Source organism: Ammospiza nelsoni, chromosome W, assembly GCF_027579445.1.
Source record: "Ammospiza nelsoni isolate bAmmNel1 chromosome W, bAmmNel1.pri, whole genome shotgun sequence".
NCBI lineage: Eukaryota > Metazoa > Chordata > Aves > Passeriformes > Passerellidae > Ammospiza > Ammospiza nelsoni.
In genome coordinates this window covers 19,717,611-19,788,928 of record NC_080668.1, presented here as the reverse complement: position 1 = coordinate 19,788,928, position 71,318 = coordinate 19,717,611, and the positions used below count along the sequence as shown (strand labels likewise).

Below are 71,318 nucleotides of genomic sequence, written 5' to 3'. Positions count from 1 at the left end.
TCCTGAGCCATATTTTGGCTCGTTCTGTCTTGAGTCTCCAGGGCATAATGCTCCAAGACAGCATGGCCATTGCCATCTTGGACCATCATTAAAGGTTTGAGAAAGGCAGGTTTGAGGGGAGTTCCCGAGTTAGGAGTTACCAACGGATTGAGTTTTCAACACGCTGCTTGCTGGTCAAGTGTGGTGTGGAAGATGGGGAGCACGCAGGGTGCAATGGGGTCCCTTTTGATCAAAAATTATACAGATCAACTCCCACTGAGTCGCAAAACTCAGTGGTATGGATTTCATCAGCAGAGGCATCTGGAAAATTGTTAATGATCCACCTCATGATTGATTTTAATTTGTTATTTGAATGACACCTAGGACTTGAAACTCACGCCCAGTTCTTCCGGGGTAAAATCTGGATGACTCTGAGTAACAGCTGGGCTAATTCTCACATTGCTGATTTGCAATGGTCCCTTGGGACCATGCAGCCCAACAGAGCCACAATGATGTCCTTGGTTCCACGAGGCTCCACAGTGTCACAATGTCCCTTGGATCCATGGTGCTCTGCAGTGTCACAATGGCCCCTTCATTTCACAAGGCTCCCAAATGTCACATTGGTCTCCATAGGAAGAAAGCCACGGAGCCCCCATGTTTCAGAAGCTGATGCATGGCAACCACCAGAGGCCAAGGCAAGCCTGACCTGTCTGTCCTGGCGTGTTTGCTTGGACCAACCCTTGGATATTTGAAATTATGGATGTGGAATCCTAATTTCAGACATTTGTGCCTGGAGAAGACGGATGTTATTCTTCCATAAAAAGAAAAGCACAGAGCCCTTTCCAGTGTTTGCAAAACAGGTAAGTGCTGGCACTCAGGAATCAAAGACCAGCCAGACCTCTCTGTCCTGGCAACTTTTGTCTGGCAGTATTCCTTGGATACACAGAAATTTGGAGGTGGAATCCAAGTTTTGGCCATGGATACCTGGAAAAGATGGACAGTTCTTTTCTATACAAAGGAAAGCCCAGAGCCCCAGTGTTTCAGGGGCAGATGGGAGTGGCCTTCCACATTCCAAGGTCAGCCAGACCTGTCAGGTGAACCCTGGGAGTCCAAGGCAGCCACACCTATTTCATGTTCCCTTGGTTCCACAGGGCCCTGCAGTGTCACAATGTTTCTCTTGCTTCCATGATGCCCTCTGGTGTCATAATGGCCCCTTGGTTACACAAGTCTTTAAGGATCTAAATGGTCTCCATGGTTCCAAAAGCCCAGGCTATCATAATTATCTATTGGTTCCATGAAGCTCCTCTTTGTCACCATGGCCCCTTGGTTCCATGGGCTCCAGTGGTACCACAATGATCCCCTTGGCTCCACAAGTTCCCATCGTGTCACAATGGCCCCTTCCCTCCATGAGGCCCTGCAGGGTCACAATGGTCTCCATGATTCCATGGGGCCTTGCAATGCCACAATTTTCTCCACGGATCCATGGTGCCCTGCCGGATCACAATGACCCTTTGGCTCCATGAGGGTCTGAAATGCTACAATTGTCTCTTGGTTCCGCAAAGCCCCATGGCTTCACATTGGCCCCTTGGGACCATGCAGCCCAACAGAACCACAGTGATGTCCTTGGTTCCATGAGGCTCCACAGTGTCTCAATGGTCCCTTGGATCCGTAGTACTCTGCAGTGTCACAATGTTCCCTGCATTTTGGAAGACCCCAAAGTGTCACAATGGCCCCCATAGTTCCTCAAGACTCCACAGTGTCATAATGGCCCCTTGGATCCATGGTACTCCCAGTGTCACAATGATTCCCTTGGTTCCACAAGTTCCTACAGTGTAACAATGCCCTTTGGCTCCACAACCCCCCACATTGTCACAATGGTCTCCATAGAAAGGAAACAACTGAGCACCGGGGCAGATGAGAGGCAGTCACCAGAGGCCGAGTCTCGCCACACTTGACTGTATTGGCAGATTTTGTTTGGGAGAAACCCTTGCATATAGGGAATTTTAGAGGTGGAATCCTAATTTCAGGCATAGAAGCCTAGACAAGAAAGAGAGTTCTTCTCCATAGGAAGGAAAGCACAGAGCCCCAGTGCTTCACAGTCAGATGAGAAGTGGCCCTTGACATGTCAAATTCAGTGGGACCTGTCAAACAGCCCCCAGGAGGTCAAAGCAGGCAGACCTGTTCCATGGTTCCTTGATTTCATGGGTCCCCACACTGTCACAGTATTCTCCTTGATTCCATGAAGTCTTGCAGGGTCACAATGGCTTCTTGGTTTCATGAGCCTCAACAGAGTCACAAGGGTCCATTGGCTCCATGCGGCCCCGCTGTGTCACAATGGTTCCTTGCTTCTATGGGCCCCAGTGTTTGATTTTTGACCCTTGCATCCATACTGCCCCTGAGTTGCACAATGGTCTCCTTGATTCCATGAGGCACCATGAGGTCACAACTGACCCTTGATTCCATGAGATTCATTGTGGTTGCTGTCAGAGGCTGGATGAGATTGATGTCCCGAGACACCTTGGGATGCTCAGAATGCCCATGTGGGGCCAGGGCCGGGTCAGGCCTTGGTTTGTGGTGGGACAGAACCCCACCCCCAGCCCTGGCCTGGCAGAGCTGTCAGTCACACAGTACGGGCAGTGCTAACATAGTTCCGATTGACTGAGTTGTCAATCAATCACACACCAGCCGCTGGTGCCTACCATGGCTCTGATTGGACACGCAACTGGCAGTCTCACCCCAGGGGCGGGCCCATGAAGGAGCAGGGGGTTAAAAGCTGGGGCTTGAGGGCAGTCCAGAGTCTGGATCCTGCCTTCTCCTGTGGTTCCTCTCTTCGCGATGATGGAACCCCAGCAGTTGGTACATATGTGCGTGTTGTTCTATGGATCTTCTGTCTTTCTGTTGTTCTCTCTTTCTCCTCCTTCTAATCCTACTTACCTAGAACATTTTTGGGCAACTTCACATATTAAGGGTTAAAGGATTTTAGGTTAAATGTGTGGGAATCCAAGGCACAGGGAATATTTCTCTGTCTGCTCTGAGGGGTCCTGACCCCCAGAGAAACACTGCCTTTCTACTTCCCCCACGGAGAGGATTTCCAAGACTTTGAGAAAGATTAGAATTTACCAAAGTGTGAAATAGGTAATAGAGAGTACTATAGTATGTTCCTTGGGTGAGAAATTTAGGTTTTTGGGGTTGTTAGTATGGTGTAGATAGGAAGCAAGATGGAGGAATTGGGGTGTAGTCCCTGTCTTCTTCATCTGCTCTATTTTCTGCACTGTTGGTAGCACAGGGTGATTGGTCATGGAAAGCACAGTGCAGAGGTTATGTGGACAGTCAAGGGATGAGTTATTGGTAGATAAGTAGAAATAATGCACCTTTCAAGTGTTTATTGGATGAGACAATGTTAAAAGAGCTTGAAACTGTACATTTTGGGGCATTTTGCAGTGCTTTTCCAGTGCACTGAGCCTGGTGTGGACAGCAATGCAAAACTTTAGATGAGATAACAATAAACAAGAAGCTGAAGACTGAGAAAGTCCCATGCATCTCTTTTTACCTGGCATAGAACTGCTACAGGAGGGATTCCCCCATCCAGGGATCCCCAAGAAAGGCCCAACATAAAACGAACATCAATAAATGGTGTTATCTGAGTGGATTTTTGCGGAAACACTTGGCTGACAATGTTTGGAATAAGTTGGCTTTTTTCCATAAAATTGTTTACTTGTTGTCTTAATTGGCCAATCATGTGAAATGTGTTGATTAAAGGACCAGTGAGGTCCACCTGTAGCAAACCAAGGTATAAAAGAAGAGGATTGAAAAAACAGGTGGCTTTTAGCCCTTAGCCTTCTGATCTGAGTCTGTGTCATCTCTGATTCAATGGTGATGTTTGGGCATCTATGGGGGCTATTGGGAATCCTTTCTGCACGTTGTGACCCAACAGGAGTTTCCTTAATAAATTTTGCCTAAAGGTCTCACTGTGCCCATGACAGGAACCCCTGTGAGTGTCTGGGACATCCTGGCTCTTTGGCAGCCAGGGGACTCCTGGGATGTCACCGTAGAGCCCCAGTGAGTGCCTGGGACAGATCGGTGCCTTTGCAGCCCAAGGTCCCCTGGGATGTCACCATGGAATGGCTGTGACTGCCTCTGACCACACGGCCCTTTACAGTCCCCAGAAATGCCTGGCAGGTGTCCATGGAGCCCCTGTCTCTGCCTGGGACATTCCAGCTGTGGAACAGCCTGGAGACTCTTGGAAAGCCCCCAGGGAACCCCTCTGAAGGCCTTTGACAAATCTGACCCTTAGTGGGCAAGCATCACCAGGACCCTGTTGCTATGGTCAGTTTCCATGGCAATCATCACCAGGACCCTGTTGCTATGGTCAGTTTCCATGGCAACCATCACCAGCCCCCTGTTGCTGTGGTCAGTCCCTTGGCAGCTCCATGGAGACCCCATGCCAGGGGTGGTTGCCATGGACACCAGCTCAGGCCTGCAGCCAGAGCCTGTTGCCATGGCAACCATTGGCAGCCCCATCCCCAGGCTCATGGGATCCCAGAACCACAGAATTGGCTGAGCTGGGAGGGACCCATCAGGATCCTCCAGTCCAACTGCTGGCCCTGCACAGGACACCCCAACAATGCCAGCCTGGGCCTGGCAGCGCTGTCCAAACGCTGCTGGAGCTCAGAGAGCCCTGGAGCTGGGACCCTTCCCTGGGGAGCCTGGGCAGGGCCCCAGCAGCCTCTGGGCAAAAACCGTTTCCTGACATCCAACCGGAGCCTGCCCCAACTCAGCTGCAGCCGTTCCCTCCACTCCTGTCGCTGGATATCCATGCCGAAGGAGAGGAGAATGCACCAGAAGAAAAGGGCAGCTGGGCGTCATCCTTCCACAGGGAAGAGGGGGGGCAGAAATCTCTCGCCCTGCCTCTAGATACTCCCACAGGGACGTGAGGGCTGATCCCACAGCCCCAAGGGTCACAGTCAGGGCTGCCCTAGGGAATGCTCACCTGGTATTGAGGGGCAGTGTGGGAGAACCTGGATCTTGGAGCACCCAGCTGCCCCCCATATTTGGAGGTGCCTGAGGAGGGCTGGGACAATGCCAGGGACATCCTGCAGTGACATCCCCCCTGTCCAGCTCTGGGTGATCTCAGTCCAAAACCTGACCCTGATCCTGGTCTCAATCTCACTCCACGTTGAGACACACTCACAGTTCTGTATTTAACCTCATCCCTGTCCCAGACTCGACTAGCCCCAGACCAAATCCCAACCCCAGCCCTAAAGCCAATCCCATGTCTCGCCTTAACCTCAATCCCAGCTCGAATCCAAATCTCAGCCCCAACTCCAACCCCAGCCCTAATTCCAGTCCCTTCCTAAATCCTCAGTCCCAAACCAAATCCCAGGTTCAGCCCTTCTGGGGGTTTGGGGGTGTCTCTGTCCCTCTGACCCCGATGATGTTTGGGTGCAGTCACACCAGGGCTGAGAGGGACAGAGACCCCCCCAGCCTCCCCAGGTGTGAGAAGGTCGGAGAGCCCCCCCAGCCCTCAGCAGTGAGAGGGACACAGAGCCCCTGGTCCCCAGCCCTGCACAGGCATTGCCTGAGGCCAGAGGGATGGAGACCCCTTGAGCATCCCCCAGGGCAAGGGGACAGAGACCCCTGAGCATCCCCTGAGAGGGACAGAGATTGCCCCGAGCACCCCCTGACAGGAGGATGAGAGGGAGGGAGACCCCCCAAGCATTCCCTGGGGTGAGAATGATGGGGGACCCCTGGGGAATGGTCTGGGGTGACAGGGACAGGGACACCCCTGGGGAATGGCCTGGAGTGACAGGGACAGGGACAACCCCCCCAAAGTCTTCCCAAGAATCCCCCAGTGCGAGAGGCACAGAGACCCTTGAGAATCCCCTGGGCACTGGGCAAAATAAACTTGGCAGCAATCAAACTTTACTCTGCATAAATCACTTGATGAATATTTGATTTTCCCACAAGTCATATATGATGTAAATGCAAACAAATCCCAAACATGATTACACTGAAAATAGAAGCAATTCTGTGTCAATTACAAGTCAGATCAATTCTTGCACAGCTCCAACTCAGCTGCTTGCAGGTTTCAATTAAAGAAAAGTGCAAATTTGGCCCAATACAAATTATTAAAAGGAAGGAGAATTCTGTGTAGCTGTCACAAAGGTGACAGGGACGAAGAGAATAATGACTCTCACATTTGGCAAAGCCCCCAAGGGTGTGAACTCAGGAGTTATTTGGGAATTTAGCTACTTGAGCTGGGCTTCTTGTGGGACTTCCAGCAGCCCCTTGTGTTCCTCACCTTGGAGGGAATGAACCTTGTCAGTCTCGCTCGTATCACATGATCCCTTTCCTGCAGTGATTTTAGTAAAGTTTTCAAGGAAAGACAACAAAATATTTTCTTTTTCACTGGCCACCTACAACAACCATTTTCCTCATCAGTTCTCCCATAAGTCTCTCTGAGGAAGCTGTGTCAAAGTTTCTAAAAGTTCCTCCAGAGAGAACCACAACCTCCTCAGAGGAGGGAGCCATGTTGTTGTCAAAGGCACTTGGGGTCAGACAACAGTGCCCCGAACTCACTGGCCAAAATAATGTCACAATTTGGTTAAGAAAATTCTTAGAAAGATGCCTCTGCCCCAATTAAGGTGCTAACAAGACCAAACCGAAAGTGGATTTTATTGAACAGTAAATGTGAGGTAGACAGAGAGATGGAAAGAGAAAAGGGGGGAAGAGCAAGGGAGTGACAGGGACAGAGACCTCCCCTGAAGCAGGCTAAGTGTGACATTGTCCCCTGTGGGTGTGGCCTTCCCGGGGTGGGGGTTTTACACCTGAGCCAGTTCTGGTAAGGGGGGTGGTGTTCACCCCCTGAGCAGGGATTACCCCACTGTTTCAGGCTGCAATGTAAGATGTAACCAAATGCATGTTTTCAATCCCCATCTTCATCAACTGCTATAAACAGGTGGGGCATTGTTCTTTATCTCTTCCATGACTCACCCCTGATAACGCCCTCCAGGGGAGATATCTTCTGTGAATGGGCCATTGAGTTTTACTGCAGGACTGATAAAATTCCATCATCCCATTGTGGGATGCTCCGCCCGGGGGGGGGGGGGATCCAAGCATTCCTACCTGGATATAAGCTGAGTCTTTCAACACCAGGAGCAGCTTGCCTACTGGATTCCCAGAGGACAAGAGCTCCATAACCATCACGGGACCTTCAGAGGAAGACCAGATGCTTCTACAGGATCCCTGCTTTGACAGAATCGCGTTCATCACTCCAAACGGACTGCAGCCACCATTTATTGGTACTGCTGCCACCACCCTGACTAACAGTTTGTCAGATTATATCCTGACTCTGTCAGTTTAAGGCACTGTTTCTTGTTGTAGTGTGTTTGTTAAGTTTATTTGTTTGCTCCCCTATTTTCTGTATTGCTCCCCCCCATTTGATAATGGTTCTGCCCTCCCTGTTTTTCTCGACTGTCTATTATGTTGTTCCCATGGCAACTCCTGCCACTGGGGTTGTCAGTCCTTTTAGTTATATAATTCCTCCTCCCCCTAATACCCTTAAATGTACATTTGTTTCTCCTCCCTGGGCCCAGTCAATCACCCCCACTCCTCCTATTTTGCCAGAATCTTCTTCCCTAGGGGGGTTATGATTGGCTGTGGTCCCGGGGCCCCTCCCTTACTTTGTATTGATTGGGTTTTCCCTCATGCCCGTTATGTTAAGTTCATCCCTTCACCCTTCCCTATTGGTTCTGTGTAAACCCCTCCCTGAAACACCCACTCCCTTTATAACCTTGTTCCACCTTCCATTCCTGGTGTCTCCCTGGTTGTCGTCTTGGGCTTCATATTAAACCTGACCTGACCCCATCGAGAGTCCAGCTCCTTATTTGCCATCGTGTGTGCAGCGAGACCAGTCCGCAGGTGAGCACAGCCCGAGGCCCTCAGATGCCGAGGGGTGCTCGCTTTGGATTGCAGCTGGGTGTCGGCCTACCCTCTGCTAGCCAGACACTGACCTCCCAGGCCAGATACACCTCGCCGCAGTTTCTGTATCATTGCAATTCTGGTTTAGACTCTCCCCCAGGTCTGCCTTAAAACCAGTACAAAATTCAATGTGCTTATCCCTTATTTTCCTCCCACAACAGAATTTCCCATACCCAAACCTTCACCAGATGGAACACAATTCTGCAAGGAAAATGAGAATCCCCCAGGACCCCCAGGCAGGTGAGGAGAAAGTCAGTGCCCCTTTCCCCTTCTCTCCCGCTCCATCTCCCAGCCCAGCATGGCCCCTGGCTGCAGGACAACCCCGGTGCCAGTGACGTCCTGCTGGGGATGCACTGAGGGGATCTCCTTCTCCTTCCCTCTGGCACGGAGGGAAATCACATCCTCTCCTTGTCCTTCTTCCCCCAGACAAGGAGCTGAGGAGGGAGGACAAATCCCATGGCAGGACATGGTAGAAAAGGCCATTTTGAGCAGCTCCACGGTCTGGAATCCAGCAGGGAGGAAAAGCCTCTGAGGTAGAACAGGAGGAAGGGGGCTGCAAACCCAGCCCAGGGTGCTCTGAGGATGAAAGACCCACCCTGTGCCAGGAAGGTGGACAGAGTTTAAGCCAAAGCTCAGAGACAGTGGAGGAAAAATCTCCATGGCAGAACCTTGTTGGTTTCTCGGCTGTTTAGGTGGCCTGGAAAGGCCCAGGGTGGCCTTGGACAGTCCGAGGCTTCAAAGGATGAGAAGAGACTTCTGATCTTTTCTCGGTCTCGGTGTTTATTAATTGTTTATCTAAAAGATTTTCTCCCGGCCCAACAGAGGTCTGCACAGCATGCCAGCCATGGGCACACTGAGAGCCCCCGGGGCGGTCACTTATCTTTATACTTGAAGTTACGTATACAATATTTATAATTTTTCCCCAATACCTTTTACCCTTATTAATCGGTGCACTTCTAGTAATAACCAATCCCAAAGTACCACCATCACCACAGAAGATGGAGGCCAAGAAGAAGAAGAAGAAGAACAGGACACGCCCCAATTCCTCCATCTTACTTCTTTAGACCCCCCTATACAGAAATCCTAAACCCTGTGTTTTACACTCTAATTAACTTATCCCTTCACCATTCACCCAGTGAAATCCTCCCATCCTCATACAGGTGTCGTCTCCTGTGTAGGATCAAAGTCCTGCCACCAGACACTTCTGGCATCATTCCAGGACTCCCGAGCCCCCCAAGGGTGATCTCGGCCACTCTGCACCTCCATCCTGAGGTGCTGAGATCCCACATCTCCCCCTTCTGTTTGCACCAAGAAAACCTCTTTTGCTACCCGATTCATAGCACGTTTTAAACATACGAAGATGCACGGGACAACAAGTATGAGGACTAGGAGAACTATTAAAACATAGAATCCTACCCTTAAAATTCCTCTCCAAATGGGAGAGATGTCAAAGAATTCTACCAGCTGATCGATCCATGATCCTGTGATCTCGCCAAGCTTATTTATGCTGTCCTTTATATTTTTGATACTTTCATGAATTGACCTTGAATGATCTGAGAGATTCATGCAGCACATCCCTTCAAACTCTTCACACCCATGTCCATGAGCGAGCAATAGATAATCGATCGCCGCTCTGTTTTGAAGAGTCGCCTGTCTTACACCACTGATGTCTTTTAACATGTCATCCAACGCGACAGACACAGACCGTGCATGTTTGCTCAACCAACAACCCATGCGGTCGACTTGAGTCAAGGCTACCCCTGATGCTGTTTGAGGTGAGAAGATTGCTGTAGCAATACTCGCTTTCTTGTCCCAAGAAAATATTTTATCATTGCAATCTGCCGCATATTGTTCTATTGATCTTTTTTCTCTGCGTTTTCTCTCCCTTAACATGTTCAAATCAGGCGATAGCATTGAAATTTCCCCAATGCTGCATGGACCTCCCGTGGCATTAGCAGGAATGCCGTGCCAAATTCTGTCCCCGCAAATTAAGAACAAACCCTGTGGCAATTGCACTGGGACTTGGACCGATCCCCTGGCAGTTTTCTCTGTATATTTACACCATGCTGACGCATTCTTATAAAATTCATGAATGGGAGTCAAATCAACAGTTTTCGCCTTTGTGACCTTCGGAGCTTCAAACTGCATGCAGAGTTCCATTGTCATGGATCCAAAAATCTCCAATTCCTGAGGTTCTGTAGAAGCCACAGGAAGTAGATGTGTCCAAGCACACCACTCTTTCAAAGGATCTTTAATGACCTGCGAAATGTTAACTGCGGAGTGCCCTGGAACTGGCCATTCGTCCACTGGCAATCCAACCATGCATGCTGAAAATGGTTTTCCTGGCCTCGAATGTGTCAGGCAAATACTATCTAAATTCGCTGCCTGAGCTAAAGTCTCCCATACATTTTGCCTTGGCTGACTAATAGGTAAATTACCCCCATTGCTTACTGCAATGAATGAAAGAATGATGCACATAAGCATCATGAAACCCATGACTCCGCTTCTGCGTGAAATCATTGTTCTGTTTTTCATTCAAGACCCTAGAGAAAATTCCCCCAAAGACTTTAGCCTCTTTTTATTTTTCTTCTAAACCGCTCTGTGCAGCCTGAGTCTCGACTCCTGTCTGAGTACTCGTTTCTTTGTTTCTTGGATCAGCGTTCTCGTGTTCTCGCGTTCGGAATGGCTTCACGTGTCGTGCCGACACCCACTTCAGACCTCGATCTGTGGAAACACAAGCGAAAGCCTTGCCCCCCACTAGGTGGCGCTGTCACCGGCCTCCCCAGCTCGGATGATGGAATGAGCTCGACTGCTCTTCCTTTTCCGGTCGACTGCCGTGTCGGCGATCTCATTTGAGACCGTGTTTGCTTGGCTTTCAATTCAGCTGAAAATGGAGCTTGAAAACCAGAACGTCTCCCTTGAAGGGAAGGGACTGGAACTCTGAGGGTTTCAACCAAAGGTACCGAGTCTGGAGAGGGTGTGGAGCCCCGGGACGTAGAATCCCTAACACGGCCCCTCCTTGCCTGAGACGTCACAGGGGATCAGGCCCGCCCCCGCCCACGCTCTACTCTCTGCGCATGTGTGCTCTCCGAGCCGCTCCCTGTCTCTCCCGAGCTGACGTCACTCTCTCCCCCTCATTCCACCTCCAAAGTCTCCTCCCCTCGGTCTGTCCCTGACTCTGTCTCCTCCTCCTCTGACGCTGTGTCCATTCCTCCCACCGGTGTGTACAGCTCGCCCCCCACCGGCACCCGAGTCCGCTCCGCTATTCGAGCCGACCTTCGCACTGGGTCTGACGTCACAACCGCGCGCCTCCCGCGTCTCACTACGGTGGCCCTTTGGGGCTGCGCAATTTCCCCCATTTTGCCGTCCGTGTTTACCGCCCCCGCGCTGGTATGTGACACCCCCCCCCCGGTTCTTGCGAGTTTTGCCCGCCGCGCGCGTCTCTGCTACCCTGCCGGCCGGGGCGACCGCCACCCCCGGCGCTGCGCTGACAAAAGCCGCACCGGAACTCGTGTCTCCCATTATCTCTTCACCCGCACTCCCCGCCGGCTCCGCCGCTGCCGCGCCGTGTCCGCCGCGAGAAAGCACCCCCCCCCGATCTCTTCTCTCCCCCCTGCACCCCCCCTTCCGATCCTGACTCCCCTGTACTCTCCGGGGTTTCAGGACCATTTAGGAGTTTCCTGAGGTTTCTGGGTTTTGGGACCGGGGGCTTTAATATTATTTCCTGCTCTCTTTTCTCGAGAGCCCTTTCCCCCTGACTTCTTGTGGCCAGAGCTAGTTTTTTCCCGGAGCTTTGTTTCCCCCCCTCCTTCCGAGGGTGCCGCAACTTTTCGTTGCTCTTCCAGTCTTTTCGACTGCACCGAGATGCCTTCCAGCATCAATCTTGCCGGCGAGAGCAGCTTTAACGCTGTCTCATCATTTTTTGTTGCTAAAAAATATAAGTGCCTATTGATTTCCTGCCAAAACCCCACTTCGAATAGCAGGCATGTTTCGGCCAGTGGGTAGTTAAGCCTTGCCCACAACAATAACTGTTTTAATTCTTTCTTTGGGATCCCTTCTGTGTATGCTTGAGCCACGCCTTGTAAGGCGGACAAAATTTCCCGTTGTTCCTGGGAGAGTGTGCCCCCCATGTTCTTATTTTTTGACCTTCTCACCGAATCTGTCGTCAGAGCTGTCCGAAGGCTCCCGGTCTCTGTCCAGCAGGTCACAGGAGAAGGATCCAGAGGCGCCTTCCGGTTCCGATCCAGGCTGCTCTGCTACGAACTTTCTTCGGCAGAAGCTGAGAGATGTAATTCTCAGTGACTGCTGTTTTTTGCAGACTCTTCTGGCCATTTTTTTTTTCTTTTTTCTTTTTTCTTCAGGCTTCTCTCCTCAGGAGCTATCAGTGCTCTCCTGGGAACTCGTCCTAGATCGGAGCTGCCCTCTTGGCTCTTCAGCTCTTCAGCTCTTCAGGGCTGATCCCCCCCCCGAAAGGTTGGTGGGGAGAAGCCCACGCAGCGAACGCCACTCAGGGACGCCACTCAGGGACGCCACTTGTCGGTTTCTCGGCTGTTTAGGTGGCCTGGAAAGGCCCAGGGTGGCCTTGGACAGTCCGGCGCTTCAAAGGACAAGAAGAGACTTCTGATCTTTTCTCGGTCTCGGTGTTTATTATTTGTTTATCTAAAAGATTTTCTCCCAGCCCAACAGAGGTCTGCACAGCATGCCAGCCATGGGCACACTGAGAGCCCCCGGGGCGGTCACTTATCTTTATACTTGAAGTTACGTATACAATATTTATAATTTTTCCCCAATACCTTTTACCCTTATTAATCGGTGCACTTCTAGTAATAACCAATCCCAAAGTGCCACCATCACCACAGAAGATGGAGGCCAAGAAGAAGAAGAAGAAGAAGAACAGGACACGCCCCAATTCCTCCATCTTACTTCTTTAGACCCCCCTGTACAGAAATCTTAAACCCTGTGTTTTACACTCTAATTAACTTATCCCTTCACCATTCACCCAGTGAAATCCTCCCATCCTCATACAGGTTTTCGTCTCCTGTGTAGGATCAAAGTCCTGCCACCAGACACTTCTGGCATCATTTCAGGACTCCCGAGCCCCCCAAGGGTGATCTCGGCCACTCTGCACCTCCGTCCTGAGGTGCTGAGATCCCACAGAACCTCATTGAAGATGTCATTTTGAGTGACTCCACAGTGCAGAATTCCAGTGGGGAGGAAAATCCCCAGAGATCCTGCAGGAGGATGGGCTTCATAGCCAGCCCAGGGTGGCTGAGGAGGAAAGACCCACCCTGAGCCAGGAAGGTGGACAGAGCTTCAGACAGAGTTCGGAGCTGGTGGTCCATGAGCAGATTCATGATGGGGAGAAGCCCTACAAGTTCTTGGAGTGTGGGAAAAACTTCAGGCAGAGCAGCACCCTGATCAGCCACCAGAGGATCCACACCGGGGAATGGCCCTATGAGTATGGGGAATGTGGGAAGAGCTTCAGCTACAGATCCACCCTCATGACCCACCAATGCATCCACACTAGGGAGAGGCCCTATGAGTGTCCCCAGTGTCAGAAGAGTTTTCACATCAGGTCCCACCTCCTCAGCCACCAGCATATTCCCACAGAGGAGAGGCCCTTCCGCTGCCCTGACTGCGGGAAGAGTATCTAGCAAAACCTCCACCTCTTCAGGCACCAGCGTATCCACACTGGGGAGAGGCCCTGTGAGTGTGGGGAATGTGAGATGAGCTTCAGCTGGGGCTTCAGCCTTAGCTGCCACCAGAGGATCCACACCAGGGAATGCCCTCCCTACAAGTATGGGGAATGTGAGGAGAGCTTCAGTCGTAGGTCCCAGCTGATCATCAACCAAATAATCCACACTGGGGAGAGGCCCTATGAGTGTCCCGAGTGTCAGAAGAGGTTTCAGACCAGCTCCAATCTCCTTGGCCACCAGTGGATTCACACTGAGGGAGGCCCTTCTGCTGCCCTGACTGTGGGAAGGGCTTCAAGGACAACTCCATCCCCGTCACCCACCGGCGCATCCACACTGGGGAGAGGCCCTACGAGTGTCCCCAGTGTGGGAAGAGTTTCTTTGGCAGCTCTGACTTGACCAGACACCAATGGAGGCGCCGGTAAGGGAAGTCCTGCAAGTGCTCCAACTGCCGAAGAGCTTCGTGCACCGCTCCAGCTTCATCCCCCATGGGAGGATCCACATTGGTCAGAGCCCTGGTGACCCACATTTCCTGTGATCCATGTTGGGAGGACACCTGGCTGGTTATCCTTTTGGTTTGGCCCTAATTTTCTTCTGATTTTTCTTTATCACTTAAAAACACCTGAAATATGACAAAAAAGAAAGTAATTGATCAAGGATATCTAAAATCCTACTATTTAACAGGTGTTTGAGGTGGAATTTATGGTTTGGGAACGTATTCTGGAAGATTTGTGTGTTCTTGGGGGATTTCAGGAAGTATTCTCCATATCCTTGCACTCCAGAATTCAAGATAAATTGGTCTGTCACCTCAAAATTATTCAATCCCACTGAAAACACCTCAATTTTACCCCAAAATGGCTCAATTCATGTCAAATTGCCTTGTTCCCACCTCAGAAAAACTCAGTCCCATGCCATATCTAGTTGATTCCACAATCTCCAGGGTGAGATGGTGAAGGAGATTGGGACAAGTGAGATCGAAATTTGAGGGTGTGGGATCGGGATTGTGTAGGTCTGGGTGTGTGTGATCTATTTTGATAGTAAATAAAACTTTCAGAACTATCGATTTCTGTCCCATTCATTTTCCATCAGTTCCAGTTCTGTTTTGAGAGTGCCATCTTCTCAGCTGATTGTATTGGTGTCCTCCTTTCTCTCCTGCCTCTCTTTGCCTGCTCTGTTTCTCTCTCAGTGTCTCCCTTAACCCAGGGCAGCTCCCACCAAAGATCCTGCCCTGATTTACTTCCCAATCCATGAGCTACAACAACCATGGGTGAAGTTATGAAGGCTGGCAGTGAAATGTCATTGTAAGATCTTGCTGCACTTGGCTTTTGGCTCCTTCTTAAGAGCTTTGCCTTTGAGGGCAGGAACATCTTTTCCTTGCTGGGAACTGGAATACCAGCCCCTGGGAGTGTGTTCCATGGATCCCAGAGGGGCATTCCCGAGGCTCCCAGGGTGCTGCTCCTGCCGTGCCTCCCAAGGAGCTGTGCAGGGCCAGGGGACAAGGTCCAGCAGCTCTGTTGGTTCTGCAGTGCCACAACAGCCCCTGGTTCCATGAGTGTCCATACTGCAAACAGTTTCCTTGGTTCCCATGATGCCCTGCTGTGTCACCATGGATATTTGGTGCCATGAAGTTCTTCAGTGTCACAATGGCCTCCCTCTCTCAATGAGCTTCCGCAGTGCCACAATGGCTTCCTTGGATGGGCAGTGTCACCATGGACCATTGGCCCTATGCAGCCCCACTGGGACACCATGGACTCCTTGGTTCCATGAGGTTCCGGGAGTGTCTCCATGGTCTCCTTGGATCCACAGTGTCACAATGGACCACTGGATCCACATGGCCCTGCTGTGTCACTATGGGCCCTTGGTTCCATGGGACCCCAGGGTCACAATTGACTCCTTGCTTCCATGTCACTGTCTTAGTGTCAAAATGGTCCCTTCATTCCGTGAGGAATACAGAAGTTTTGTAGAAACATTGAGTAAATCCTGCTTAATAAAACTGGGAACATCTGTTTGCATTCAAGAGAGATGTTAATGGTGACGGTGGCACCAGCAGCTCCCATCTGCAACAGAGATCCAGGGAAAGGACAGGGACAGAGAATTCAGCTGCAAGACTCAGAGAATTCTGCTCCCAGAGATCATTTCTGCTCACACTGTCCCTCGTAGAAAGGTGACACCATTCCAGGTAGCCTGGACTGAGCAGGTGGCTCCCGAGTTGGGTTTGTTGTTCAGGAAATCTGCTCAGGCTTTTCCATTTTTTCTGGTTTGAAAGCAAAACCAGTGAGAGACTCCAAGTCAGAATTACAATTTATTAGGAAAAGAAAAAAAAAAAAAAAAAAAAGAAAATGCATTCAATAATACAAAAGAAAAAACATTGATAAAGTCAGAATACAACTTGACACCCTGTTGGTCAGGGTGTTGTTAGCAGTCCAGTTGGAATGGTGGCTGCAGTCCTCCTGGAGTGGCAGATGTGGTTATGTTGGAGCACTGATCCTGTAGTAGGGTGTAGTCTTCCTCTGAAGATCCAATGGAAATGGCAGCTGTTCCCTGGGAAATCCAGTGGAAAGGCAGCTTGTTTTGTCCCAAAGCCCAGATTATATCCAGGTGGGGATGCTTAGCTCCTCCCCACTGGGCGGAGCATCTCACAATGAGCTAAAATCATTCTATAAGTCATGGGGTGGGTCAAGAAATGGCTCCCAGAGGGAGTTATCTCTGAGTCACATGGCAAGGCATTGATTGGCCCATTTACAGGAGATAAGGAAAAAACAATGCCCTTCCTGCTTTCAACAGCTCTTGAGGATTGGAATAGAATACATCTTTACATTGTAACCTAGGACATCTATCACTGATGGAAGGGTGGGATGGAATAACTTCATATTTGAGGTCATTTTGAGCTCTGCTGGGAGTTTCCCGAGGTCTGGTAGTGCTGTTGGCTTCAGGAACAGTTTGGGCAATGGCTCTAGGACTGAGGGCTGGGTGAAAAATGAGAACGGTTGTTAGTCTTGTATTTACAGTCTTTTGCTATATGTCCAGTTTTCTCGCAGTTTTAACAGTTTCCACTGCCTTTATTACATTCTGTATTGTGGGGAAGCACATTTGCTGCAACCAGTGCTTCCATTGCACCCTGGCCTGTGGCCTTGGCTAAGCTGGAGTCACGGCCTGAGACCGCTGGGCAAATGCAAGCATCAACCATCTGAGCGATGGTCGGCTCATGGACAAGGCGGAGGGTGTCCAGAACCTTTCTGCACTCAATAATGGCATTACAGAAAGCTAATTTGCTAATAAGATAATCCCAGACCTTTTGATCATCTACCTGTTTTTCCAGCACTTTATTAAGGTGATCGAAAAACTTGATGTAGCTCTCATCCGGGCCCTGGCAAATGTCAGTGAAGTCAATTTGGATGTAGAAGTGTCAGGTGAAGGAGGGTAAACCATGCAGCACCTTTGAGATCTTCCAGTATTGACCAGGGGAGGACTTCAGCCTGATATTGCAGTCTAGTATAGTCTCCTTCCCTGGTAACGCGGTCTGTTGTGAGGTGTTGTCACCGTTCTTCCTCAACATAACTTTTTGGCAATTCATTAAATTTATTTATCCAAAGTTATTTCCACAAAATAAACTCAGCAGGTGACAATATAATTTTTATACACTCTATTAAATTTTATGGTACCATCGTGTGGGCAGTAAATGGTGCATCCAGCAAATTCTTAAAATAGGGAGAACTCCTCCCATAGTCCTTTGCAGCATTAACTAAGTCCTTAATTTCCCTATGGAGGTAGAGAATCCAAGATTCAGATGGCACCTGTGCAGTATAAGCAGGGGCCAAAACCTAAATGGGAATCTATAGGGAATAGATTTAGGTTTTGGCCCCCGCTTATACTGCCCAGGTGCCACCTGAATCTTGGTTACCACCTCCCAGTCCCCCTCCTTTGCAGCTTTTCTCTGCATCCTCTGCCAAGAATGCTTGGGCTCATCCTCACTCTCAGATAAGCTATCGCTCTCTTCCTCTGTAGAGGAAGCAGGTCTGCTGGGAGGGGTGTAGGGCATTCAGCCAACTGGAAACACACTGTGTTGAAGGCCTTTGGTAGCCAAAATGGCTTCCTTCCAGTTGGTCCCATGTCCAGTTCCAGGGTCGGAACTCAACATCAAGGTGGGGCCTGTCACAGGGGAGGTACGTGGAGCAAAGGCAGGAAATGGGGATGAAGGCTGAAGGGAATCTAAAATGCTGGTCTCTCAAACAGGAGCATTGCCATCTTGTGATTTATAGGAAGGGGGATTAGGATCAGGAGATGAAGGAATGTCAGGGCAGCATGGCCACTACTGATAGTGGAACCCTGGAAAAAGTTAAAGATAGAATCTAAAATGTTAGGCTTTGTGCTTTCCCAGACCAACTGCACCTGCGTAAGCAGTATGATAAATTATATAATCGTTAGATGTGATGATTGTTTAGTAATTAAATGTAATTATTATATAACCATAAGAAGAATAGTGAGAAACTATGTTGGAAATTCAGAGAGGGGCTAAATTTATGTATACAATAGAACAATATAAGTTTAATAATTAACATGAAAGTTATGTAACAATAGAGTATAAAACATGATCATTTCGGATGTATGGTCGGAGTCAGATTTGGGTTGAATATACCCCGATTCCCAGAGCTCTTAATAAAAAGCACCGCATATAATCGCTCCATGATTATGTGTTTTTGAACGCTAACACTACCACCCTGAGGAGAGGACAGAAAAGGAGGGGAGATGACAGGTAGCAGATGGCTTGTCTGTGCCAAAGGGCGGGCTCCATCTCCCGTCCTGTTCTCAGGGAACATGGGTTCGGGAACATGGTGGGAGGATTGAATAAACCAGGACAATGGGTTGGAACCATGAACTCGTTACATGATCCCATAAATTGAATGAAACAACAGATACAATTTCCCAACTTTTAAAACCCCTTGTGTTTGTAAAATATAAAGCTTTTTCCCAACAGCATCCCAAAACAGTAACTGATAGATAGAATCAACAGAGATATCAGGAAACTCCTCAAATAACCATGAACAATACCTTTTAAACTCCCCTCAGAAAATTAACTCCCCTCTAAATTTAAAACTCTCCAAAACTTAACAAAAACATCCTTTGCAGCTTGGAACTGATTATTTTCCATAGCTGTACCCAATGAAAGAGGAAATGCCCATCCACAGGAACGGAAAATCAAAAGCCCAAACCCCTGGGAGCTCTCTGCCACTCAGTCACTCACTCTCAGTCTCACAGGCACAATCTTCAGCCAAAGTGGGGCCTGTGGGGCTGTCAGCAAAGCTGGTCCCACAGATGTTGAGGGGATTGTTGACTTCTTCTTCAGTGAGATTCAATAAAACTCAAGTCTCATTTCAGCGTTGTGGTTGACCTGAAGGGGTACAGCTTCCAGTGACATCTGGCTGGCAGGATCACTGCTGGAGATGTTACCGGGGACCTTAACAAATCATGTCCCTGTTTGGGTGCCATGTGTAGCATCATTGCTCTACTGAGGCCCTTGTAGCATCCAGCACTCATGAGCCCAAAGCTCACTGCTATCTTAGAAAGCTGACAGAACAGGCAGGATGGGTTTTCATATGATCTCCTGCAAACTGGGTTTATTGGTACAGGAACAGGGTACACAGCTGAACAGGGTCCAGGGATGAAGACAGGGTGTAGACTGAGGGAACAGGGTGTTATATGGGGTAGTGAGGGTGGAGCTGAGAGTCAGAGTCCAATGGATATGGGGGAAAATGGTGCAGAGGAGGGGTCAGAGGTCAGGTCAGCCAATAGGGAAACAAGGGTGGAGGAATGCAGCAAACTAGGGCCAGTGGAGGGACAGAGGGAGAACATTCTAAGGCTAAACAAACGTGGGCAATAGGAGTTGAACTAGGATAATTAGGCCAATGGGCCAATGGGGTAACATAACGTGACATGAATCATGTGTCTGCAAAGATCAATGGGAGAAGAAAGCATCTCACCCTAACCTGAAAGCCTATTCCTCTTATCTGGAACCAGTCCTCCATGTCTAGGGGATTGAGACTCTGATGGCAGGGCTCTGAGCCTCCACACATCCTCACAGCTGGCCCAGGGCAGGTCTGGAGTGGTCTTGGTGGCAGCTTGGGCTTGGCACACACTTGAGGAGGGTGTCTGTTTTCAACAGGGAGCTTAGGAGTTTTAGATTACTAAAATAAAAGAAGAAAAACCCCACTTTGACTGAGTGCAGCAAGTTCTCCAAGATAAGCTGACCCCACGTGAGTGAGGAGAGACAGGATGGGGTTTGGAAATGTGGAGCAAGGCTCTCCACACTGGGTCAGATCTCAAGACACAGCTTCTCAGAGCAGGCCAGACCTCCTTAGGAAAGCCCCTGGGTCTATCAGTCACAGAATGCTGCTATCATTTCTTCTCTAAAGAGAACCATACACCCTTAAAACAGGAATATGGATTTATTGGAAGCTATTTGAAATATTTCTCTGTAACAATAGAAAAAGAACTTCCTAGTGAACTGCACTACAGTAGAGGGAAATCAAAGCAAAACCATGGTTTGTCAGCATGTACTTGATCATAATGAGCCCCATGGTGCATTTGGACCTGAGCCCTGAAACCTCAGGGCCTGAGAGGAGATTGCACAAACCTTTCCACGAGTGAAAGACGGACAAAAACCCCAAAGTGTCTTGAGGCATGAATGTGTCCCTCTGAGGTCCATCCCCAACACAGGCTCCTCATGACTCCTTGGAGGAGAGTATTGGACGCCAGGATGGCATGAAATCCTCTCAGAGACTCAATGTAGAAAGGAAAATCCAAAGTACCTTAAAAACCTTGAGTATCTCAAAGTATTAATGAGCACTACTGGGTGTCAGTACAAAGCTCTCAAGGGACTCGTTAAAGCAGATAATTGGGGCCATGATTGTACAAAGCTCTCACAGAGCCTGTATCAAAAGGGAAACACCAAATACCTTGAAAAAACTAAAGTACCCTGAAGTATTAATGAGCCCCAATGAGTGTTGTTACTGACAAAGCCTCTCCAGGGACTAATTACAGCGGATAGTTGGAGGCCATGATTGCACAAACCTCCCAGAGACTCCAAGTTAAACGCCAAACCCAAAGTCCTTTGAAAAACCTGCAGAGAGGCTCCCGGCACAGAGGCAGCTCCTGGCAAGGGCAGCGCAGCAGAGAGACAGCTCTGCACAGGAGCAGCTCCTGTGCACAGCCCAGCAGGGCTGGGGCACTGCCTGCAGCCACCCCAGGCACAGCACAGGGGCACAGAGGGGTTAAACTCAGCCTGGGCTGGGAGCACAGAGCAGAGCTCACTCAGGGCTCACTAGAGCAGAAATCAGCCCAGGTTTGAAACAGTCATTCCCTGGCTTTGGGAAGAGGAGCTGCCATTCCTGCAGGAATCTCCTGGAGCTGGCACATCCCACAGCTTTTAGGACCTTTCAGGAGGACTCTCAGAGCTGCTCCAGGGCAGGGCTGTGGCCCTAGGGCAGGGCTGGCTTTCCCTGCTGCCCCAGCCCAGGCACAGCCCAAGGCAGCTCCTGTTGCCAGGCTCTGCTGCAGGGCTGAGCAGCCGGGGCTGCAGCCAGGGGTGCCCAGGGCTGTCCTGCAGAGCAGGGTCCTGCAGCCCAGGGTGCTGTGCTGGGGCAGGGACTCTGCTGCCTGCCAGGGACAGCTCTCAGCTGGCCCGGGGAGCTGCTCCCAGTGCTGGGGAGAAGCTGTGGGGGGAAGGAGCCACCCTGAGCAGGGCAGGGGCTGCTGCTGAGAGGGGCTGGGTGGGGCAGGGCTGCTCCCAGCTCCAGACCTGCCTGGGCACAGCTCCGGAGGATGCTTCCCAAAGAAGGTAAGCCAGGGATTGCTGTAAAGGTCAGGAGCTTTCCTGAGAGTGTTTCAATTTCCTACTTAGAGAGAGATGGGAATGTTGGGGTGGTGACAAAAAGTTTTTTGTACTTTTTACATTTTTATATATTCGTAGCTCTCTAAATTACTATTATATAGTTACAATACTATAATCCTTACTTAACTCTATTAAGCTCTTAACTGTATTAAACCACTATTATATTCTTATATAGCTTTAATTCTGAATTAAATCTAGTATGTTTCCTTACCTCTCTCTCAATAACCTGACTGTCTAAATATATTCCTAAAATGCTGTATAGTCCTATTCTTTTATATAGTCCTGAAATACTATATAGTCTTCTAGGAACTGGACATATAGGAGCATTTTGGGTTTTGAGAATGAGCAGAATATGAGCAGTCATTATAAAAAGTGAAGGCAAAGAAGCCTTTGGACCTACTCCAATGGGTTGACCCAGGGGTGTGTAACTAGGGAAACTGAATCTGCTTTTGGAGGTTCCTGTTAAATATCCTAATTAACCAACCTTAATAAATTGTTGAAATCAGGAGGTGGATGAGCCCCATCCTGACTGGGACACCTGGAAGCTTCCAATAAATGTCCCGTTTTTACTTTACTGTTCTAACACTGCTGCAAGGGTTTTTTTTTTTCTCTTTGGATTATAGACAACAGGGGGATGAGAGAAGCAGAACAGGAATTGTAATCCCAGAATCCCAGGACATTCTGAGTTGAAAGGGACACACAGGATCATCAAAGGAATGGTTGAACATTTACACAGACTCCAGAACTGTAACTTTGGGTGGTCAGTCTCTCTGCTGGGAGCCTCCCAAAGGGCCCTCAGCCACTCCTCAGCCCTGGACAGCAGCAGCATCACCTCTGCAGGGCCCAGCAGGGCTCTCCTGAGCTGCCCTTGCCCAGCTGCACACAGAGCCTGCCCCAGCCAGGGCCCTGCACACAGGCAGGTTTCTGTAGGGCCCCGGCCAGGGCACACAGGCTGGGATGGGCTCTGTGAGCGCTGGCAGGGACAAGGGTCCTCTCAGGAGGGAATGTCCAGGCTCAGGGAGATGCTCAGGGAAGGAGAGGGGGCTGAAGAGAGCAGTGCTGGGGGCAGGAGGGCACTGTTGGTGTGTGGGAGGTACTGGGCACAGCTGGGCACGGGAACACTGTCCTGAGTGCTCGGCTGTCTCTGCCCTGCCTTCTCAGGCACAGCACCACAACATCTTCTCTTGGTTCTGCCCTGCCCTGATATTGTCACTGTTATCTGCTGCCCTCAGGGAGGCTCTGGCATTTGCAGCAGCTGAGTCAGGCACTGCCCTTGGCATTCCTGCCAGGCAGGGCTGTCCATGGGAATGGGGTGTCCAAGCTTCCCTGGCACCTGTGGGGCTGTGGGCAAAGCAGTCCATGGGAAAGGGGAATGAGCTGAATCCCCTCCCTGAGATCCCATCATGGGCACAGCCAGGGATCTCCTTGCTGTGCCCTTCCAAGCTCTGAGCTGCCCTCCTGGGTGCAAATCTGTGCCAGAGCCTCTGGGAGTTCCCTGAATGTCCCACGGGGAAGGGCAGAGTTGCCAGAGCTGAGGAAATGCTGCTGAGTTTGCCAAGGGAGCCGTGAGTGTCCTTGGCACAAGAGGGTGCTGAGACCTTGCCCAGAGACCTTGAGAGAGGGTGAGACATTCAGGGATCCCTCTGCTCTGGGCAGGGTCAGGTTTATCCCAGGGAGACCCAGGAGTGTGATTGTGCTCTGACTGCAGCCAAAGGTGCAAAGCCAGGGCAGCTGGGAACAAGCCCATACAGCCCCTCACCTTCCCTCAGCCGCAGGCAATCCTTTGCCTCTCTCATCTGGCAGTGGCAAACTCTGAGTGCAGCAGAAATGCTGGGGATTTCTGACCTCAGAGAGCCAGGAAAGATGTGTGGGTAGGAAAACAATTCCTAAAACCAGCTCCTGCCATCTATGTCCTATAGAAGTAGGAGTGCAGATGCTACCAAGCCTGTCAACATTAGGAGTGATTCCCCTGACAAATCCTGAATATCCAGCCTTGTCCCTCTGCCACATGGCCACAAACCCAGGGCAGCAGGGCAGAGATGGCTCCTCAAGAGCCCCCATGCACACGCCTGGCTGCTCCTGGCACACTCAGCCAGCACAACTGGAGCCCAGGCAGGGACCTGGGTGAAGGATTTCCCAGAGAAGGAACAAGGGTGGGTGAGTCCGAGTGGGACAGGCTACAGGGAATGGCCCAGGTTTGGCTCAAAGCAGCTTCTCCTGACTTGTCACTGTCCTTTCTCCATGAACAGGTCCCCAAGTGCAGCCCCAGCAAATGTCCAACAGCAGCTCCATCAGGTACTTCCTCCTGCTGACACAGGCAGACACGCGGCAGCTGCAGCTCCTGCACTTCTGCCTCTTGCTGGGCATCTCCCTGGCTGCCCTCCTGGGCAACGGCCTCATCATCAGCGCTGTAGCCTGTGGCCACCACCTGCACACGCCCATGTTCTTCTTCCTGCTCAACCTAGCCCTCAGCGACCTGGGCTCCATCTGCACCACTGTCCCCAAAGCCATGCACAATTCCCTCTGGGACACCAGGAATATCTCCCACTCTGGATGTGCTGCACAGCTCTTTTTCTTTCTGTTCTTCATGTCAGCAGAGTATTTCCTCCTGACCATCATGTGCTACGACCGCTACGTGTCCATCTGCAAACCCCTGCACTACGGGACCCTCCTGGGCAGCAGAGCTTGTGCCCACATGGCAGCAGCTGCCTGGGCCAGTGGCTTTCTCAATGCTCTGCTGCACACAGCCAATACATTTTCCCTGCCCCTGTGCCAAGGCAATGCCCTGGGCCAGTTATTCTGTGATATCCCACATATCCTCAAGCTCTCCTGCTCACAGTCCTGCCTCAGGGAACTTGGTCTTCTTGCTGTTACTGTCTTTTTGGTATTTGGCTGTTTTGTGTTCATTGTTTTCTCCTATGTGCAGATCTTCAGGGCTGTGCTGAGGATCCCCTCTGAGCAGGGACGGCACAAAGCCTTTTCCACCTGCCTCCCTCACCTGGCCGTGGTCTCCCTCTTTGTCAGCACTGGCATTTTTGCCTCCCTGAAGCCCCCCTCCATGTCCTCCCCATCCCTAGATGTGGCAGTGACAGTTCTGTACTCGGTGGTGCCTCCAGCCCTGAACCCTCTCATCTACATCCTGAGGAACCAGGAGCTCAAGGCTGCAGTGTGGAGACTGATGACTAGACAATGTAAGAAACATTAAACTGCTGGACAGTTTCTGAAAATAATTTGTAATAAAAGTTGTCTTTGATACTTCTTATTGGTTTCATTTTGGAGCTTTTTTTTGGTAGTTTACCTTTTTTAATATTGTCCCTAAATGAAAGCAATCAATTTTGCCATATTTTGTTTCTCCACATGTCCACTGTGACCTGTAGCTGTGTCAACGAGGAGCAGTGCTCTTGATACCTTTAAATGAAAAAAAGGATTTCTTTCATATGAAGCTATCAAGAACATAGCTCCTCACTGCCACAGTCCAGCAAAGTTTTCCCTGGATATCCCCCTTTTGTTGCCTTCTCTGCACAGTTCAGCAATGTCTGTGTGCAGAGCTGGAGGCAGATCAGTGCTGGCCCAGAAGCTCTGCCCAGCAGCAGCAGTATTTGGTGTTGCCAGTGCTGCTGCCATGGCCCTGCCCCACTGCCCTGGTGGCCCTGGTGTTGCTGTAGGGCCTGAGTGGTCTCAGGGCCGGGCACAGCCCTGGGGGATGGCAGTGCCGGGGCTGCAGCAGGGACAGGCCATGGGCACTGCTGGGGCAGCGCTGACGCCTCAGCCCAGGGCCTGGAGGCTCCAGGCTCCTTGCCCAGGCTCTCTCAAGAACACACCCAGGCCAATGCTCAACACAGAAAACCCCTGTGAGAAGCCCCAGGCTGGCCGTGGGCAGGCTGGGGGCAAACAGCATGGCTGGGGCTCTGCAAGGGCCCTGGGGCAGATGGGAAGGAGCAGCAGAGCAGGGGCTGATACATCCCCAGTGTGCTGGACAGCCCAGGTCAGCGTCCCAGAGCATCCTCATGGAGCTGCCAACAACATCCCCCTCTGCAGCCCTGGTCTCTCCCCCAGCTCACACAGGTGCCCCATCCTTGCAGGCACAGACACGGCAGCACTGCCTCAATAGCCCCCGTTTGCATTGCACACAGCAGGGGGAGCACCCCCATGCTGTTGGTGTGGGGACATGAACCTGAGGGAGCACAAATGGCATCAGCCCCTGGGGCCAGCAAGGGCTGGGGGACACCAGGGAAACCACTCAGCTTTGTCCTGGCCTCTGCAGTCAGCCAGAAAGTTTGTTCCCATCAGCTGGGAGTTTCCTGTCCCACTGCAGACACTGTTGCTCAGAACCAGGGCTGCCTGGCAGCCACCCCCAAACAGCCCCAAACATCTCCTTGGCTTCATCTTGGCTTTATTTCCTCTTTCTTGTTCCACATTTCTTCCTCTTGCCCATCCCTGTTTGCCCTTTCTTCTCTGGCCCCACTCCCCATTGCAGTTCCTGACTTGGCACCATGGGAACATCCCTTGGGCAGCAGGATCATCCTACAGGTGCTGCAGGAATTGTCTGCAGGCTCCTGCAGTGCCTGGTGCTGCTCCCTTGCCAGAGGCACCCCAGGCCAGGGGGGCACATCTGGGCTGCTGTGTCTGGCTCTGGGGCTCCCTGCTCTGGGCAGTGAGGAGGAGCTGCAGAGGCTCTGCAGGACTGACAGGATGGGCTTTGGGGCTGGCAGGAGAAGCTGAGGGACCTGGGCTGCTGGAGCTGCTGAAGAAGAGGCCCAGGGCTCATCCTGCAACTGCTCCAAGGGTGGTTCCAGAGAATCCCAGAATCAGCAAGGTTGGAAAAGACCTTGGAGATCATCAAGTCCAACCTGTGCCCTGACACTGCCTTGTCTCCCCTGGCTCCCTCAGCTGCTCCTCACAGGACTTATGTTCCAGACCTCTCACCAGCCTTGCTGCCCTTCTCTGGACACACTCCAGCTCCTCCATGTCCTTCCTAAATTGGAGGGCCCTGAACTGCAAAGAGCACTTGAGGTGCTGCCCAACCAGTGTCCAGCACAGAGGAAGAATCCCTGCCCTGCTCCTCCTGGCCACACCATTCCTGATCCAGGCCAGGAGCCATTGGCCTTCTTGCCCACCTGGGCACACTGCTGGCTCATGTCCAGCCTGCTGTCCATCAGTACCTGCAGGTCCCTTTCTGCCTGGCTGCTCTCCAGCCACTCTGTCCCCAGCCTGTAGCGCTACAGGGGTTGTTGTGGCCAAAGTTTAAGACCCAGCACTTGGACTTTAATTTTAAACTTTATCTTACTGGATTCTGCCCATCCATCCAGCTGTTCCAGGTCACTCTACAAGAGTCCTCCTGCCTTCCAGCAGATGGACACACGCTCCAAACTTAGTGTTTTCTACAGATTTACTAATGAAAGACTCAACACCCTCATCCAGTTGTCGTAAAAATATTGAACACAACTGGCCCCAGCACAGGCTCCTGAGGGCAGTCACTGGTGACTGGCTGCCAGCTGGATGCAGCAGCATTCACCACCACTCTCTGAGCCTGGCCATCCAGCCAGTTGTAGACGTTTTGTTGTTGCCCCTCCTTCTTTCCTGGAATATTTAAAAAATAAAAAAATTCATGGTTCTTTGCCCCACACAGCCTCTGACCACCACATGTCCCACCAGCCCTTCTCTGTTTGTGACCAGCAGGAGCCAGAGCTTTTCTTGGTAATGGGAATTGCAGGAAACCTCCCCCAAGTGCAGCTTGGAAAGTCCAGCCTGGAGCTGAGGAGAAAGCAAAGTCCCTCGCAGGGCAGAATGTTGGTGCTGGAGGTGTGGCAGCATGAGGCTGGGCCATGGCCGGGCTCTGTGTGCCAGGAGCCAGCAGCGCTGGGTGCAGGGAGCCCAGGGAGGGCACAGAAATGCTGGGTGAGAAATGCTGGGGGACAGCGAGATGGGCGAGTGCAGCTGGCCAGGGCAGAGGAGCAGCACAGCCTGCAGGACACATGGCCTAGGGCTAGGCAGGGCTGGCAGGGCCACAGGCACCCAGGCCTTTGTACCCTGGGCTCAGGCAGCGCCTCTGGAGGCCCCACAGGAGGAACTTTCCTGGCAGGGGCTGCACTTTGCATCTCCCTCAGCCCCCCTGGGGAGGCTGGCAGGGGCTGCAGGTTGATGCCATTTGTCCTTGCTGCCCCTCACATCCCCCTGGCCCACCAAGAGCCCCGAGGCAGCCATAAAGGACAGGCCCTGCTGTCCCAGGCTGGGCTCAGGGCTTGGCCTTTCTGCTTCCTGCAGCCAAGCCAGGCCTTGCTCAGCATTGCAGTTCCCTGCTCAGAGCCTTGGGCTCCCTGCAATCCTGCCCTCAAGGATCTGCTCTCACCAGTCCCTGGGCAGCCTTTGGCACTCCCTGCCCTCAGCGGGGCCCAGCCATGCTCCAAGGCACTTGGAGTTTTGCTGCTGACCCCTTGAGCAGCTTCTTCAGCCTTCTCTCAGTTCCTGAGGGTCCTGGACTCAGCCCCAAATCCACCATGGGTTTGATTAAAATACAGAAAGCTCTCAGGGGCTCTTTGTCTCTCTTCCATTGACTTTGAGTCTCCAGGGCTTGTGCAGTGTTTGGAGTCAGTTTGGAGTTCTCTTCAGAGGGAGATTGCAAAGTGCACATAATTTTTAGGGTTTTTTTATTTATCAGCTCAGAGAAGAGGCGACAGAAGCATTCCCCAAGTGATCTTGATGCCAAATGTCTCCTCAGGAGGTCTGGACACAGAGAAGAATGAGCCCCTTGCAGGCTGAGCCTGTTTCGACAAGCTGCTCCTCACCCCCAGCCTCACCATATCTGACATCGCCCACCTGAGACAGACGAAAAAAATTTTTTTTTTAATATTCATTTTTCTCTAAAATAAATTTCAACAAATTATTAAAATTATAATTGTATTATTCTTATTTATAAAAATCTTATTGTGGAGTTTTATTAACTAATTTTTATGCTGTTCTTAAAAAACCTATACATTTTTAGCCACCAAAAAGTTATTGGTCATTGGTTCCAAGTAACACAATTCCCTTAATTAATTAATTAATTAGGCTCAATTGACTATTTATTTCTTCCTCTTTATAGTAACTAGTAATATTTGCAGGCCTTTTTTAATCTTTTTTTATAATGTTCTTCTCACACCGGGTAAAAAGGGCCATTCTGTCATGGAAACAGAAATAAACAGGGCCAGGAGATTCTTCTCCTTTTTAATACCTTTATTAAAAGTGATCAGCTCAGGATTGGGCAGCTCGGCGGGGCTGCAGTCCCCGTCGTCTCTCCCAGGGCGACTCAGAGGAGGAGGACGACATGCACAGCTTTGTCCACCAGGGGCAGAGCTGGGGGTCCGGTCCTCGTGGGAGCCTTTAGGGCATCAACACCCTCCAATGTTGGATTGGTCTCAGTCTCACTTCCTCCCAGACCCGGCCCAGGGGCTCTCGAACGCAGGGTGAGGAATCACGAAGGTTTTCAGCATCTCTGCAGGCTCAGCATGTTAGCGTTCAAAAACATGTAATCACGGGGATTATATGCAGTGCTTTTTATTAAGAGCTCTGGGAATCGGGGTATATTCAACCCAAATCTGACTCCGACCATACATCCGAAATGATCATGTTTTATACTCTATTGTTACATAACTTTCATGTTAATTATTAAACTTATATTGTTCTATTGTATACATAAATTTAGCCCCTCTCTGAATTTCCAACATAGTTTCTCACTATTCTTCTTATGGTTATATAATAATTACATTTAATTACTAAACAATCATCACATCTAACAATTATACAATTTATCATACTGCTTACGCAGGTGCAGTTGGTCTGATAAAGCACAAAGCCTAACATTTTAGATTCTATCTTGAACTTTTCCAGGGTTCCACTATCAAGCACTCCGCTCCTCACGTCCAGACATCACTCCAATCTCTCAACTCTTAGCTGGCTCATTGCTTTTGGGGTTTTCTCAGTGCATTCGGAGCAAGGGTCCCACACAGCATGAAACAAACAGGGCCAGGAGACTACTTCTCCTTTTAATGCCTTTATTAAAAGTGATCAGCTCAGGATTGGGCAGCTCGGCGGGGCTGCAGTCCCCGTCGTCTCTCCCAGGGCGACTCAGAGGAGGAGGACGACATGCGCAGCTTTGTCCACCAGGGGCAGAGCTGGGGGTCCGGTCCTCGTGGGAGCCTTTAGGGCATCAACACCCTCCGATGTTGGATTGGTCTCAGTCTCACTTCCTCCCAGACCCGGCCCGGGGGCTCTCGAACGCAGGGTGAGGAACAACGAAGGTTTTCAGCATCTCTGCAAGCCCAGCATTCCGCTCCTCTTATCCAGGCATCACTCCAGTCTCTCAACTCTGAGCTGGCTCGTTGTTTTTGGGGTTTTCTCAGCGCATTCGGAGCGGGGGTCCCACACAGCATGCTGGTCCTTGGAGTATTTTGCACATCCCTCCCCTGCAAAGTCTCTTCTCCTCGCTGTTCGGGATGTCCCCACCCTTCACTGTCTCAGAGCGGGGCCATTACCTCGCCCCAGCCAGGGCTTTCACTGATACAAAAACAACCATTAACAACAGCGACCCGTAACTACCATAACACAGGCAGAACCCCAGCAGCAACAGTGGTAACATTTTTCTCACAGAAAAAATCAACAGAATTTTTGTTCATAACAGTCGCCCCTCTTTCTCTTTGATCGAGCTTAAATTTTAAGCTCGCATAAACTCACAATTTTTTGATTCATGGGTTTCCTATTTAATTTCTTGAATTGACTGTAAATTTCTTGTGCACTTTGGTAATCACGATTACTTAACTTTGTCACTTTCCTTGGTTTCTTTCGGTTGGTCTGCACGGCAAATGCTGTTTTAGTGAAACAGATAAATAAGCACAGTAAAAAGAGCAATCCTCCAAGTATACACAGTGAGGAAAACTACTCTTCCCCATACATCCTTTTTGAAAATCTCCAGGTTCTCCCACCAACTGGAATCAAGTGTTTTGGGTCCAAAAATGAGAAATTTGTAACAAAAAAAACAGGGGGGGAAATTTGGGTCCAAAAGGGGGAAATTTGGGACTAAAAAGGGAAATTTGGGTTCAAAAAATGGAGAATTTGAGGCCAAGAATGGAGAATTTGGGCTGAAAATGGGAGAATTTGGGTCCAAAAAAGGGAAATTTGTACCAAAAAAGGAGAATTTGGGTCTAAAAGGGGAATTTGGGTGCTCAGGTGGGAAGATTGGGCTCCAAAAGGGAAATTTGGGCTGAAAAAAAGGGAAAATTTGGGCTCAAAAAGGAGAATTTGGGTCTAAAAGGGGAATTTGGGTGCTCAGGTGAGAAGTCTGGATCTAAAAAAGGGGAATTTTAGTCTAAAAAAGGGAAAAATTGGACCAAAGAAGGGGAATTTGGGGCCAAAAAGGCAAATTGGGGATTGACAAAGGAGAATTTGTGTCAAGGAAGGGAAAGTTTGGGACTAAAAATGGGAATTTGGGTGCTCAGGTGGGAAGTTTGGGGTCAAAAATGGGAATTTGGGGGATTTTGGGTGTCCCAAGGGGGGAATTTGGGGGATTTTGGAGAATTTGGGGGATTTGGGGTATCCTGAGGGGGGATTTGGGGGAGTTTGAGGCATTTTGGGGAAGTTTGGGTTTCCTGAGAGGGGAATTTTGGGGGAATTTGGGGGGAATTAACGGGAATTTGGGTGTCCTGAGGAGGAAATCTGGAGGATTTTGGGGGGGATTTGGGGTGTCCTGAGGGATAATTCAGGGGATTTTGGGGAATTTGAGGGAATTTGGGAGGGTTTTGGGGGAATTTGAGGGACTTTGGGTGTCCTGAGGGGGATTTTGGGGGAGTTTGGATGTCTTGAGGGGGGAATTTGGGGAAGAATTTGGGGCATTTTGGGAGAACTTGGGGGATTTGGGGCATCCTGAGGGGGAATTTTGGGGGGAATTTGAGGGAATTTGGGTCTCCTAAGGGGTTTTTTAGTGGGATTCAGGTTGTCCTGAGGAGGGAATTTGGGAAATTTTGGGGAAATTGAGGGAATTTTAGGGAAATTTGGTGGAGTTTATTTATGGGAATTTGGGGGATTTTGGGGGGAATTTGGGCATCCTGAGGGGGAAATTTGGGGCATTTTGGGGGAGTTTGGGTGTTCTGAGGGAGAATTTGGGCGATTTTGGATGTTCTGAGGGGGAGTTTGGGGGGAATTTGGGGATTTTGAGGGATTTTAGGTGTCCTGGGGGGGGGATTTGGGAGAATTTGGGGGTTCTGAGAGGGGATTTTGGGGGATTTGAGAGGAATTTGGGGGATTTTTGTTGTCCTGATGGGGGAATTTGGGTTATTTTGGGGAATTTTGAGGATTTTGGGTTTCCTGAGGGGGAATTTTGGGGGAATTTGGGTGTCCTGAGGGGGGAATTTGGGGGAATTTTGAGGGATTTGGGGGATCTGGGGAGAAATTTCGAGGATTTTGAGGGAATTTGTGGAGGTTTGGGAGGAATTTGGGGGATTTTGGGTGTCCAGAGGGGGGAATTTGGGGATTTTGGGGGAAATTGAGACATTTTGGGTGTCCTGAGCGTGGATTTTTGAGGCAGTTTGGGGGAAATCTGGGGAGTTTTTGGTTTCCTGAGGGGGGAATTTGGGGTGTCCTGAGGGGGAAATTGAGGGATTTTGGGGGGAATTTATGGGAATTTGGGTGTCTTAAGGGGGAATTTGGGGATTTTGGGGGGAATTTGGGGGATTTTGGGGAGTTTGTGGATTTTGGGGCATTTTGGGTGTCCTGAGGGGGGAATTTGGGAGATTTTGGGGGAATTTGAGTGATTTTAGGTGTCCTGAGGGGGGAATTTGGGGAATTTTGGGGAGATTTTTGTGGATTTTGGGTGTCCTGAGGGGAAATTTGGGGGATTTTGGAGGAATTTGGGGATTTGGTGGAAATTTGATGGATTTTTGATGTCCTGAGGGGGGAATTTGAGGAATTTTGGGAGATTTGTGGATTTTGGGTGTCCTGAGGGGGAATTTGGGGGATTTTTGGAGGAATTTGGGGGAGAATCTGCGGAATATTTGAGGATTTTTGATGTCCTGAGGGGGAATTTGAGGGAATTTAGAGGATTTGGGGGATTTTGAGGGATTTGGGGAAATTTGGAAAATTTGGGGCATTTTGGGTGTCCTGAGGGGCGAATTTGGGGATTTTGGGGGAGTTTGGGTTTCCTGAGGGGGGATTTGAGGGATTTTGGGGAAATTTGGGGAATTTGAGAGGAATTTGGGGAGATTTCTGTTGTCCTGAGGGGGAATTTGGGTTATTTTGGAGAATTTTGGGGGAATTTGGGAGTCCTGAGGGGATAATTGGGGAAATTTGGAGGATTTGGGGGGAATTTGGGGCATTTTAGGTGTCCTGAGGGGGAATTTGTGGATTTTGGGGAAATTTGGGGGATCCTGAGGGGGAAATTTGGGAGATTTTGGGGAAATTGGGGCATTTGGGGGAAATTTGGGACATTTTGGGAGATTTTGGGGTGTCCTGAGGGGAAATTTGGGGATTTTGGGGGAATCTGGGGGATTTTGGGTGTCCTGAGGGGCAGTTTGAGAGATTTTGGGGAGAATTTGAGGGGGGAATTAGGGGGATTGGGGGGGGGAACTCTGATGGGGGAATCTGGGCGATTTTGGGGGAATTTGGAGGATTTTTGCGGAGAATTTGGGGCATTTGGGGGGAATTTGGGGCATTTTGGGGATCCTGAGGGGGAATTTGGGGCATTTTGGGGGGAATTTGTGGGATTTTGAGTGTCCTGAGGTGGCAGTTTTGGGATTTTGGAGGAATTTTGGGGTGTCCTGAGGGGGGAATTTGGCGGGAAATTTCGGGTGTCCTGAGGAGAGGAATTTGGGGGGGGGGGAATTTTAAGGATTTTGGGGGGATTTTGGGGGAGTTTGCTTGTCCCGAGGGGGGATTTGGGATAATTTGTGGGATTTTGTGGGATTTTTTAGGATTCTGTGTAATTTTCCCCTCAGAAAGTGTCCCCGGCCGGGCTTCCCACACGCTCGGCCCACCCCGCCCGCTTCTCCCCCGATGACAAATTAAATTCTCGCGGCTCCGCCTGGCCCTGAAACGAAGATTCGGGGTCCTGCCCACCCAGCGGGGCCGGGCCCTGCTCTGAGGGACCCCAAAAACCCCCCCAAAAAACCCCAAATCCCCCCAAAAACCCCCGGTGGAGGAGATGGAGCTCAGTCACACGCGCTGAGCTGAACTCGATGGGAGGCAGGGGTTAAACAGGGGGAAATTGCGAATATTAAAGGATTTGGGAGCTCGGAGGTGTCTGAGTGTTGGTGGTCAAAGAAATTTGGGTTTTTTTCGTTGTTTTGGGGGGTTTTTGGGGTGTGGGAGGGAATTAACGGCGATCTGTGGGGCGCGGGGTGTGATGGGAGTTGGAGGCGCGGATATAATGAGGATCTATGGGGCGCGGGGCATGATGGGAGTTGGAGGCGCGGATATAATGGAGATGTGGGCGCGGGTATAATGGGGCTCAACGGGGGGCGGGGGATGATGGGAGATGTAGGCGCGGGTATAATAGGGATCTGTAGGGCGTGAGGGATGATGGGAGTTGTATGCGCGGGTATGATAGAGCTCTATAGGGCTCAGGGGATGATGGGAGTTGTTTGCACGGATATAATAGGGATCTATGCGGCGCAGGGGATGATGGGAGTTGGAAGTGCGGGTATAATGAGCTCTATGGAGCACGGGGCATGATGGGAGTTGGAGGCCTGTGTATAACGGGGCTCTATGGAGCACGGGGGATGATGGGAGATGTAGGCACGGGTATAATAGAGCTCTATGGAGGCCCGTGTATAATGGGGCTCTATGGAGCGGGGGGGATGATGGGAGATGTATGCACTGATATAATAGGGATCTATGGGGCCCAGGGGATGATGGGAGTTGTAGACGCTGCTTTATTAGAGCCCCGGTGCATCACAGGAGATGAAGGCTTTGTTTTAATCAGGCCACGGGGCATCATGGGGGATAGAGGCGCTGCTTTAATGGTGCTTAAAAGGGCCGCGGGGCACGATGGGAGCTGTAGTCCCAGAAGTGGCTGTGAGAAGCGTTTGGGGGTCCGGGAGGGCCTCTGGGGGAACCCTGTTGGCTCGGGGCGCCCTTGGGGGTCATCTGAGAGGGCTCTGAGGGGTCTCCTTGGGGCGCGGGACGTGAACGGGAGTGGCAGGGCCCGAACTCGGCCATGAGGGGGCTCTGTGGCCGCGGGGGATGACGGGAGATGTAGGCCCGAAAGCGGCGCTCGGAGGTCTCTGCGTGCCCTGGGGTGTTTGGGGGTCCCAGGAGGAGTTTGGGGGTCCCGATGAGCTCTGGGGGGCAGCCGGGGGTCCCGCAGGGTCTGGGGGCGCCAATGGGGCACGGGAAGGCGATAACGGGAGCTGTGGGGAGCGCGGGGCATGACGGGAGCTGTAGGCCCGGCTCCATTAGGGTCTATTGAGCCGCGGGGCATGATGGGAGTTGAAAGCCCGGCTCCATTAGGCGTCTGTGGGGCTATGGTGCATGACGGGAGTTAAAGGCCCGGCTTCATTAGGGTCCATTGGGCCGCGGGGCATGCTGGGAGTTGAAGGCCCGGCTCCATTAGGATCTATTGGGCCGCGGGGCATGACAGGAGCAGTAGGCCTGGCTCCATTAGGCGTCTATAGGGTTGCGGTGCATGATGGGAGTTGAAGGCTAAAAGTTTCTAAAATGGCACCGCCTCCAGGCCCCGCCCCAAGGTCGTGTTCCCGGGCGCTGATTGGTCTCAGCAAGTGACGGGCGGGAGTGTCAGCCAATGGCAGGCGGTGGAGGCGGGAACAGCCCCTTTAACCCTCCAGTGCCTCTCAGTCCATCCTCTCAGTCCCAGTATCGCTCCCAGTACATCCCAGTTTGTCCCGGTGCCTCCCAGTATCTCCCAGTCCATCCCAGTACAGACCAGTACATCCCAGTATCACTCCCAGTCCATCCCAGTCCCTCCCAGTCCATCCCAGTATGCCCCAGTTTGTCCCAGTCCCTCCCCTGCCCCTCCTCAGCTCTACCCCCGCCCCTTCTATTACCACGCCCCTTCTTTCCTTGGCCACGCCCTTTCTTTCCTTGGCCCCGCCCCCTCCATTGGCCCCGCCCCTCCCAGTTTCCCCCCATCATTTCCAGTTCCAGGGGCTGCTCTGGGAAGGTGAGTGGGGCCCCAGTTCATCCCAGTTCATCCCAGTAACTCCCCAGTAACCTCCCAGTAACTTCCCATTAACTCCCAGTCCCTCCCAGTCCATCCCAGTAACTCCCAGTCTATCCCAGTCCCCCCCAGTTTGTCCCAGTTTGTTCCAGTCCCACCCTGCTCAGGAATCCCAGTGACTCACCTGGCCCCAGTCCCCTCCCAGTATAACCCAGTCCCTCCCAGTATAACCCAGTTCCCTCCCAGTCCCTCCCAGTCCCCTCCCAGTTTTTCCCAGACCCTTCCCGGTTCCCCCCCAGTCCTTCCCAGTTTGTCCCAGTTCCCTCCCAGTATCCCCCAGTTTTTCCCAGTCTGTCCCATTCCCTCCTCCCAGTATCCCTCAATTCCATCCCAGTCCCTCCCAGTATAAACCAGTCCCTCCCAGTCCCTCCCAGTTTGTCCCAGTCTGTCCCATTCCCTCCTCCCAGTATCCCTCAATCCCCTCCCAGTCTGTCCCAGTCCCTCCCAGTATCCCTCCAGTCCGTCCCAGTTCCCTCCCAGTCCATCCCAATCCCCTCCCAGTTTATCCCAGTTTATCCCAGTCCCCTCCCAGTATATCCCAGTCCGTCCCAATTCTCCCCCAGTTGCCCCAGTTCCCTCCCAGTTCCCTCCCAGTTTGTCCCAGTAACCCCAAAACCATCCCAGTTCCCTCCCAGTCCATCCCAGTTCCCTCCCACTATGACCCAGTCCCTCCCAGTGCCCTCCCAGTATAAACCAGTCCCCTCCCAGTTTGTCCCAATACCCTCCCAGTATAACCCAGTCAGTCCCAGTCCCTCCCAGTTCCCCCCAGTTCCCTCCCAGTATCCCCCAGTTTGTCCCATTCTGTCCCATTCCCTCCTCCCAGTATCCCTCAATTCCTTCCCAGTCCCTCCCAATATAAACCAGTATCCGCCAGTCTGTCCCAGTTCCCTCCCAGTCCCTCCCAGTCCATCCCAGTTTATCCCAGTAACCCCAAAACCATCCCAGTCCCTCCCAATTCCATCCCAGTCCCTCCCAGTCCATCCCAGTCTGTCCAAGTTCCCTCAAAGGTCACAGAATGGAGCGAGAGCGGCTGCGGGCACTGGTGATACTGGGACAAACTGGGACAAACTGGGACAGACTGGGAGGGAACTGGGATGAACTGGGAGGGAACTGGGAAGGACTGGGAGGGAACTGAGGGAGGATTGGGAGGGACTGGGAGATACTGGTTTATACTGGGAGGGAACTGGGAGGGACTGGGGGAGACGGGGAAACTGGGAGGGACTGGGATGGAACTGGGATTGAACTGGGAGGAACTGGGATGGACTGGGAGGGACTGGGGGGTACTGGTTTATACTGGGAGGGCACTGGGAGGGAATTTGGGGGTTACTGGAAGGAACTGGGACAAACTGGTCTGAGCTGGGATGGTTTTGGGGTTACTGGGATAAACTGGGATTAACTGGGAGGGACTGGGTTATACTGGGAAGGACCTGGGAGATACTGGGAGGGAATTGGGATGGACTGGTTTATAATGGGAGGGGTCTGGGACAAACTGGGAGGGATTTGGGTTATACTGGGAGGGAACTGGGATGGATTGGGATGAACTGGGACAAACTGGGAGGGACTGGTTTATACTGGGAGGGAACTGGGGGGAACTGGGTCATACTGGGAGGGACTGGGACAAACTGGGGATACTGGTTTATACTGGGAGGGAGGGTCCGTACTGGTTTATACTGGTCCATACTGGTTTATACTGGTTTATACTGGTCCGTACTGCTCCGTACTGGTCCATACTGGTTTATACTGGTCCATACTGGTCCATACTGCTCCATACTGGTTTATACTGGTCCATACTGGTCCATACTGGTTTATACTGGTCCGTACTGGTCCATACTGTTTATACTGGTCCATACTGGTTTATACTGGTCCATACTGGTCCATACTGCTCCATACTGGTCCATACTGGTTTATACTGGTCCATACTGGTCCATACTGGTCCGTACTGGTTTCTGACCCCTCCCCTCCCCCCCAGGTGCCTCCAGTCCGTTCCAGTACGGTGAGTGACAAACTGGGACAAACTGGGAGGGCCCCAAAATGGCCCCAAATGGCCCCAAATGGCCCCAGGATGTCCCTAAGGTGTCCCCGAAGTGTCCCCAAGGTGTCCCCAGGTGACCCCAAGTTGTCTCCAGGTGTGTCACAGGTGTCCCCAGCTGTCCCCAAATGTCCCCAAATGTCCCCAAAACGTCCTAAAGTGTCTCCAAATAGTCCCCTAAATGTCCCCCAAAGTGTCCCCAGGTGTCCCAAAGTGCCCCAAGGTGTCCCCAGGTGTCCCCAAGGTGTCCCTGTGTGTTCCCAGACTGGTGTCACCTGCGCGTCAGTGGCCTCGTGGTGGCCGCGGTGCTGAGCGTGCTGGGGATCGCTGTCCTGTTCAGTGAGTGACACCTGAGTGTCACTGTCATTGTCACCTGTGTCACCTGTGTGTCACTGTCACCTGAGTGTCACTGTCATTGTCACCTGTGTCACCTGTGTGTGCTGAGCGTGCTGGGGATCACTGTGCTGTTCAGTGAGTGACATTGTCATTGTCATTGTCACCTGTGTGTCACCTGTGTGTCATTGTCACCTGTGTCACCTGTGTTTCACTCTCACCTGTGTCATTGTCACCTGTGTCACCTGTGTGTCATTGTCACCTGTGTCATTGTCACCTGTCGCTTGTGTGTCATTGTCACCTGTGTCATTGTCACCTGTGTGTCACTGTCACCTGTGTGTGCTGAGCATGCTGGGGATCGCAGTCCTGTTCAGTGAGTGACATTGTCATTGTCATTGTCACCTCCCTGTGCCACCTGTGTGTCACCTGTGTCACCTGTGTGTCACTGTCACCTCTGTGTGCTGGGGATCGCTGTCCTGTTCAGTGAGTGACACCTGTGTGTCATTGTCATTGTCACCTGTGTGTCACTGTCACCTGTGTGTCACTGTCACCTGTGTGTCACCTGTGTGTGCTGAGCATGCTGGGGATCGCTGTCCTGTTCAGTGAGTGACATTGTCATTGTCACCTGTGTCACCTGTGTCATTGTCACCTGTGTCACTGTCACCTGTGTCACCTGTGTCACTGTCATTGTCACCTGTGTCACCTGTGCGTGCTGAGCGTGCTGGGGATCACTGTGCTCTTCAGTGAGTGACATTGTCATTGTCACCTGAGTGTCACTGTCACTGTCACCTCTGTCATTGTCACTGTCACCTGTGTCACCTGTGTCATTGTCACCTGTGTGTCACTGTCATTGTCACCTGTGTCACCTGTGTCACCTCTGTCAGTGTCACCTGTGTCACCTGTGTGTCACCTGTGTGTCATTGTCATTGTCACCTGTGTCACCTGAGTCACCGGTGTCACCTGAGTCACCTTTGTCACCTTTGTCACCTGTGTCACCTGTGTCACCTGTGTGTGCTGGAGATCACCGCGGTCTGCAGTGAGTGACACCTGTGTCACCTGTGTGTCATTGTCATTGTCACCTGTGTGTCACTGTCATTGTCACCTGTGTCACCTGTGTGTCATTGTCATTGTCACCTGTGTGTCACTGTCACCTGTGTGCGCTGAGGATCACCGTGCTGCTCAGTGAGTGACATTGTCACCTGTGTCACCTGTGTCACCTGAGTGTCACCTGTGTCACTGTCACTGTCATTGTCACCTGTGTCACTGTCACCTGTGTGCTGAGCATGCTGGGGATCGCCGTGCTCTTCAGTGACACCTGTGTCACCTGTGTCACTGTCATTGTCACCTGTGTGTCATTGTCATTGTCATCTGTGTCATGTGTCACCTGTGTGTGCTGGAGATTGCTGTGCTGCTCAGTGACATTGTCACCTGTGTGTCACCTGTGTGTCACTGTCACCTGTGTCATTGTCACCTGTGTGTGCTGAGCGTGCTGGGGATCGCCGTGCTCTTCAGTGACACCTGTGTGTCACCTGTGTCACCTCCCTGTATCATTTTCACCTGTGTCCCCTCTGTGCCACCTCCCTGTGTCACCTGTGTCACCCGTGTGTCCCCTGTGTCACCTGTCTCTGTCACCTCCCTGTGTCCCCTGTGTCACTGTCCCCTGTCCCCTGTGTCCCTGTCCCCTGTGTCACTGTCCCCTGTCCCCTGTGTCCCTGTCCCCTGTGTCCCTGTCCCCTGTGTCATTGTCCCCTGTGTCCCCTCTGTGTCCCCTCAGGTGGGCAGTGCAAGTGCCGCAACAAGGCCAGGTGGGACCTGGGGACATTTGGGGACATTTGGGGACATCTGGGGAGATTTGGGGACATTGGGGACATTTGGGGACATCTGGGGACGTCTGGGGACATTTGGGGGAATTTGAGGGATTTGGTGACATTGGGGACCTTTGGGGACCCTCTGGGGACATTTGGGGACATCAGGCACCTTGGGGGCTTGGGGACATTGAAGGAGTTGGGGACATTTGGGGACATTTGGGGTTGGGGACACTGGAGGGGATTTGGGGACATTGGGGTCGTTGGAAGCTTTGGGGACACTTTGGGACATTTGGGGACACTTTGGGACATTTTGGGGACATTTGGGGACATTTGGAGAGCATTGGGGGTTGGGGACATTTGGAGACATCAGGGGGGATTTGGGGACACTTTGGGGACATTGGGAGGATTTGGGGTTGAGGATACTTGGGGACATTGGGGACACTTTTGGGGCACTTTGGGGACAATTGGGGTAATTTGGGGGTTGGGGACATTGGGGACATTTGGGGACATTGAGGGGCTTGGGGACATAAAAGGGGTTTGAGGACATTTGGGGAAATTTGGGGACACTGAAGGGATTGGGGACATTTGGGACATTTGGGGGATTGGGGACACTTTAAGACATTTTGGGGACATTTGGGGACACTGAAGGGATTGGGGACATTTGGGGACACTGGGGAGGATTTGGGGACATTTGGGGTAATTGGAAACATTGGGAACACTTTGGGGACACCAAGGGGACACTGAGGGGACACTGAGGGGACAGTGCCACCCCTGACCCACCCCTCTCTCCACAGGAGCCTGAGATGTCCCCAAATGGCCCCAAAATGTCCCCAAATGACCCCAAATGTCCCCAAAATGGCCCCGAACTGTCCCCAAATGTCCCCAAATGGCCCCAAAATGTCCCCAAATGGCCCCAAATGGCCCCAGAATGGCCCCAAAATGTCCCCAAAATGTCCCCAAAAGTCCCCAAAAGGCCCCAAATGGCCCCAAAATGTCCCCAAATGTCCCCAAATGTCCCCAGCAAAGGCAATGAATAAAAATGGATGAAAAAATGGGATTTTGGTCACTGGGGGAGGGCACACGGGGACAGCGGTGGCACCGGGAGGGGACATTGGGGCCATCATGGCCTTGGGGACATCGGGGTGATGGTGGCCTTGGGGACACTGAGGCGATGGTGGCACCTGAAGAGGACACGAGGGCAGCGGTGACACTGAGGTGACAATGGTGGCCTTGGGGACATCGGGTCATTGGTGGCACCAGAAGGGACACAAAGCCAAGAGTGACATCGGGGTGACAGTGACTGTGGGGACATTGGGTCAGTGATGGTGGTCTTGGGGACATCAGGACGATGGTGGCACCAGGAGGGGACACTGAGTGAATGGTGGCCTTGGGGACATTGTGGCCATGGTGGCACCAGGAGGGGACATCAAGGTGACAGTGTCTCTGGGGACACTGAGTCACTGGTGGCCGTGGGGACAGGGGGTGAGGGTGGCCTTGGGGACACCGGGTCAGTGGTGGCCGTGGGGACAGGGGGTGAGGGTGGCCCCAGGTCCGGCTGTGTCCGCTCCCCGATGTCCCCGCGTCCCTCGGGTGACCGAGCCCAGGGGACGTCCCCCGGTCCCTGCAGCTGCACGAGGCCACGGTGGCGGCAGCAACGTCCCCAAGGTGTCCCCAGAATGTCCCCATCTCCACAACAACATGGTGGCCACCGTCCCCACGTCCCTCCAGATGCCACCATGTGTCCCCTGATGTCCCCTGATGTCCCCATCTCCATGGTGACGTGGTGGCCACCATGCCCACGTCCCTCCAGATGTCCCCAGGTGTCTCCTGATGTTCCCATCTCCACAAGAGCATGGTGGCCACCATCCCCACGTCCCAGCAGCCACCACCACGTGTCCCCTCGTGTCCCCATCTCCACAAGATCATGGTGGCCACCATCCCCACGTCCTTCCAGATGCCACCATGTGTTCCCAGGTGTCCCCTGATGTCCCCATCTCCACAACACCGTGGTGGCCACCACCCCCACGTCCCTCCAGATGCCACCACCACAGGCCCCTAGGTGCCGATGTCCTCGGTGACATGGGTGTAGATCTGCGTGGCACCCCTGAAGCTGGTGGTGGCCATGGAGCCCTCGCAGCGCATCACCTGGGCGTGAGGTGGGACCACGAGATGGTGGTGGGACCATGGGGTGGGTGATGGGTCATGGGGTGGGTGGTGGGACCATGGGGTGGGTTCATTGGGTTGGAGCCCTCCCAGAGCATCACCTGGGCACCAGGGTGGTCATGAGATGGTGGTGGGACCATGGGATCAGTGGTGGGACCATGGGATCAGTGGTGGGACCATGGGATGGGTGGTGGGACCATGGGATGGATGATGGGTCATGGGGTGGTGGTGGGACCATGGGGTGCTGGTGGGTCATGGGGTGGTGGTGGGACCATGGGATGGATGATGGGTCATGGGATGGGTGGTGGGACCATGGTTGATTGGGTTGGGTTGGGTTGGTTGGGTTGAGTTGGGTTGAGTTGGGTTGGTTGGGTTGGGTTGGGTTGAGTTGGGTTGGGTTGGTTGGGTTGGGTTGGGTTGGGTTGGGTTGAGTTGGGTTGGTTGGGTTGGGTTGGGTTGAGTTGGGTTGAGTTGGGTTGGGTGGGTTTTGTGCTCAGTGATGGGACCATGGGATGGGTGGTGGGACCATGGGGTGGTGGTGGGACCATGGGGTCAGCAGTGGGCCCATGAGATGGGTGGTGGGACCATGGGGTGTTTGGGTTGGGTGGGGTTGGAGCCCTCCCAGCACCATCACCTACCTGCTCATGGGGTCAGGGAGTCAGAGGTGGCTCACGTGACCCCAGTTGGCCCCCGTGGCCATGTGGTGACCATCATGACCATGGTGGCCCCGCATGGCCCTGGTGACCCCCCTTGACCACATGATCTTAATGGAACCCCATGACCCCATGACCTTGATGGAACTGCATAACCCCATGACCTCCATGTACCCCCATGACCTCATAGCCATGATGGAACTCCATAACCACACGGCCTTGATGAACCCCCATAACCTCATAACCATGATGGAACCCCATAACCCCATAACCATGATGAACCCCCATGACCTTGATGGAACCCCATAATTCCATAACCATGATGGACCCCATAACCACATGACCTTGATGGACCTCCATAACCACATGACCTTGATGGACCCCCATAACCCCATGACCTTGATGGACCCCCATAACCCCATGACCCTGGTGGAACTCCATAACACCATGATCCTGCTGACCCACCATGACCTTGATGGACCCTCATGACCCTGATGGACCCCCATGACCCTGATGGACCTCCATAACCCCATAACCCTGATGGAACCCCATGACCCCATAACCCTGATGGAAACCCCTGGATCCATGACCCTGATAGACCCCCATAACCCCATGATCCCATAATCATGATGGACCTCCACAACCCCATGGCCTTGATGGAACCCCATAACCCCATAACCACGATGGACCCCCATAAGCCCATGATCCCATAACCCTGATGGAACCCCATAACCCCATAACCTTGATGGACCTCCATAACCCCATAACCTTGATGGACCTCCATAACCACATCACCCTGATGGACCTCCATAACCACATGGCCTTGATGGACCTCCATAACCCCATGACCTTGATGGACCTCGAGGACCTTGATGGACCCCCATGACCCTGATTGACCCCCATAACCACATAACCTTGATGGATCCCCATAACCCCATGACCCTGATGGAACTCCATAACCCCATGATCCTGCTGACCCACCATGACCTTGATGGACCCTCATGACCCTGATGGACCCCCATAACACCATGACCCTGGTTACTCCCATGATCTTGATGGACCCCCATAACCACATGACCCCATAACCCTGATGGACCCCCATAACCACATGTCCCTGTGCGGGATGTCCCTGTGCGGGATGTCCACGTGCAGGATGTCCCCGTGCGGGATGTCCCCGTGCGGGATGTCCCCGTGCGGGATGTCCCCGTGTGGGATGTCCCTGTGCGGGATGTCCGCGTGCGGGATGTCCGCGTGTGGCGCGAAGCCACCGGCGCCCCACAGGAACACCCGGGGCAGCTGGGCCACCACCAGGAGCAGCGCGTCACCCGCCAGGACGGGGTGGCAGGACACCAGGGACGAGCCTGGGGGAGAGGGGACACGAGTGAGGAGACCTTGGAGACCTTGGAGATGTTGGGGTGATGGGGATCTTGGGGACCTTGGGGAGCTTGGGGACACTGGGGACCTTGGAGATGTTGGAGATGTTGGAGACCTTGAGAATCTTGAGGACGTTGGGGACTTTGGGAATATGGAGGTTGTTGGGCACATTGGAGATGTTGGGGACCTTTGGGACCTTGGGGACATTGGAGATGTTGGGGACATTGGAGATGTTGGGGTGATGGGGACAGTGGAGACCTTGGGGACATTGGGATGATGGGGACCTTGGGCACACTGGAGATGTTGGGGTGATGGGACATTGGAGACCTTGGAAAACACTGGGGACATTGGAGATGTTGGGGTAATGGGGACCTTGGGGACCTTGGGGACATCAGAGATGTTGGAGACCTTTGGGACCTTGGGGACATCGGGGGCACTGGGGACATCAGGTGCACTGGGGTGATGGGGCCTTGGGGACCTTGGGGACATTGGAGAATGTTGGGGACACTGGAGATGTTGGGGTGATGGGACCTTGGGGATACTGAGGACATTGGAGACCTTGGGGACCTTGGAGATGTTGGGGTGATGGCACCTTGGGGACATTGGAAAACCTTGGGGACACTGGAGATGTTTGGACATTGGAGATGTTGGGGTGATGGGACATTGGGGACATTGGAGATGTTGGGGACCTTGGAGATGTTGGGGTGATGGGACACTGGGGACATTGGAGATGTTTGTGTGATGGGGACCTTGGGGACATTGGAAAACCTGGGGGACATTGGAGATGTTGGGGTGATGGGACTCTGGGGACACTGGAGATGTTGGGGTGATGGCACATTGGGGACCTTGGGGACCTTGGGGACATTGGAGATGTTGGGGTGATGGGACCTTGGGGACATCTGAGGACCTTGGGGACCTTGGGGACATTGGAGACCTTGGGGACCTTGGGGACATCTGAGGAGACCTTGGGGCCATCGTTCTCCCCGAGGCCACTTTGGTGTCCCTCAGCCCATCCTGGTGTCCCCAAGGCCGTTCCTGGGCTGGCATTGTCACCCTTGGTGTCCCCAAGGCCGTTCCTGGGCTGGCATTGTCACCCTCGGTGTCCTCGGGCTCCATCTTGATGTCCCTCACCCATTGTCACCATTTCCCACCCAATTTTCACCATTTTTACCCCATTTTCCACCATTTTAACCCATTTTCACCATTTTTAACCCATTTTCACCATTTTAACCAATTTTTCACAATTTTAACCCATTTTCACCATTTCCCACCCCAATTTTCACCATTTTAAACCAAATTTTCACCATTTTTAACCCATTTTTCACCATTTCCCCCCAATATTTTCACCACTTTCCACCCAGTTTTCCCCATTTTTTCACTATTTTTCCATTTTCACCATTTTTTCCTATTTTTTCCCTCTTTTCCCCTCCCTTTTCCCCCCATTTTTTCCCCTAATTTTTTTTCTCTCATTTCCCCCTATTTCTTCCCATTTCCCCAATTTTTCCATTTCCCCCCTGATTTTCCCTGGTTTCCCCCTTTTTTCCCTGTTTCCCCCCAATTTCCCCATTTCTCTGCAGTTCTTTCCATTTTTTCTCCATTTTTTCCAATTTCCCTCCATTTTCCCCCCATTTTTCCCTGGGTTTTTCCTCTTTTTTACCCGTTTTTCCCTCCCATTTTTCCACATTTTTCCCTCTCTTTTTCCTATTTTTTCCCCATTTTCCCCCCATTTTTCCCACATTTTTATTTTCCCCCATTTTTCCCTGTTTTTTCCTATTTCTTCCCCATTTTTCCCCCATTTTCCCCTGTTTTTTCCTCCCATTTTCCCCCCATTTTTCCCACATTATTTTCCTGTTTTTTCCTCCCATTTTCCCCACATTTTTCCTATTTTTTCCATTTTTCCCACATTTTTTCCTATTTTTCCCCATTTCCACCCCATTTTTCCCACATTTTTCCTGTTTTTCCTCCCATTTTCCCCCCATTTTCCCCACATTTTTTCCTATTTTTTCCCAATTTTTCCCACATCTTTTTCCTGTTTTCTTTCCTATTTTTCCCCCATTTTTCCCTGTTTTTTTTTCCTATTTTTCCCCATTTTTCCCACATTTTTTCCTCACTTTTCCCCCACATTTTTCCTTTTTTTTTCCTTTTTTTCCCCCATTTCCCCCCCATTTTTCCCCACATTTTTTCCTATTTTTTCCCCATTTTCCCACATTTTTTCCTATTTTTTCCCCATTTTCCCCCCATTTTTCCCCGTTTTTTTTTCCTATTTCTTCCCCATTTTTCCCCACATTTTTTCCCCATTTTCTCCGGTTTTTTCCCCATTTTCCCTACATTTTTTCCTATTTTTTCCCACATATTTTTCCTGTTTTCTTTCCTATTTTTCCCCATTTTCCCTGGTTTTTTCCTATTTTTCCCCATTTTCCCCACATTTTTCCCTGTTTTTTTTCCCTATTTTTCCACATTTTCCCCACATTTTTCCTATTTTTCCCCCACATTTTTCCCACATTTTTTCCTCACATTTTCCCTTTTTTTTCCCCATTTTCCCCCCATTTTCCCCCCATTTTTCCCTGTTTATTTTCCTATTTCTTCCCCATTTTCCTCCACATTTTTCCCTATTTTCCCCCGGTTTTTTCCTACTTTTTCCCCACTTTTCCCTGTTTTTTTTTCCCATTTTTTCCTCATTTTCCCCCATTTTTCCCACATTTTTTCCTATTTTTCCCCCATTTTTACCACATTTTTTCCTGTTTATTCCTCCCATTTTCCCTCCATGTTTCCCTGGTTTTTTCCTATTTTTTCCCCATTTTCCCCACATTTTTTCCTGTTTTTTCCTCCCATTTTCCCCCCTTTTTTCCCTGGTGTTTTTCCCCATTTTTCCCTGTTTTTTCCCTATTTTTCCCACATATTTCCCACATTTTTTTCCTCACATTTCCCCCCCATTTTCCCCTGTTTTTTTCCTATTTTTTCCCCATTTTCCCTTTGTTTTACCCCATTTTTCCTTTTTTCCCCCCATTTTTTTGTTTTTTTACCGATTTTTTGCCCCAATTTTTAAATTTTCTTCATTTTTCCCAACTTCCCCATTTTTCCCCCAGTTTCTCTCCCCACTGACCACTCTCTGAGCCAGAACCTCCCCCTCATTTTCCCTTTGTTTTTCCCCATTTTCCCCCATTTTTTCCCATTTTATTCCCAATTTTTTATAATTTCTCCCCGTTTCCCCCCCCAATTTTAAATTTTCCCCATTTTTCCCAATTTTCCCATTTTCCCCCCAATTTCTCTCCCCATTGACCACGCTCTGAGCCAGAACCTCCCCCTGGTTTTCCCTTTGTTTTTCCCATTTTTTCCATTTTTTTGCCAATTTCCCCCCTTTTTTCCATTTTTTTCAATTCTTTCCCCATTTTTCCCAATTTCCCCGCAGCTCCGGGGACACGAAACGGGGACTAAAATGGGAAAATTTGGTTAAAAATGGGGGGGAAAGCGGGAAATTTGGTCCAAAATGGGAAAATTTGGTTAAAAATGGGGAAATTTGGGGAAATTTGGAAAAATTTGGGATTTTTGAGAGCCTGGAACAGCCACAGCTCTGGGGACACAAAATGGGGAAAAAACCCAGAAAATTTGGAGTTTTTCACATCAAAATTTGGTTAAAAATGGGAAAATTTGGGGAAATTTGGGGAAAATCTGGGGAAATTTGGGGAAAATTTGGGATTTTTGGGAGGCTGGAACAGCCGCAGCTCTGGGGACACAAAATGGGGACAAAAATGGGAAAATTTGGAGTTTTTCACCCCAAAATTTGGTTAAAAATGGGAAAATTTGGGGAAATTTGGGATTTTTGAGAGACTGGAATGGCCGCAGGTCCTGGGACAGAAAATGGGGACAAAAATCAGAAAATTTGGTTTAAAACGGGGGAAAAACGGGAAATTTGGTGAAAAATGGGAAAATTTGGAGTTTTTCACACCAAAATTTGGTTAAGAATGGGAAAATTTGGGGAAATTTGGGATTTTTGGGAGGCTGGAACGGCCACAGCTCTGGGGACACAAAATGGGGGAAAAATCAGAAAATTTGGGGACACTCCCAGCCCCGCCCAGTCCCGTTTTCCCCTCTAAAATCCCCATTTTTAACCCCAAAATCCCCATTTTTAACCCCAAAATCCCCGGATTTTCCTGCCCAGTCCCTCCCAGTCCCTCCCAGTCCAAACCAGTATAACCCAGTCGCATTTTCCCCTATAAAATCCCCATTTTTAACCCGAAAATCCCCAATTTTTGACCTAAAACCACCAAATTTTCATTTCCCAGTCCCTCCCAGTCCCTCCCAGTATAACCCAGTCCCATTTTCCCCCCTATAAAATCCCCATTTTTAACCCGAAAATCTCCATTTTTAACCCCAAAAATCCCCGGATTTTCCCGCCCAGTCCCTCCCAGTCCATCCCAGTATAACCCAGTCCCATTTTCCCCTCTAAAATCCCCATTTTTAACCCTTAAATCCCCATTTTTTCCCCCGTAAAATCCCCATTTTTAACCCTAAAATCCCCGGATTTTTTCCCTTTAGTCCCTCCCAGTCCCTCCCAGTATAACCCAGTCCCATTTTCCCCTATAAAATCCCCCATTTTTAACCCTTAAATCCCCGGATGTTTTCCCCCCAGTCCCTCCCAGTTCCTCCCAGTACAAACCAGTATAACCCAGTCCTATTTTCACCCCTTAAATCCCCATTTTTTTCCCCAAAATCCCCAGATTTTTTCCCTTTGGTCCTTCCAAGTTTTTCCCAGTCCCTCCCAGTATAACCCAGTCCCGTTTTCCCCTCCAAACTCCCGATTTTTAACCCTTCAATCTCCATTATTAACCCTTAAATCCCCATTTTTTAACCCTTAAATACCCGGATTTTTTCCCCCAGTCCCTCCCAGTTTGTCCCAGTCCCTCCCAGTTCATCCCAGTTTGTCCCAGTTCATCCCAGTTCATCCCAGTTCGTCCCAGTTTGTCCCAGTTCATCCCAGTTCCTCCCAGTTCGTCCCAGTTCATCCCAGTTCATCCCAGTTTGTCTCAGTTCGTCCCAGTTCATCCCAGTCCCTCCCAGTTTGTCCCAGTCTGTCCCAGTCCATCCCAGTTTGTCCCAGTCCATCCCAGTTTGTCCCAGTCCCTCCCAGTTTGTCCCAGTCCATCCCAGTTCGTCCCAGTCCCTCCCAGTTTGTCCCAGTCTGTCCCAGTCCATCCCAGTTTGTCCCAGTCCCTCCCAGTTTGTCCCAGTCCGTCCCAGTCCCCGCGCCTGCGCACTGGAGCCGCGGGGGGCGGGGCCTCTCCAGGGCCACGCCCATCTGGGGAAGGGGCACCAAACGGGGCTGAAATGGCACCGAATGGCACCAAAGTGGCACCGAAGTGGCCAAAAGTGGCACTGAACGGGCGTCAAGTGGCACCAGGTGGCACCAAATGGCACCAGAGTGGCACTGAGTGGCACCAAAGTGACAAAAAGTGGCATTAAAGTGGAAGCGAAGTGGCACCAGGGGCATCAAAGGGACACCAGATGGCAGCCAGGTGGCACCAGGCGGCACTGAGTGGCACAAAGTGGCACTAAAGGGACATCGGGCGGCACCAAATGGCACCAGAGTGACAAAAATGGCACCAAATGGCACCAGGTGGCACTAAAGGGCATTAGAGTGGCACTAGAGTGGCATCAAATGGCACCAAAGGGTCACCAAGGGGTGCCAGGTAGAACCAAAGTGGCACCAAAGTGGCACCAGGTGGCACCAAATGGCACCAAAGTGGCAAAAATGGCACCAGGTGGCACTAAGGTGGCACCAAAGGGACATCAAGTGGCGCCAGGTGGCACCAAATGGCACCAGAGTGGCACCAAGTGGTGCCAGGTGTCACCTAAGTGGCACCAAAGTGGCACCAGGCGGCATCAGAGTGGCATAAAGTGGCACCAAATGGCACCGAGTGGCATCAGAGTGGCACCACGTGGCACTGAAGTGACATCAAATGGCACCAAATGTCACCCAGGTGGCACCAAAGCGGCACCAGGTGGCACTGAATGGCACCAGAGTGGCATAAAAGTGACAAAAATGGCACCGAGTGGCACCAGAGTGGCGCTAATTGGCATTAAATAGGCAAAGAGTGGCACCAAAGTGGCACCAAAGTGGTACCAAAGGGGAGCCAGGGGGTGCCAGGGGTGCCAGGTGTCCCTACGTGGCACCAGAGTGGCACCAAATGGCACCAGAGTGGCACTAAAGGGACATCAAGTGGCACCAAAGTGGCACCAGGTGGTGCCAGGCGGCATTAAATGGCATTAGAGTGGCACTAAAGTGACAAAAAGTGGCACCAAGTGCCACTGAATGGCACCAAAGTGACAGAAATGGCACCAAAGTGACACCAAATGGCACCAGGTGGTGCCAGGGGGTGCCAGGTGGGACCAAAGTGGCACTAAAGTGACAAAAATGGCACCAAATGGCACCAAAGTGGCACCAGGTGTCCCTACATGGCACTAGAGTGGCACTGAGTGGCACCAAAGTGACACCAAGTAGCACTAAATGGCACCAGGTGGCACTAAAGGGACATCAAGTGGCACCAAAGTGGCACTAAATGACACTGGAATGGCACTAAGTGGCATCAAGTGGCACCAGGTGGCACTAAATGGCACCAAAGTGGCACCAAAGTGGCACCACAGCGGCACCAAAGTGACAAAAAGTGGCACTAAATGGCACCAAAGTGGCGCCGGGGGTGCCAGATGGCACCAAAGTGACAAAGTTGGCACCAAAGGGACAAAAAAGGGACAAAGCAGCGGCACCGAGCGTGCCAAGGTCCCCAGTGCCCGCAGTGCCCCCAGCTGGCATTGGGGACACTGAGACACCTGTGGGTGACACACTGGGGACACTGGGGACATTTTGGGGACATTTGGGGCCATTGGGGACACCTTGTGGGCTTTGGGGACATTTGGAGCCATTCTGGGACATTTGGGGACATTTGGGGACATTGGGGACGCTTTGTGGGCTTTGGGGCCATTTTGGGGTCACATTCAGGGACAATTATGGGGAAATGGGAGCAAACTTTGGGGCGTTTTGGGGTAAAACCGGAGGGACTTGGGGACATTTCGGGGACATTTCAGGGACATTTGGGGTCAATTTTGGGGAAATTTGAGGAAAATTTGGGGACAATTTTGGGGACAATTTGGGGAAATTTGGGGGATTTGAGGACAATCCAGGGACATTTGGAGACAATTTTGGGACCCTTTGGTGTAAAACTTGGGGGAAATTTGGGGGTTTGGGGACACTTTGGGGACAATTTTGGGGTCCGAGTTTTGGGGACATTTTTGGGACATTTCAGGAACAATTCCGGGAACAAAACGAGGAAATTTTGGGGCCCTTTGGGGACAATTTGGGGACGTTTTAGGGACAATTTGGGGACAATTTGGGGACATTTTCAGGATATTTGGGGACATTTTGGGGACAATTTTGGAGTTGAATTTTTGGCAGATTTGGGGACAATTTTGGGGACAATTCTTGGTTATTTGGGGACAGTTTGGGGTCAATTTTCAGAATATTTGGGGACATTTGGGGACAATTTTGGGACATTTTGGGATCAATTGTGGGGACAAATTTGGGGCATTTTGGGGAACATTTGGGGCCAATTCTGGGACTGTTGGGGTCAATTTGGGGCATTTTTGGGGCAAATTTAGGACATTTGGGGACATTTTTGGGACAATTGGGGACATTTGGGGTCAATTTTGGGGTAAAATTTAGGGGAAAATTGGGACATTTTGGGGACAATTCTGGGGGAAATTGGGGCAAAGTTGGGGCAAAATTTGGGGACAAATTGGGGAAATTTTAGGGGCAATTTTGGGACATTTCGGGGACAATTTGGGGACAATTCTGGGGAAATTTTGGGACTTTTGGGATCGGATAGGGGAGAAAATTTGGGGCAAATTTGGAATTTTTAGGGTCAATTATGGGGGAAATTTGGGGACATTTTGGGGACATTTTGTGGACAATTTTGGGGTCAATTTGGGACCATTGTGGGGCATTTTAGGGTCAATTTTGGGGAAAATCGGAGACATTTTTGAGATATTTTGGGTGAATTTTAAGTGAATTTTGGGTGAATTTAAAGTGAATTTTAAGTGAATTTTGGGTGACTTTTGAGTGAGTTTTGGGTGAGTTTTGGGTGAATTTTGAGTGAATTTTGGGGTGAATTTTGGGTGAGTTTTAGGTGAATTTTGGGTGAATTTTAAGGGAATTTTGGGTGAATTTCGGGTGAGTTTGGGTGAATTTTGGGTGAATTTGGGATATTTTTTGGGGTGAATTTTGGGGTTTTTGGGTCGCTCATATCGGGGGCAGCGCCGAGAGCTGAATTTGGGGGGAATTTTGAGGGAAATTTCGTCCTTTTAAGGTCAAATTTCGGGTGAAATTGGGGTTTTTTGGAGGTAAATTTTGGGGCAAATTTGGGGTTTTTTGGGTAAATTTTGGGGTGAATTTGGGACATTTTGGGGTGAATTTTGGGGTTTAATTTTCAGATATTTGGGGGTAAGTTTTGGTGTAAATTTGGGGATTTTGGGTGGAATTTGGGGTGAATTTTTGTTTTTTTGGGGTAATTTTGGGGGCGAATTTTGGGATTTTTTGGGGGTAATTTTGGGGTGAAGTTCAGGGTAAAGTTGGGATATTTTGGGGTGAATTTGGAGTTTTTGGAGATAATTTGGGGGTAAATTTTGGGGTGAAATTGGGATTTTTTGGGGTGGATTCTGAGGTAAATTGAGATATTTTGGAGGTCATTTTACAGAAAATTTTGGGGTGAATTTGGAATTTTTTGGGGATTTTTTGGGGTAAATTTGGGATATTTTAGGGTAAATTTTGGGGTGAATTTGGGATATTTTAGGGCGTTTTGGGGGTGATTTTGGAGTGAATTTTGGGGTGAATTTGGGGTATTTTGGAGATAATTTTGGGGTGAATTTTAGGGTGAAATTCGGATTTTTTTGGGGTAATTTTGGGGTGAACTTCAGGGTAAATTTGAGATATTTTGGGGTAAATTTTGGGGTTTAATTTTCAGATATTTTGGGGTGAATTTTGCTGTAAATTTGGGGATTTGGGGGTGAATTTTGGGGTGAATTCTGGGGTGAATTTTGGAATTTTTGGGGTAATTTTGGGGTGAATTTGAGACATTTTGGGGTAATTTGGGGGGTGAATTTTGGGGTAAATTTTGGGGTAAGTTTTGGGGATTTTGGGGTGAATTCTGGGGGCAAATTTTGGGATTTTTTGGGTTGGATTCTGAGGTAAATTTGAGATATTTTGGGGGGAATTTTACAGAAAATTTTGGGGTGAATTTGGGATTTTTGGGGTGAAGTTTGGGGGTAAATTTTGGGGCGAATTTTGGATATTCTGGGGTAAAATTGGGATTTTTTGAGGTAAATTTTGGGGTGAATTTTGAGGTTTTTGGGGGGAATTTGGGATTTTGGGGCGAATTTTGTGAATAATTTTGGGATTTTTTGGGGATTTTTTGGGGCGAATTTTGGGGTAAATTTTTGGTATTTTTAGGTTGGATTTTGGGGTAAAGTTGAGCCATTTTTGGGTTGGATTTTGGGGTGAATTTGGGACTTTTTGTGAAATTTTGGGGTAAATTTTGGGGTGAAATTCGGATCAGGGAGCTGGAATGGGGCAAAAACCGGGAAAATTGGGAAAAATGGGGAAAAATTTGGAAAATTTTGAATGAAAATTGAGGAAAAATTGGGAATTTGGGGGAAATTTGGGAGAATTTGGGAAAAAATTGGGTGAATTTGGGAAAAAATTGGGCGAATTTGGGGAAAAAATTGGGGAAAATTTGGGGATTTTTGGGGAAATTTTGGGAATTGTTTGGAATTTTGGGGGACAATTGGGAAAATGGAAAAATTTTGGGAGAATTTTGGGGGAAAATAGAAAAATTTTGGGGGGAAATTTGGGGAAATTTGGGGGGATAAAATTGGGGATTTTTGGGGAGGAAATTTTGGGGAGAAATTGGGAGAGAAATGGGGAAATTCCAGGGAAAAATCGGGGGAAATTTGGGGTGAAATTGGAGAGAAAATTGGGGATTTTGGGGAAAATTGGACCCAGGAATTTTGGAGAAAAATTGGGAGAAATTTGGGGGAATTTTGGGAAGAAAAGAGGAAAGTTGGGGAAATTTGAAAAAAATTGGGAAAATTGTGAAATTTGGGGAAATTCGGGGGAAATTTTGGGGCAATTCGGGAAGAATGGAGGAAAACTGGGAAACTGGGGGGAAATTTGGGAAGAAAATGGGAAAAATTGCGGGAAATTTGGATGAAATTTGGGGGAATTTTGGGCAAAAAATTGGGGAAATTTTGATGAGTTTTGGGCAAAAAATTGGGGAAAAAATGGGGACTTTTGGGGAGATTTTGTGAATTTTTTGGAATTTCGGGGGACAATTGGGAAAATGGAAAACTTTTGGAGGGAAAAAGAAAAATTTGAGGGAAAATTGGGGGAGAAAATGGTGAAATTTGGGGGGAAATTGGGGAAAATTTGGAGAATTTGGGAAAATTGGTGGAATTTTTGGCAAAAAATAGGGTAAAATTTGGGGATTTTTGGGAAAATTTTGGGAATTGTTTGGAATTTTGGGGGACAATCGGGAAAATGGAAAAATTTTGGGAGAATTTTTGGGGGAAATGGAAAAATTTGAGGGAAAATTTGGGGAGGAAATGGGGAAATTTAGGGGGAATTAAATTGGGGATTGTCCTGGTTTAGGACAAATTAGGGGAAATCTCCAAAAGGGAGCCCCCCAAAACAAAACAAACCTCCAACCACCCCTCCCCCAATACCGGGTTCGGGAAAGAATTTCTCGGAGGAGCAAAGTGGAAAACAAAACCTATTTATTTACAAGTAACAAAAGAACACTCCCCAACACAAGAAAAGAAAAGAAAACCGACTGTGTTGTGAGGGCGTCAAGCTTCTGTCGCAAGCTCCAGGTGTCCTGGACGTCTCAGGTCAGGTCCGGAGCCAGTCCAGTATCTTCAGGGAAGGGTAAGAAAGAGGGAGCAAAAGAAAAGGAAAAAAAAACAGCGCAAAAAGCAGAAAGCAAGCAAGCAAAGCGGCTAGCCAAGCCAAGCAGCCAAAAAGCCCAAAAGCAAAAAGGCCTGGTCAAACACTCCCCCCTCTCTTCCCCACCCCGCCGCAGCAAGACGGCCGGGGGGGGGGAAGAGAGGAAAAGCACAGCTGCCAGACACAACACACGATATTGGGATAAAGGCTGTCAACCCACGACACTCCACCCCTTATCCCATATCGTGAATATACAATAAAAACTTTCATTTCACTTACTCACACCTTTGACACTTACGCATTCCTCTCATCTTACTTGCTCAGACCTTTGACACTTACAGTTTCCTTCTGTCTCACATTCAACAAACAATGACATTCATATATGAGTCTCATCCCGCAATCAGGTCTCCCTGAGGCACACACCGTGTTGTTCCATCTTTCTGCATTATCCACCATGTATAACCTGGTCCTTGAGCAAAGACAATCCCACGGATGGGTTTGTCTGTACTCGAGGCAGGGTTGATCCATACTGTCTTTCCCAACAAACCTCTGACGTGGGCCACTGGGGCTTTATCCCCATCTACTATATTAAGGAGCTCACACTGAGCAGGACCCGCTCGGTTGGTGGAACCTCGAGTGTTAACTAACCAGGTAGCCTTTGCCAAATGCTGCTCCCAGTTTTTAAAAGACCCCCCACCCAATGCTTTTAAGGTGGTTTTTAACAATCCATTATACCTTTCCACTTTCCCTGCAGCTGGTGCATGATAGGGGATATGGTATATCCACTCGATGCCATGTTCCCTAGCCCAAGTATTAATAAGATTGTTTTTAAAATGACTTCCATTATCCGACTCAATTCTCTCGGGAGTACCGTGCCTCCAAAGGACCTGCTTTTCAAGGCCCAAGATAGTGTTACAGGCTGTGGCATGAGACACTGGGTAGGTTTCCAACCATCCCGTGGTGGCTTCTACCATGGTTAGTACATAGCGCTTGCCCTGGCGGGTTTGAGGCAGTGTGATGTAATCAATCTGCCAGGCTTCCCCGTATTTGTACTTAGACCACCGCCCCCCATACCAGAGGGGCTTCACCCGCTTGGCCTGCTTGATGGCAGAGCACGTCTCACAGTCACGAATAACCTGCGAGATACTGTCCATGGTTAGATCCACCCCTCGGTCTCGTGCCCACTTATAGGTGGCATCTCTACCCTGGTGGCCTGAGGCATCATGGGCCCATCGTGCTAAGAATAACTCTCCCTTATGCTCCCAGTCGAGATCTATCTTCAACTCCCCTATCTTTGCAGCCTGATGTACTTGCTGGTTGTTTTGCTGCTCTTCATTAGCTCTACTTCTGGAGACATGGGCATCTACATGGCGAATCTTCACAGGTAACTTCTCTACCCGAGTAGCGATATCTTTCTACTCTTCCGCAGCCCAAATTGGTTTTCCTCTTCGCTGCCAGTTCGCCTCTTTCCATCTCTTCAGCCATCCCCATAGAGCATTGGCTACCATCCAGGAATCGGTATACAAATAGAGCCTTGGCCACCTCTCTCTCTCTGCAATACCTAGGGCCAGTTGAATAGCTTTGATTTCAGCAAATTGACTGGATTCACCCTCTCCTTCAGTAGCCTCTGCAACCCGTCGAGTGGGACTCCACACAGCTGCTTTCCACCTCCGTTTCATCCCTATGACGCGACAAGAACCATCGGTGAATAGAGCATAACGTGTTTCTTCTACTGGTAACTGATTGTATGGCGGAGCTTCCTCAACCCGGGTCACTGGCTCTTGTTCCTCATCCGTGACACTAAAGCTTTCACCTTCAGGCCAATTTGTAATTATTTCCAGGATCCCAGGGCGATTTAACTTCCCAATTCGAGCGCGCTGCGTAATGAGGGCAATCCACTTACTCCAAGTAGCATTGGTGGCATGGTGGGTAGAGGGAACCTTTCCTCTGAACATCCATCCCAACACCGGTAGTCGGGGTGCCAGAAGAAGTTGTGCCTCTGTACCAATCACCTCCGAGGCGGCTTGAACTCCTTCATAGGCGGCCAAGATTTCTTTTTCTGTTGGGGTATAGTTATCTTCAGACCCCCTGTAGCTCCGACTCCAAAATCCCAATGGTCGGCCTCGGGTCTCGCCAGGTACCTTCTGCCAAAGGCTCCAGGACAGACCATGGCTCCCGGCTGCAGAGTAGAGCACGTTCTTCACATCTGGTCCCGTCCTGACTGGACCAAGGGCTACAGCATGAGCGATCTCCTGCTTGATTTGGACAAAAGCTTGCTGCTGCTCAGGGCCCCAATGGAAGTCATTCTTCTTGCGGGTAACCAGATAAAGGGGTCTCACAATCTGACTATACTCAGGGATGTGCATCCTCCAGAAACCTATCGCACCTAAGAAAGCTTGTGTTTCCTTTTTATCAGTTGGTGGGGACATGGCAGTGATTTTGTTAATAACATCCACAGGAATCTGACGCTGTCCATCTTGCCACTTCACCCCCAAGAACTGAATTTCTCGGGCAGGTCCCTTGACTTTGCTCTTCTTAATGGCAAATCCAGCTTCCAAGAGAATATGAATTATCTTCTCTCCTTTCTCGAACACTTCTATTGCCGTGCTCCCCCAAACAATGATATCATCAATATATTGCAGATGTTCTGGAGCCTCACCCTCTTCTAGTGCAGCCTGGATCAGTCCATGACAGATGGTAGGACTGTGTTTCCACCCCTGGGGCAGTCAGTTCCAGGTATACTGCACTCCCCTCCATGTAAAAGCAAACTGAGGCCTGCATTCTGCTGCCAGAGGGATGGAGAAAAACGCGTTAGCAATATCGATGGTCGCATACCACTTTGCTGCCTTAGACTCCAGCTCGTACTGCAGTTCCAGTATGTCCGGTACAGCCGCACTCAGTGGTGGAGTCACTTCATTCAAGGCACGATAGTCCACAGTCAGTCTCCATTCTCCGTCAGATTTTCGCACAGGCCAGATAGGGCTGTTAAAGGGTGAGTGGGTTTTACTAACCACCCCTTGGCTCTCCAGCTCTCGGATCATTTTGTGGATGGGGATCACGGCATCTCGATTCGTCCGGTACTGCCTGCGGTGCACTGTTGAGGTGGCAATTGGCACTCGCTGCTCCTCTACCTTCAAGAGTCCTACTGCAGATGGGTTCTCTGATAGTCCAGACAAGGTATTCAATTGTTTAATACCCTCTATCTCCACTGCAGCTATTCCAAAAGCCCACCTGAATCCCTTAGGATCTTTGTAATAGCCATTCCGGAGGAAGTCTATGCCCAAAATACACGGAGCCTCTGGACCAGTCACAATCGGGTGTTCCTGCCATTCCTTCCCAGTCAAGCTCACCTCAGCTTCCAACAGAGTCAACTGTTGTGATCCCCCCATCACTCCAGCAATGGAAACAGGTTCTGTCCCCACGTGTTCCGATGGCATTAAGGTACACTGTGATCCAGTGTCAACCAATGCTTCATAGTCTTGTGGCTCTGATGTGCCAGGCCATCTGATCCACACCTTCCAAAAAACCCGGTTCTCCCGTGCCTCTTCCTGGCTGGAGGCAGGGCCCCTCTAAGCCAGATTGTCCTTCTTTCCTTGGGCATATGCCTTAATAGTTCCTTCAAGGGGATCGGACATGTCATCGTCATCATTATACTTAACATCTCGGCTACGAGCGACCGGAGCTGCTATCCTTTTGGTGATACTTTCTCTTTTCTTCAAATCACGCACCCGTTGTGCCAAAGCAGCGGTGGGTTTTCCATCCCATCTCCTCATGTCTTCTCCAGACTCACACAGGAAAGCCCATAACTCAGTCCGTGGGGTGTACCTTCTCTCCCCATCAAAGGAGCGCCAGCGTTGGACACCAGGACCTCTAATTTGTACAGCTGAGATTTGAATAAGATCCTCCTTAATCTCTTCCAGGAGTTTCTTATGATTCTCCTCAATTTTATCCTCTAGTTTCTGCAGTCGGATTTCCACTGCTGCAATTCTGGCATGAGTTGGGCCATGCACAGCATCTGCATACGCTCGAAGCTTCTTTGCCATATCGAGCACAGTCTCATATGTATCATCCCGCTTCATTATTGCTAGGGCAGAAGCGTATTCAGGTGGCCCAAGTCGCACAAGTTTCCTCCACATTACAGGTGTGCATGGTACCAGGTCCGGATTCATAGTTGTTGTATCATCTGAGAAAATAAGCTCTGCCACCGCCATCTCTCTCAGGCGTTGGATCCCCTGTTCTATGGTCTTCCACCGTGTCTGCTGCATATAGAGATCATCCGTACACAGGTATCGTTCTGCTACGCTTCTTAGGACCCGTTCCCAGAGGCTGTGAGGGTTAGCCCCCCTCATCATACCTTGATCGATGACAGGATCATGTGACAGGGATCCCAAATGCCTCGCTTCCGTACCATCCAAAATCGTAACCTCCCCTGCAGCATCCCAAAAGCACACTAACCAACTAATTATAGATTCGTCAGGTTGTCGTCTGTAATCCTTTCTTAGGCCTCTGAGGTCCTTCAGAGAAAAGGAGTCAATATTAGCTCCAGATTCTGTGCCCCTTGATGTGGCCTCTGATTTTGGTGAGGGTCCTTCTCCTGCATCATCATCATCATCATCCTCCACCTTTCGATCAGTCTTGCCTTTACACTTTCCACCTCTTGTATTAGCTGCAACAGCCATGGTTTGGGGCCTACTGTCTGATGCAGCTGCTAGCCTGGAGCCTGGGATGTTAGCTGCAGCCTGGGTCACTGGGGTAGTAACTAACTTATCTCCCTGTTCCCTTTCTGCTATCTGCTGCTCCACAGTATCTAGCAGAGTACGGTAAACAAATGCCAAGGCCCAGCTCACTGCAGTAATCCTTTCTTCCTTAGTATTACCATGGCACTTCTCCCTCAAATACTTTGCCACCTCGACTGGATTCTGAATTTGATCAGATGGAAAGTCCCAGTCTATAGGATCAGAAAATCCCTTTAAAGTCTAGCCCATATCCTCCCATTTCCCACTCCAGTCAAGATTTTTCCTGCTTTGTTTTACTCCTGAGTCAGGAGTGTCTCTAACCCCTCTAGAAATTTCAGCTTTCATTTTATACACACTCCAGACAGTATAGAAAAGGCTTAATAAATTAAATGCCAGAAAGATGGTTTCTTTCAAACTCAGGGGAAATTCAGTATTTTCTAATAGAGATGTCAACAGTTTGGAGGAGAAGAAGGAAGACACAGGCTGAAAAACCCCTTCCCCTTCTTCTCCCCAAACAAACTGAGTACACAGCCATAACAACAGTCCATACATTCCTGACTGACACATCATCACACATAAGACCAGTACAATGACTATTCTGGTTAGTGCCCCCCGCTTACAAAAGCTACTTATTAGGGACAACACCAGAGCTATTTTTGAGTAAGGAAATAACCCCAGGGACCATAAGGGTAGCAAAACTTCAAAACCCCCTAGAGACCAGAAATACCGGCAAACTTCCACTCCAAATGACATTATGAATCACCAATATGGCCACAAAATAACCAAAACCAAAATATTACTGTTATAGGTTTTTTTTCCACTGGTTTTTTTTTTTTTTTTTTGGCCTCGTTTCCCGGCCAACGCACCAAAAATATACTGTCCTGGTTTAGGACAAATTAGGGGAAATCTCCAAAAGGGAGCCCCCCAAAACAAAACAAACCTCCAACCACCCCTCCCCCAATACCGGGTTCGGGAAGGAATTTCTCGGAGGAGCAAAGTGGAAAACAAAACCTATTTATTTACAAGTAACAAAAGAACACTCCCCAACACAAGAAAAGAAAAGAAAACCGACTGTGTTGTGAGGGCGTCAAGCTTCTGTCGCAAGCTCCAGGTGTCCTGGACGTCTCAGGTCAGGTCCGGAGCCAGTCCAGTATCTTCAGGGAAGGGTAAGAAAGAGGGAGCAAAAGAAAAGGAAAAAAAAACAGCGCAAAAAGCAGAAAGCAAGCAAGCAAAGCGGCTAGCCAAGCCAAGCAGCCAAAAAGCCCAAAAGCAAAAAGGCCTGGTCAAACACTCCCCCCTCTCTTCCCCGCCCTGCCGCAGCAAGACGGCCGGGGGGGGGGAAGAGAGGAAAAGCACAGCTGCCAGACACAACACACGATATTGGGATAAAGGCTGTCAACCCACGACAGGATTTTTAGGGAGGAAATTTTGGGGAGAAATTGGGGGAGAAATGGGGAAATTTTGGACAAAAATCGGGAAATTTGTTTTTTTAATTTTTATTTAATTTTAACCCTTTAAATTCCTAAATTTATCCCTTAAAATTCCAAATTTTCCTATTCCAAATTTTCTTCACTTTTCCCTAAAAATTCTGAATTTTTACCCCACAAAAATCCAAAATTTTGCCCCAAAATCCCAATTTTAACCCTTAAACTCCCCAAAATTCCCAATTTTCCCCAAATTTTTGGGATTTTGCCCCAAATTTCTCCCCCAGGTCCTGCGGGAGGCGCTGGACCCGAGCCTGCCCCCCCCCCCCCCCCGGCTCCGGTGAGGAAATTTTTGAGAAAAAATTCAAAATTTTAGGGAAAAAATTGAAAATTTTGGGCAAAATGTAGGGATTTTTGAGGAATATCTAAAATTTTTTGGAAATTTTTAGGTAATCTTAGGAAAAAATGTGATTTTTTGGTAATATTTATGAAATTTGGGAAATTATTGTAACATTTTTGAAAATTTGAAGGGGAACTGGGAAATTTAAGGGATTGTTGGAAAAGTTTGGGAAAATTTATGGAAAATGTGGAAATTTTGGGGTGAATTTGGGGAATTTTCAGGAATTTTTTTGGGATTTTAAAGAATATTTGGGGAATAAAAATATTGGGAATTTTTGGAAAAATTTAAGAATTTTTAGGAGGGAAATTTGAAATTTTTAAAGATTGTTCTTGAAATTTTTGAGAAAAGTTGGGAAAAATTTTGTTGCTTTGGTTTGCTTAAATTTTTGTGGTAAATTTTGAGAATTTTTTGAAAATTGGGAAATACTGGAAAAAAATTTAACTATTTTTTCTATTTTTGATGTGTTTTAAAAATTTATTTTAACATTTTTTGGGATTTTTAGAACAATTTTGGGGATATTTTTGTAATCTGAAATTTTTAATTTTTATTTTGTGTGACTTTTTTTGGGAATTTTTAAGAAAATGTAGAAAATTTTGGACAAATTTATGACATTTTAAAAAAAGTTCAGTTTTATTGAAAACATTTGGAATTTTGGGGAAATTTTTTAGAAAAAATTGGAGATTTGTGGGAATTTGAGCAAAAAGTTGGAATTTTTGAGGTAATGTTTGGGAAAATTTTGGAGATTTTGAAATTACTTGAGGAAATTGGAAAATTTAAGGGAAAAATTTGGGAATTTGGGTTAAAATTTGGGGATTTTTATTGAAATTTTGTGAATTTTTGTCGCTGAGTTTTCCCCTCCCCCCCTCAGGCATTTCCCTGGAGCCGCTGGAGGAGGAGCCGAGGTGGGGGCGTGGCCTAACAAAGGAATGGGCGTGGCCAAACCCGGAAGTGCCTGAAAATCACCCAAAAAATATCAAATTCAAGCAGGAAGTGGAATTGGGAGCAAGAATTGTGGAAAATTCCAGAAAATCGCAGAAAATTTGGGAATATTTCGTCGATTTTTGAATAAATTTTGAAGAAAATGTGAAAAAAATCGGGTACAAAATGGCGGCCAGAAGCTGCCACAGAAACTGGAAGTGGGCAGGGCCTAACCAGGAAGCAATTAAAAATAATTTTGAAATTGTGAGGATTTAAAAGAAATTTACATTAGAGGCTGGATTGGGTTGAAAAGTGGAGGAAAATTCTGGAAAATCACCAAAGTTGTGATAATTTTGGGAGAATTTGAGCAATTTTTGTTGAAAACCTTAAGAAAATTTGAAAAATTTCTGGACAAAATGGCGGCCACAGGAACCCGATTTGGGCGGGGCCTAAGCAGGAAGTGACCAAAGATAATTTAAATGTTTTCAGTGTTGGATTGGAAATCGGATTAGAGACAAGATTGGCATAAAAAGTAGAAGAAAATTCCAGAAAATGCAAAATTTTTGGAGAAATTTTGACTTTTTTGGGACAAATTTAAAATAAGTAAAAAACATCTAAGACAAAATGGCGGCCACTGGAACCGGAAGTGGGCGTGGCCTTACAAGATGGGACCAGAATTGGAATTAGAGGGAAAATTAGGATTAAAGTGAAAGAAAATTCCAGAAAATTCAAAATTCTGAGAAAATCTTGAAATTTTTGAGACAAATTTTTCAAAAAAAGGAAAAAAAATCTGATCCAAAATGGCGGCCGGAATTGGGTGGGGCCAAAACCAGAAGTGGGCTATAAAACATGGGGGAAAATATTTTAAACTAAGAAAAAATTTTGGAAATAATGTTGAAAGTGGGCGGAGCTAAACCCGGAAGTGACGTCATTTAAAGGGACAGTAGAGTGATGTAAATGGACGCTATGGTTTTAAGAAGGGGGCGTGGTTTGTGGGGAAGGGGCGTGGCCAAACGTTGTGACTCCTCCCACAGCATCCCCCCACTTCCGGCTCCGCCCCCTGAGCTTCACCCGGAGCTTCCGGAGGCTCCGCCCATCGACCTCGGGAGGTGGGGCCCGAACCTTCTGGAATTTTGGGGAATTTTTGGGAAATCTTTTGTATTTTGGGAAATTTTAGGTGATTTTAAAAATTTTTAAAGGATTTGGGGCGAATTTTAGAAATTTTGGGCAATTTTGGGGGATTTTTATTTTTAATTTTAGATTTTCCTGCAGACCAGAGCGGGAAAATTTTGTGGAATTTTTCCCAACAATTTGTGAAAATTTTAAATTTTTTTTTTTTACTTTTAAGGGAAATTTTTGAAGGGAATTTTTTTATTATTAAAGGGAAAATTTTGAAGATTTTAGCCGAAATTTTGGGGAATTTTTAGAAGTTTTTTTGGGCTCTTTTTGAAAATATTGGGAATTTCCAATTTTTGACAAAAAATTTTTTAATTTTTACGGGGAAATTTCTGGGGCTTTTTTTAATTTAGGGGTAATTTTTGGGAATTATAGGAATTATAGTGGAATTTTTTGAAAGCTTTTCAAGTTTTCTGCAAGCTTTATGAATTTTTGACATATTTGAGAAAAAAATTTGAATTTTTTGGTTCTTGTGAGTTTCTTTTAGAATTTCTTTTTAATTTTTAAGTATTTTTGAAGTTTTTATTGTATTTTCCAGAATTTTGAAAGTATTTTAAAATTTTAAATGAAATCTTTGTGCATTTTTAGATTATTTGGGGATTTTGGGGGGATTTATTTTTACAAAATTTTCAGTATTTTTTTTTAGATTTTTAGTAAAGTTTACAAAATACGGGAATTTTTGGAGGATTTTTTTTCTTGAATTCGTAAAATTTTGAGTAATTTTAAAAGCATTTCGTTATTTTTTAAATATCTATGTTTTAAATATTTACCAGGAATTATTTATTTGGAATTTTTTCCAGGATTGTTTAAAATAAAATTTTCAGATTTTTTTTTTTCCCGGCTTTTTTAATGATTATTTTTTGTAATTTTCCCATTAATTATTTTAATTAATTCCTTTCTTATTCCCCTCCTCCTCCCAGGCTGATCCTGGACCATGCCCAAGCCCCGGAGGGGGCGGAGCTTGGCGCCATCTTGGGCCCGGATTGGCCACGCCCACGAGTGGCTCAGGCCTTTGCTCTCTGCCTGGGTGAGCTTTGGCCACGCCGCTTCTCCCTTAGCCACGCCCATTTTAAGCCCCTCCCCTTAAACTTTGCCCTTTTTTGGTCACTCCCTTTAAGCCCCGCCCACTATGAGCCCCACCCTTAAGCCTCGCCCTAAATTCTGTATAATTTAGTCCCCACCCACTTTTAATTGATTTCCCTTAAGCCCCGCCCAGTTCATCTTAACCCTTTTTGGCCCCACCCACTTAAGGCCCCACCCACCCAAGCCCCGCCCATTTTCTCATTTCCATTTTAGCCCCTCCCTCTTCCAACCCTTCCCGCTTTAGCCCCACCCACTTTTCTCTAAGCCACGCCCACTTTGGGGACTGCCCCCAAAATTCAACTTCCTTAAAGCTCCGCCCACTCGAGTCCCGCCCATTTTTCATTCTTATTTTAGCCCCACCCACTTTCATTCCTTCCACTTTAAAGCCCCACCCTCTTTTGGTAAAGCCACGCCCACTCACTGGAAACCACGCCCACTTTAATCCCCTCTTTTTTATCCTATTGCAATTTAAGCCCCACCCACTGTAAGCCCCTCCCACTTTAATCTCCGCCCCAAATTCCTCTGAGTTAAAGCCCCACCTACGTTTAACCCATTCCCTTGAAGCCCCGCCCATTTTATTTTCCATTCAAGCCCCACCCACTTTAAGCCCCACCCACTTGTGCAATACCATTTGAACCCCACCCACGTCAAGCCACACCCATTTAAGCCCCACCCACTTTAAGGCACACCCACCTAATTCCCTCTTTTTAAAGCTCCACCCACTCAAGCCCCCCCCATTTCCTTATTCCCATTTTAGCCCAACCCCTTTTAAGCCACGCCCAATTCTTTTTAAACCACGCCCACTGAAACCCCTCTCCTTCATCCTTTCCCATTAAAGCCCCTCCCCTTTAAGCCTCACCCACTTTAAACCTGTCCCAACTTAAGCCCCACCCACTTTATTTAGCACGAATGAAGCCCCACCAACTTTAAGCCGCTCCCACTTTCTTCCCTTTAAGCTCCTCCCACTTAAGCTCCGCCCACCCAAGCCCCACCCATTTCCCATTCTCCTTTCAGCCCTTCTCCTCTAAGCTCCACCCTCCTAACTCTTAGCCACGCCCACTTTGACCACGCCCATTTTAACCCTGCCCTTTGTTCCTTTTAAACTCACCCACTTTAAGCCCCGCTCACTAAATTTAATTCCCTTTAAGCCCCACCCCCTTTAAGCCCTTCCCATTTCCCATTTTTATGTTTTCCCCGCTTACTTTCAATCTTTCCCCTTAAAGCGTCATCCTCTTTAAGCCACGCCCACTCTTCCTAAACCACGCCCACTTTAAATCCCTCTCCATCCTTATTTTTTATGTCCACCCACTTTAAGCCCCACCCACTATTTCAATACCATTTAAGCCCCACCCACTTTAAGCCCCGCCCACTTGTTTCCATCTATATAAGCCCCACCCACCCTAGCCCCGCCCATTGCCTCATTCTTACTTTAGCCCCACCGACTTTCAACCTTCCCCTTTAAGCCCCTCCCACTTTAAGCCCCGCCCCAAATTGCTTCTAATTTCAAACCAATCTCATTAAGCTCCGCCCACTTTAGCCCCACCCACGTACTCCTTTCTCACTTAAGCCCCGCCCCATGGACCCCCACCCCCCAAGCCCCGCCCCCTTTGCCCTTATTTGGCTCAAGCCCCGCCCCCGCAGAGCTCTGCCCCTCCCATTGGCTGAAGCTGGAGCAACCCCGCCCGTACGGCCTCCTCCGGATCAGGCTCCGCCCACGGCGCCAAAAAGCCACGCCCACTTTACCATATATGGACTTGTCTCGTTTTCTTGGGAATTTTTGGGATTTTTTAAGGGAATTTGTTGGAATTTGGGGCAATTTGGGACATATTGGGCGGAAATTTGAGAATTTTGTGGAAATTTTTGAGAATTTTAGGGGACTTTACAGAATTGTTTGCAAAATTTGCTGGTTTTTCTGGGAAGTTTTGCTACAAATCTCTGAATTTTGAAGAAGTTTGGGTTTTTCTTGCCATTTCTGGGAGTTTTGAGGAAATTTTTGGAAATTTAAAAAAACTTCTGGGTGAAATCCAAAAAATTCTCGGGATTTTTTTGGAAATTTTTGAAAAAGACTTCAAATTTTGGAGAAAAACTTGGGAATTTTCGTGAAATTTGGGATGTTTAAGATATTATTTAAAAAAAAAAATTGCATTTTTTCCGGAATCTTCCTCTTTTAGAATTTAGGGATATTTTGGGTTGAAAATCGCGGATTCTGGGGAATTTTAAAGGAAATTTAGGGTGGTTTTAAGAAACTTTTCATGATTTTTGCAAAATGTGGAATTCTTTCGAGATTTCTGGGCAAATTTTTAGTAGAACTTGGGGATTTTTGGAATTTTTGGGTCATTTTGGTGAGTTCTGAGGAAATTTAAAGAAATTTTGATGCAAAATCTTAAATTTTCAGGAATTTTGGAGAATTTTAGGTAAAATTGCAGTTTTTGAGATTATTTGGGTGAAATTTTGAGGCATTTTTTGATAATTTTTTGGGATTTGGAGAATTTGGGGTGAAAACTGTGGTTTTCAGCAAGTTTTGGGACATTTTTGGGGGAAACTTTTCAAATTTTGAGTGAAATTTTAAAATTCATTGAAATATTTTATTAAATTTTTGGGGGGAATTTGGGGAAAAATTTTCACCAACTTTGGGTGGAATTTGAAGTAAAATTCTTTCAGTTTTTACATTAAATATATTATAATTTTATGCAAATTTTACGCAAATTTCGGGTAATTTTTATTTATTTTCACACATAATTTTTTTGCATTTTCGGGTGACTTTATGGAATTTTTAACAGAAATTCTGTTAAATTTAAGAAAATATTGAGAAATTCATTAAAATTTGAAGAAATTTTTAAAAATTTTGTGGAAGTTTTAAAATTTTTAAGCCCCAACCCCCCAAGAAGAAACCACGCCCATTTTTTGTCATCCTCCGTTTTTATTGGCTGCCGATGATGTCATCCAGTATCCGGCACAAGATGGCTGCCTTGGCGGGGTCCAGCGAGGCCACGCCCACCCGGAAGCGCTCAGGGTCGGCCCCGCCCACCTGGCGGAGCAGCACGAGCAGCGATTGGCTGAGATCTGAGGGGGCGGAGCCAAAGTGCGTGAGGGGAACCGGAAGCGACAAAAATGAGAAAAAAATGAGAAAAAAAGACCAAAAAAACCCCAAATTTTTCCCAAAAATTCCCCAACTTTTCCATCAAAAAACCCAAATTCCTCTTCAAATTCCCAAGAATTGCCTGAAGTCCGAAATTCCTGCAAAATTCTCTCTGCAATTCCCCCAAATTTCTCAGAATTTTTTCCAAATTCCCATTTTTTCCCGCCAAATCCTCCTTGAATTTCTGTAGAATTCTCATTTTATGCCTGAAATTTCCACCCAAAAATTCGCCAAAAAATCCCTAAAATTCCCCTAAACCTTCCCCAATTTCTCTCAAAATCCCCCCAAAACCGGAAATTCTCCCAAACCCATTTCAAATTCCCCCAACACTCCCAATTTTCCCTCAAAATCCGCCCAAAATCTGCCAAAAATCCCCAAAAAATTCCCAAAACTTTGGATTTTTTCCCCAAAATTCCCCTTTCAATCGCAAAAATTTCCATTAAAATCATCAGATTTTCTCCCAGAATTTCCCAAATTTCTTCCAAAATTCCCCAAAATTCCCAAATTTCCCCAAAATTCTGGAATTTTCCGACCTTTCTGGAGCTGTCCCAGGGCCAGGGCGGGGCCCACGGCGCCGACGAGCTCAGGAAGGTGGGGGAGGAGCTGGGGGCGAAATTTGGGTTAAAAATCACAAAATTTGGGAAAATTTCTGAAAAATTTTCTATCCATATTTTTCTGTTTTATTCTGAATTTTTAATGATTTTTTCCTGATTTTTTCTTGAATTTTTTTCTGAATTTTTCCCTCTTTTTTTAGTCCCCAAATTTTTCCCAGATTTTTCCTAAATTTTTAAAATTTTTTTCCAAATTTTCCCTCCAATTTTTCCCCAAATTTTTTCCCCCAAATTTTTTCCGGTTTTCCCACATTTTCCCAATTTATTCCTGCATTTTTCCAAGTTTTCCCACAAATTTTCCCTTTTTTCTCTATTTTTTACCCCAAATTCTCCCAAGAATTTTCTCTTTCTTCCTCCATTTTTTCTCCAATTTTTCCAAATGTTTTCTTGACTTTTTCCCAATTTCTTCCACAATTTCCTCCCTTTTTTTCCAGATTTTCCCCCAAACTTTCCTTAACTTTCCCTCAATTTTCCCCCCAAATTTTTCTGGTTTATTCTGAATTTTTATTAATTTTTTCCTGATTTTTTCTTGAATTTTTCCCTCTTTTTTCCCCAAATTTTTCCCAGATTTTTCTTAAATTTTTAAAAATTTTTTTCCAAATTTTCCCTCCAATTTTTCCCCAAATTTTCCATTTTCCCCCCAAATTTTTTCCCCAGAATTTTCTCCGGTTTTCCCACATTTTCCCAATTTATTCCTGCATTTTTCCTGCATTTTTCCCACAATTTTTTACCCCAAATTTTCCCAATAATTTTCTCTTTTTTCCTCCACTTTTACTCAAATTTTTCAATTTCTTCCTGAATTTTCCCCAATTTTTCTTCTGATTTTCTCCTGTTTTGCCCCAAATTTTCCCAAATTTTTTATTTTCAATTTTTGCAATTTTTCCTTTAAATTTCCAAATACTTTTCCAATTTTTTTCACAATTTTTGTCCAACTTTCCCTCTTTTGCTCTCACATTCACCCCAATTTTCCCCAAAATTTTCCCAATTTTTTATCCAAAATTTCTCATTTTGCCCGCCCAATTTCTGCCCTCCAAAATTTTTTTCTATTTTCATTTTTCAATTTTTCCCCTGAATTTTCTCCAATTTTTCCCTAAATTTTCACCCATTTTTTCCCAATTATTTCTTCAATTTTCCCTCGAATTTCTCGGAATTTTTTCCCTCAAATTTTAATTAATTTTCCCCTAAGTTTTCCAATTTTTCTCCTATTTTTTCCCCCAAATATCTCTCAATTTTCCCCCAATTTTTATTAAATTTTACCTGATTTTTTCCTAAATTTTTCCCCATTTTTTCCGCAAATTTTCTCCAATTTTTCTCCTATTTTTTCCCCAAATAACTCTATATTTTCCCCAGATTTTTATTAAATTTTACTTGAGTTTTTCCTGAATTTTTTCCACAAATTTTCTCCAATTTTTCTCCTTTTTTTCCCCAAATATCTCTCAATTTTCCCCAGAGTTAAATTGAATTTTTCCTGATTTTTTCCTGAGTTTTTTTCCGATTTTTTCCCACAACTTCTCTCCAGTTTTTCTGCAGTTTTTCCCCTTTTTTTCTCCCATTTTCCCCCAATTTTGGATGAATTTTTGTTGATTTCGGAGCTGATTTTTGGGGTGAATTTTGGTGCTTTTGGGTCTCACCCTCTCGGCCCCCAATCCCAGCAGGAATCTCAGCATCGGCTCCTCCTCCTCCAGATCCGCCGTGACCGGGAGGGACCCCAGAACCAGGGGCAGGGCCTGAAACCAGTATGGACCAGTATGGACCAGTATAAACCAGTACAGACCAGTATGGACCAGTACGGACCAGTATGGACCAGTAAAAGCAGAAAAAACCCCAAAAAAATCCAATTTTTGGCCCATTTTTTACCATTTTAGAGTCCCAAATCCACTCCCAGTTCATCCCAATCCCAGTATAAACCAGTATGGACCAGTATAAACCAGTATGGACCAGTCTCCTCCCAGTAACCCCAAACCCCCTCCCAGTCCGTCCCAGTACAAACCAGTAACCCCAAACCCCATCCCAGTTCAAACCAGTATGGCCCAGTTTGATCCCAGTCCCTCCCAGTTCATTCCCAGTACAAACCAGTAACCCCAAACCCCAAACCAGTACAAACTAGTAAAAACCAGTAAAAACCAGTAACCCCAAACCAGTACAAACCAGTAACCCCAAACCAGTACAAACCAGTACAAACCAGTAACCCCAAACCAGTACAAACCAGTACAAACCAGTACAAACCAGTACAAACCAGTAACCCCAAACCCCAAACCAGTACAAACCAGTAACCCCAAACCAGTACAAACCAGTACAAACCAGTACAAACCAGTAACCCCAGAGCCCCTCCCAGTTTGTTCCCAGTTCCCTCCCAGTCGAAACCAGTAACGCTTACCCGTTGCCATGGCAACCCCGACTGCCTCACCAGCGCCGCCACCGAGTTGTCCCGGACCCGTCCCGGCCCCTCCCCCCCCGCGGGGCGGAGGGCTTGGCTACAGAGCTCCGCCCCCGGCCACGCCCCCCTGAGCGCCCAATTAAGGAAAAGGGGGGAAAAAAAAAGGGGGTAGGGTTTGGAAAAAAAGGCGGAGGGGCTTGTATGGAAATTAGAGTGGGGTATGGACTTATATGGGAATGGGGGCGGGGTTACAGGGCTTTGTATGGGGATGGGGGCGTGGCTTGAAAAGATGGGCGGGGTTTAAGGAGAGTGGGAGGGGTTTGAAGCCATTTAAGGGAATGTGGGCGGGGTTTAAAGCATTTAATGG

At 48.8% G+C, this 71,318-nt stretch overlaps 1 protein-coding gene across 1 annotated transcript; it reads left to right on the top strand.

The window, feature by feature from the left end:
• Positions 1-23,776: 23,776 nt before the first annotated feature.
• LOC132086154 (olfactory receptor 14A16-like) lies at positions 23,777-41,969 on the top strand. The gene is made up of 5 exons (XM_059491621.1): positions 23,777-24,731; positions 37,710-37,733; positions 38,034-38,108; positions 39,877-39,907; positions 41,762-41,969. The coding sequence occupies exons 1-5, from the start codon at positions 23,813-23,815 to the stop codon at positions 41,967-41,969; spliced, it is 1,257 nt and encodes a 418-aa protein (XP_059347604.1). The 5' UTR covers positions 23,777-23,812.
• The last annotated feature ends 29,349 nt before the right edge of the window (positions 41,970-71,318 follow it).

Coding starts and splice junctions, on each gene's coding strand:
- LOC132086154 (XM_059491621.1), top strand. CDS start 23,813: ATGTCCAACAGCAGCTCCATCAGGTACTTCCTCCTGCTGACACAGGCA. Junction 37,734..38,033: donor CTCCAGTCCGTTCCAGTACG/GTGAGTGACAAA, acceptor GTGTGTTCCCAG/ACTGGTGTCACCTGCGCGTC. Junction 38,109..39,876: donor GGGGATCGCTGTCCTGTTCA/GTGAGTGACACC, acceptor GTGTCCCCTCAG/GTGGGCAGTGCAAGTGCCGC.